Source organism: Ambystoma mexicanum, chromosome 2p, assembly GCF_040938575.1.
Source record: "Ambystoma mexicanum isolate Mex_15411 chromosome 2p, UKY_AmexF1_1, whole genome shotgun sequence".
Lineage (NCBI taxonomy): Eukaryota > Metazoa > Chordata > Amphibia > Caudata > Ambystomatidae > Ambystoma > Ambystoma mexicanum.
In genome coordinates this window covers 965,674,671-965,732,813 of record NC_090923.1, presented here as the reverse complement: position 1 = coordinate 965,732,813, position 58,143 = coordinate 965,674,671, and the positions used below count along the sequence as shown (strand labels likewise).

The 58,143-nt window shown below is 46.1% G+C and overlaps 1 long non-coding RNA gene across 1 annotated transcript; it reads right to left on the bottom strand.

Moving 5' to 3' along the window:
• Positions 1 to 15,087: 15,087 nt before the first annotated feature.
• Positions 15,088 to 47,519, bottom strand: LOC138566969 (uncharacterized). The gene is made up of 2 exons (XR_011302073.1): positions 39,591 to 47,519; positions 15,088 to 16,289 (listed from the first exon to the last, which is right to left on the bottom strand). It is a non-coding gene; the product is annotated as an uncharacterized lncRNA (long non-coding RNA).
• Positions 47,520 to 58,143: the final 10,624 nt, after the last annotated feature.

Below are 58,143 nucleotides of genomic sequence, written 5' to 3'. Positions count from 1 at the left end.
GAAGCTGTACATTCATTCTGAGTTTGTGTAATGTACATACTCTACATGTCCGTGTACATTTGATTTGTATAGAAGCAGTATATTTATTCTGAGTGTTCAAAATGTATTTACTCTACATATCTAGGTACATTTTGAATAGAAACTGTACATTCATTCTGAGGTGGTATAATATACAGAATCTACATTCCCTGTGCATTCTTAGGAGCACAGGCCATACAAATTTGTCTCCTAAGAGCTTGTCAGAAGAGCTTGTATCGTAAGGGTGTGTGTCAAAGGAAAGAGTGTTGTAGGAGTATATGGTAAGAGGGCATCTTGTAGGAGTGCATGTTGTAAGAGTGTGTGTTGTAGGAGCCCCTGTCATAGGGGTGTATGTTGTAACAGTGTTTTTTGTAAGACCACATGTCGTAATAGTGTATGTCGTAGGGGAGCGTGGTAAGAAGGTGTGACGTAGGAGTACATGTTATACTGTGTCATGGGAGTATGTCTCGTACGAGCGTGTGTTGTAAGAGTGTGTGTCATAAGTGCGCATGTCATAAGTGCATGTGTCATTGGAGCATGTCTTCCAAGAGTGTGTGTCGCAGGAGTATGTGTCATAGGAGCACATGTCATAGGAGTGCCTGTCCATGTACATTGATTCTGAGCATGTGAAATGTACATATTCAACATGTCTGTGTACATTTTGTATAGAAGCTGTATATTCATTCTGAGCTTGTGTAATGTACAAACTCTAAATGTAAATGCACATTTTGCATAGAAGCTGTACATTAATTCTGAGCTTACGTAATATACATACTCCACGTGTACATATACATTTTGAGTAGAAGCAGTTTATTCATTCTGAATTTGCGTAATCTACATTCTTTACATGTCAGTGTATACTTTGGATTAAATGTGTACAGTCATTCTGAGTGTGTGTAATTTACATACTATACATGTGTGTATACATTTTGTATAGAAGCTGTACATTCATTCTGAGGGTATGTAGGGTACTTAATCTACATTCCCTGAACATTCTTAGGAGAATCGGTCATAAGGGCTTGTGTCCAAAAAACTTGCCGTAAGAGCTTGTGTTGCAAAGTTGTGTGTCGAAGAAGTGAGTGTCGTAGGCATGTGTGGTAAGAAGGTATCGTGTAGGAGCACATGCCGTAGGAGCATGTGTCACAGGAGCACTTGTTGTAGGAGCATGTGTCGTGAGAGCTTGTGTCATTAGAGTACTTGTCATAGGATTTTGTCTTGTAACTGTGTGTTGTATGACCACGTGTCATAGGATCGTGTGTGGTGGGTGTGTGTGGTAAGAGGGTGTGTCATAGGAGCACATGCTATCAATGCATGTATCATAGGAGTATCTCTCGTAAGAGCACTTGTCATAGGTGCATGTGTCGTAGAGTCTGTGCCATAGGAGAACCTGTTGTAGGAGCTTATGTTGTAGCTATGCATGTTATAGGTGCATGTGCCATAGGAGCATGTCTTTGTAAGAGCATGTGTCATGGGAGCATGTTTTCGTAGGAGCGCATGTCGGTGTTCATTCTGTATAGAAACAATATATTAATTCTGAGTGTGTGAAATGTAAGTATTATACATGTTTGTGTACATTTGTATAGAATGTGTACATTTACTCTGAGCTTGGGTAATGTACATACTCTACTTCATAGTGTACATTTTGTACAGTAGTAGTACATTCATTCTGAGCATGCGTAATGCATACACTCTACATGGCTAAGTACATTATAGAAAGAATTTGTACATTCATTCTGAGCATGTGTAAAGTACATACTCTACATGTCCCTGTACATTTTGTATAGAAGCTGCACATTCATTCTGAGGGTGCATAATGTACATACTCTACATTCTGTGTACATTCTTAGGAGCATGGGTCGTAGAAGCTTGTGTCCTGGGAGCTTACACCAAGACCCATTTTGAGATGGATTACCTGCATCATTTTATTTCTAATAAAAATAAAAACTAGGGCCTTTACATTCTTGACAGATGGCAATTCTTCATATTGGAATTAATACATAGAGGACATTTAAATTGCCAAGCATTTCAAGAAAGGTGAGGCATAGGACAGTGAGAGTGCTAGAGCAAAGGGAAGTCAAGGGTGTGTACTAGCGGCCAAAAGGTATGGGGGTGCAAGGCTGTGCAGGGATTTGTAAACCAATAGAAAGAACTTAAATAGGGTCTGTGTTTCACAGAAAGCTAAACAGCATGAAAACATTGTTTGACGGTGTGGGAGTTGCATGGTAGATTGTAGAGGGTACATGTGGCAAAGATGAGACATTTTCCAAGTAGGGAGAAGTAGGGAGAAGAGGGGGGCGGACTAGAAGGAAGTGGGCACCGTAGTCAATGCGACTGATAATAAAGTTACAATAAGGTTTTAGCAGAGGATTGGATGAGGAGGGGGCATATTTTCCTAATATTCAGTGGCGGAAACCCAACTGCAGTTGAGGTAGAAGTGATAAAGTATAAAAGGTTAAAGTTCCTATCAAAATGAACCCATAGGTTGCATGCCTGGGGTAAAGAGGAGAGTAAGTCAGGTGGGAATGAGATAGGTGATGGGAGGAGAGATCGTGCCCCGGAGGCAGGTATGAAGATAGATAACTTCAGAGTTCAGAAGGAGACAATGAAGCGCCATCCAGTGACAGATTGAATATAGGCTGTCGGATATGCTGGCCCATAGTTCTGGATTCAATGTATGGATGGAGAAGAAGATTCTAAAGGTGGCAGCAGAATCCGAAGTAGGAGATAAGTCATCCAAGGAGGCTGTGTATAGGGTGAATAAAAGGAGACCAAGGACGGCTCCTTGAGGCATGAGAGATTTCATAGTGGTAATAGATAAAGAAGGATATATGAGAGAGATATAATGCAAACCACTCAAGAGCGGTTCCACAGATGCCAAGGCTGTTGAGGGTCAGCATGGGATAGGAATGCTAGACTGTGTTGAAGGCAGCTGAAATATCAAGAAGGAGAAGCACAAAGGATTGTTTACAGAGAAGGGCAGAGGTAAGATAGTTAGGGACATGGTTAAGGGACATTTTAGTGGAATGACGACTATGAAAAACCCAGTTGGAATCAAGGTAAGAACCTACTGAAGACAAGTCACTCAATGATTCAGTGAGTAGTGTGCGAGGAGCAATACAGTGGGCTGGATTGTTGTTGGGGGAGAAGAAAGAGAGAGAGAGCGAAAGAGAGAGAGAGAGAGAGAGAGGTTAAGTAGAGTGGAGAAATGGGAGAAGGTAACCAGTTCCAGTTGCTTAAATCTGCAGAGCAAATAGGTCAACAGGGGCAGAGGAGGGGTTGGTGGCCTTAAGCATGAAAGACAGTTTCTAAGGAGATGTAAGGGGTCAGGAGTCTGGATTAGAGGTGGTGGGGAAAGAGAGGGGCAGAAGTTGGAGAAGGGAGGGATGGAGGGTCGTGGATAGTGGTGGAGCATCAGTACAAACTTTGTAAAATGGAGGGGGCCATAGGAGGAGCAAAGGAAAGTATGGAGGACCTGACATTTGGGAAGGTCCGGGGGCACGAAGTCGGTTTTAAATAAATATTTGGTGATAAGAGAGGTTAGGGGGGTACGTGATAAACTGACTGCAATGCTGTAGTGGATAATGGAATGGTCAGCAGGGGAAGGGTAAATAGTGAAATTGAAAGTGAAGAGAGTGAGGAGAGAAAGACCAGATCAAGAGAATTTCCTTTGGAGTGAGTATGTAATGTGAAGGGTCAGAAATGTGAGTTGGAAAACTTTGTGAAGATTTTTCATAAGATTCCATTTTATTAACTTTTTTATTAACTTAAATGGATTTGATTAACGCCTCACTATCACTACTCCAAAAAGGATTTTCCTGACTATCAAAGTAACTCAAGGAAACACTCTAACAAAAGGATTCTGTCCCTTACACTTGTACATACAACAACTCAATAAGGTAATATATGGCAATTCAATAAACACAAAATGAACAGGTCTGTTCAAAACCTGGTAACTTTTTCTCCTTGTAACCCAGGGTGAATTCCCCTTTCCCAGATTCAACAGGATTTTTACTCCACACTTCAAAATTGGTATTTTCCCATCTTGTAACAAAGTTCAAATAATAAAGTTCCTCGTGTTTCAGGAGAGTCTCTTCTTGGATGTGAATCAACAGTTCAAAATATTCAACCAGTCTTTGGGCATCATCACGGGGCACTTAATGGTCTGTTTTACCTCCAGAGGTGAAAATCGCATTTAGCGCCCTGTTTTTGGTGAAATTACTGCCGGCTGTATTAGTACGCAGTATTTGTGCCGAAAATGCCCCATTGGGTCCAATGGACCCAATGGAGATTTACTCTTAATGCCCAACCCGTGATCCGGCGCTATTAGCGAAGGACTGGTTGGCACTAACGCAATTACAGTTTGTCAGTATTCCAGCCAGGATACTGCCCCCAACTCATGATGAGGCCCTTTATCTCTCCCATGGTGTTAGAGAGTTCAACATAACGTCTTTCAAATAATAAATGGTTTTCAAATAAAAAGTATTTTTCCACAGTTCATCTGTATCAAAAAAGAAATTATTTATCAGGAAGACCACAACAATTCACATCCTCTTTTAGTTGTTCAGCCATTTCTTCTTCAACCACAGTATAGTACTTCAAATACTTCCTCTCACCTGCCAGATTTATTATTACAAAGTCCCTGCCCTGGTGTACTCAGCTGCCAGGACTAGTGAAAACATTTACTACTACTATAAGTATGTCTGCGATGTAGTTTACGTCAACCAAAGTCTTTTAACTTTCATAGTGAAGTATGGTTGGGATAGAGTATCTGTGATCTGCCTCGTGAAAATTAGGGAATAGCTATTCATTTTTAAGAACCAAATATTCAAGAAAGACTTTAAGTGGTTTATCCAAAGAAAATTAGAAAAATAGTTTCTTTATTGATGTCATGACGCGATGGTCAGCCGACATGTGTTTCAACCCTTGGGTCGTCCTCAAGGCCATATATTCGCAGTATGATAAATGGTCGACCAAGTTCATTTCTATGCATCGCAATGCAGGAAGTATGTTTCAGAATGCCCTTCTTGTTTTTAAGGGCTGTCTCGTTAAGATGAGTTCAATGTAATCTTGTTGCCTGATGGCTGTATCTTGGTAAGTAATTGATCATGGTATATGTGTAGACATTATTTGTTCAGCTCGATTTAAGTATTCTGCATTTTCATGGTCCTTGACCCATTGTCAGCAAGAATTCCCGGTTCTGATGCTACTGGCATTCCGTGGTTTACGTCAACCAAAGTCTTTTAACTTCCCACAACATTAGTTTTAATCACTTTTCTTGGCAAACAGAAACCACATTGTTGCTGTTTATTCCACAATTGTGATTGTCACATGCAATGCAGGTCATGTTTCTCTCTTCCTGAATACTTCTGATAAGCAAGGTAGCTCTCCGACCACTTTTGTTTCTCCACTTTTCTTTTAACCAACTGCTGATAATGGCTTTTATTCCAACTAGCTCTTCTTTGACTTGGACAATGCTTGTATAGGTCATTTACAACATTTGTTTCTCTCTTATTTTGAAAATATGACTCATAAACAACTTGATTCTAAGTTGACCTCTTTTGGCATTGGCAATGGTGGTTCTTATACGCTTGACTCAATATTGCCCTCCTTTGTGTCTGAGAAAGTCTATAACTGTGGCCTGTATTATAATACCCTTCTTGCCCAGAGTTTTTATTCTGCCACTTTAGCTTCTTGGTATCAGTTTGGTATTCAAAAGCATTGTTACACTGCCACTTTAAGTTCTTTATATCAGTTTGGTATTCTAAAGATGTGTTACACTGCCACATTAAGTTCTTTATATCAGTTTAATATTCAAAACCATTAGATTGAGCAAGCGGCTAATCACGGAACGTTCCGGGGTCACATACTGATCGTGAACTCACCGGTTGTTGCACATGTTTCTGCTCGCTCTGCCTCTTCCAGGTCCTCCGCCTTCTCTGCTGCACGCCGCCGGGAAGCCTGCTTCCTTCCACTTTACCTTGGGGAATATTTTAATAAACAACTCCCCAATGTGCAACCTCTGCATCGACGTTCTTCAAGGGGAGCGTTTTTACCTGCAATGCTTCCCGCTGCACAGCCTCTGCAGACAAGGTCATGGAAGGGAGAGACACTCTCCGAACCAGCCTTCAATCTGCTAATCACGGCATCTCCGGTGTCTCTCAGTTACCTTCCCTTTCTACAGCAATGTGGAGGTACAGCATTCACTCACCTCCCACTACTGCACCTTCTCTATGGCCTGTACCTGATGGGGCCTTTTATACCTCTCAGTCTCGCTCAGGTGTAGTTCATTAGTTTAATTGGACTGCCACTTGCAATCTTGAGTCTCTGCATCCCTCTTCTTCGTACCAGTACTTTGAGCATTGTTCAAATCCCCTTCTCTGTTTTGACTGTGATTTCCAAATATATTATTCTCATTTGTATCCTTAATTATATCTTCTACAAGAGTGTTATAAGGATTTAATGAGTAGTTCTGATTCACAACAGATTTAAAGTTTTCAGATTCTAAGATGTTAATGTTGAGGGATTTGTTTTTACCATTCCCCTGTGTATTAAAGGGACCTTCACCATCATGTCTGTGATTGTATTATTGGAGGAGTTCTTATTTCCAATAAATGATAGACAGGATTCATCACAGTAGGTTGTGAAGGGAAAAGAGGGAGTAATCATAAAGGAGGGAGTTGAGTTCAAGAAATGTTTGAGGGGTTATAGTCACACATGAGTGTGAGGGGTGAATCCAGGGGAAGGGATGAGGTGTAGGTCAGGGGGAAAGGAGCAAAGTGTACTTAGGGGTCAGTGAATAGGGAGAATGATGATTGGGATGGGTGGGAGGTTTGAATGGCTTGGAATTCAAAGGAGAATGATAGAAAGTCAGAAGGGGGGGATGAGGGGTGTACCTTGGTGATTAATAGGCCAACACCACCACCTATTTTGAAAGGGTGGGAGGAATGAGAGATGGCAGAGGAATTGATTAGGAGGGCGGCAGGGCAGCTGAGTCAAGGGGGTGTTCCAGGTTTCAGTGATGCACATCACTGCCAGTGCGAGCAGTTAGGATTGAGGTGGTCAGTGATGAAGGAAGCTGTGTTACAGATGGATTAGCTGTTCTGGAGTTCCAATGCAAGGGTAGTGGGAGATGGTAATGACATGTAATTTCATATATAACCATGTCCGCCATGCTTAAAGCGGCATATGAGTCATAGGCCCCGCCTTGATGTTAATGCAAACAGCAATGCAAATGCTTTCATATTCAGTAAACATGAGCCACGAACATTCATTTAGAACTATTGAAGTACTATACATTTGAGCGCTTCTTTCAGTAGTCTGGGCCAAGCTCCAGTGACCTTAAGCCTGATACATTACAGTCCTTTTGTATGAACAAAGCCATTCATTGATCTCTAGGCTTTTGTTTGGGGAAAAAGCCAATGTTCCAATAAGTGGAAAACAAGCGATAACAATGCAAAAGAAATACACCACTGCAGAAGAACTGCAGAACTCTGTCCTTGCTGTAGTCTACACAGGATAGATGCTGTCCACTCATACTTTTGTATGCAAAGTTTTTTACTGCTGGATGATGAGCTTGTCCTTGCTATAGCTTACACAAGCTCAATGTTGCTCACTGATACTTTATTTAGCCAGTTTATTAGTGCTGGATGACAATGCCATCCTTGCTGTAGTTTGCATAAGATCACTGTTGTTCGCTGATATTACTGCTATGGAGCCGGCCTCTCCCCCTATCCCTCCAAGCAGACAACTTTGGCAGTTGTAGGCATGGAACAGTGAGTGCCCGGAAACTATAAATAAGACAGACATGAAGCCCCGCACACAGCTGTTCGGGGATGGAGCTAGACAAGGGGGCAGAAGACGAAGGGCTGGAAAGAGAGGACAGAGGCTTTACAGAAGGGAGTGCCAACTCCCTCTTTTTCCTTTTACTGGATTTTAAAGACACTAAGCTCAATTTTATGGCTGTATTTATGCATTTTGATGAGTCAACAAGAACCCTACTCATTGATTTTTTAGCATAACTCTGATTTTGAGTGGGCTCCATGGGGAATAACCTTGCTTTTCTTCCCCAAGACAAGTCAGCTCATCACCTAAGAGCAGGTCCAATTCTTGATGGGCTACATTCTGGAACCATATACCCCAATGGGCAATTTAATTCTTTTTGAAGCATTTTGTACTGTTTGTCATGCTTTTCCGATGGTGCTCTGATAAGGTGGTTTGTCATATGTGTGCCCCTTTTTTGGCATGTATTCTGGATTATGTAGACTGATTCAGACATCCAACCATATCCACCTCTCATCTCTCTACCTTCTACAGTTAGTGAGTCTGAGATGACTTTTACCCTTCATTAATATCACATTGAGGGTGGTACTGAGGGATTTGGGTAGGTGCTTCTATGAGGTTGCATAGCATCATTTTGAAGATTGCATAGCATCATTTGTGAGGTTACCTAGCATGACCTGATGAGATAGGTTGTTGGTTATTAAGGTGACTATGATTTCTTGGAGAAGGTTGATCAGTCTTAGGGCCTCATCACGAGTTTGGCGGTAACCCTTAAATCCGGCGGTCACGCTATTACCGCCGGATTTAAGGGTCCGCCAAATCAGGTCTTCAGCGGATTTCTCCCCAGCTCTGAGCTGGGGGGAAATCCGCTGAAAATTTGTGCTATTACCGCCGGCGGGAAATCCGCCGGTGGTAAGAGCGCGAAAATTCCCCATTGAGCCCAATGGGGAATGGGGCATTCCCAAATGAGCTCAGTGGAGAATGGGGAATTCCATTCCCTGCCAAACCCGTGATCCGGCGCTGATAGCGCCGGGGGGTTTGGCGGTAAGGCTAATAGCGCCGGTGGTAATGCCACCGGCGTTACCGCCCAACTCGTGATGAGGCCCTTAGTCTTGATTTGATGTAGAGGCATTTTTAGTGTGTTGTGCATATTGACAATAATATTATCAATGTTTCTGTATGACATATTTCTCATAATTAAAATATTAATTTTGTATATCAGAGAGAGTGCACAACACATGAATTGAGTGTTCATTTCTGAGTGTTATCAGACATTTGACCATAAATATTACATGTGTGACATCTATCTGAACTACTGTGTATTAATGTGTGCATGTCTTTTAATACACACCAAGGGTTACTGGATGGTGTCTGCAGTGGACTAGCAATAGGAATATAATGTAAAATTGCTAAACCTCTCCTGTGTTGGCAATTGAGAGCAATCTCTTACTGCAGGGGTTGTTGACTGCTCTCTTTACTGTTGAAGAAAGACAGGTACATGCTTTTCCCTACCCCCAACAATAGCCCCTGCTGCGGGTGAGGGGGTCTTGGGCACTCCCCTGGGGGTAGAGGGAGAGCTCTGGAGGTAGGGGTGATCAAACCATGTCATTTGGAAGGAAGAGGGTTTAACAGACTTATGGAGAGGAAAACTGTGGCCAAGGCGCAAGGCTTGTGGGTGGAACTGAAACGATAGCCTACTGCACCCAGAGGAGCATATTTTGTCAGTACCCAAGGCAAAGAACCCGAACTGTTGGAGCCAATTCATTACAAGTTCAAGGCATAACTTGTATCAAAATTGTTTGGGGAAATGTGAAGAAAAAACATTCTGTATATTTAACTACTTACTGCAGTGTTGTTGTTGTTTGGAATCTTCTGCTCCTTAACTATGTCTTTAACAGTAAAGCCTGACCTTGGATTATGAAAGGTTCACAACTTTTACTGTTGCCTGGTTACATTTCTGATTGGCACATTTCTCTGCCGAGATGTGGTACAAGTTTGGGCATAGTGCATGGAGGCCTTTGCTACCTTGTACTTGCCTGGCTGAAATAGTATTTTGTCCTACCATCTGACTCTCGACAACCTGAAGGTAGCTCTCCACGAGACAGACATCATTTTGAGACGACAAACATACATGTAGGACTGGCTGTCATTAACGTACTGGTGCAGAGAGATGTGCATGTCAGAAACCAGGTCTGCTAGCGTCTCCGCGTAAAGACTGAATAAGATTGGTAAAAGGAACAACCCCAGGGAAACAGCAAAGGGCTTCAGAAGTGGATTGGATAGGAGCCCTTCCATGCTGAGCAACCCTTCACGATTGGCCAGGAAGGAAGAAAAACAGTAATTTACCTGCCAACAAGTACCCATTTAATGAAGAGGCATATCAAGGAGAATCATGTGGTCAATCGTGTCAAAAGCCATTGAGCGATCAAGCAGAACCAACAAAAAGCTTCATATTCCACAGTATTTTGGTCAAGTCAATAGCAGTGACAGAGGCTAGATTTTCCCAACCAGTGGTACGTTTTGCTGATGCTATGAATAGGGATGATGGGAGAGATAGGTTAGTAATCCTAATAACAACAATCATGTTGGGAATGTAGTTATTGACACTTTTAGATGACCAATGTCATGGCTCTTAAAGAGTTAACTCTTCAGTCTGCAGTGAGTGGGTCATTCCTGAAAGTGGACTCTGCTCTAATCCTTCTTTTTCAAAGAACTGAAGTGTGCAGCTGGCTGAAATAGGTGGCAGGTTGGTGAGCCGAGGGAGGCGATCTGGAAAGGCCAGTTTGGTAGATTTGCGCTGTCCTTGCCCATTTGTATCTTGAAGAACACAGATGTGCCCAAACAGCATCCCGATCAATCCTCGGAGTGTGGTCCTAGATGTGTAAGGCCTAAGGAAGCTTAACATATAGCTGTCTTACAGAAAGGTGGTATCTGCCCAACAGAATAATGTTGATACAAGATACAGAGGGCAAATATAACAGGAATGATTATGAGTTAAATGAAGGAACTTGCACTCATTGAAGGTAGTCCATGTTGTGTTTGCTGTGTGTCATGAGAAGGTAGGACCAACAAAACAGTTACATACAAATCAAATAAAGTATGTTGGCTTTTATTCAGGGTTACACATAGGAAAGGTTTGGTAGGGAAAGGAGTGCACAAGAAACAGAGAATTGCCTTCTTGGAAGGGCTGACGTACTGCAACAAAAAGGGGTCTTGATAAACAATGGATGGCCTATCTGGTGATACTCAACAAACTGGTTTCGTCATTTTATCCAGTATTTTAGGGGTGGTTTTCCGCTTCGTGTATAATTCTCACCCTAGGATTGAGCTGGGACCCCTGCCTTGGTTTTCCCAAAGTAAATAACAGTTGTAATTAGCCTTGGTCCAACATACTCAAAGTTTCAAGGTATTTTAAATGCCAAAGCAAACTTCTATACTTGCCATTGCAGATGATCCAAAAGATGAGCCATCATTAGCGGCTTTGTACCCGGGGCACACACTTATAATGCAGCAAGCAGATTACATATATTGCCCCAGAGGTCTCCTTGCACTCTTACCAGGAAAAGACTTGCAGCAATCCTCCTCTGGCTCCAGGAGGTCCCCAGGGTAGGATCCTCTGCCTTGTTTATCTGGGTCCTTTTCAGGATGCAGTAAATAGTGCCCCAGAGTTAAGTGTCACCCTCCAGAGCTTGAGGTTCTTCTCAGGTTCTAAAGGTTGCAACCCATTCCTGCAGGCCTCATTCTTTTGCAGTCACCATCAGGATGTGGACCAGAGACCCCAGCAAGCTACTTTCTTGCTCGGAATATTCAGTATTCTTTCACTTGTGCCAGCTTCTGGGTCTAGCCCTCCAGCAGGTCTCTTGCTCTATTCTTTCCTTCTGGTCTTAGCCCTCTAACAGTGTAACCTATTAGGCTTGGCCCCTCCTATTTCTCAACCCTCTCACAGTGGGTCCCATTTGGCTTGGCCACCTCAAGCTCTCTAGCGCTGCTTCTCTTGTTCCTCTCGCTGCTAGCCTTCGCACAGTTTAGAGCCGGGGTCTCCAACCTTTATGTTTCCAAGAGGTACTTGTAGTTGAGGGCCAATTATTTGCTCTTTATACAGAAAACGAAAACATATGCATTCACCATTATATTAAGAACTTCAAAAATGTTGTATAGTTTTTTTGGGATTGCACAAGCAGAAACATTCTGAGAAGGACTTTGATGTGTTGTCATGGTTTAAAAACAAAGTCATCCATCATAGAACATGTTCTGGTTTGCCAAAAAATAAAATCCACTGCCAATTTAGCTCATGCTCAATGTATGCAAATTGGAACACTATAGCATGCTCATATGCTGTTTCACAGAATTAAGTCATGGAAATGTAAGCCACCCTTAAAGGTTTATGTAAAAATAATATGGAAGATTGAAATAATTGGCATGTTGGAAGCCATGGGATCAGTTTATTGCTTTAAAAAGTTCAGTGCATGTGAAAAAAGGTAGACATAACAGTGGTATTATAACACCCTGTTTTATAGCGATGGCTTGAAATGTCCACAAATCATATAACTACCCAAAAAGACAAGGGCCTCATTACACGGTAGGCGGTAACCATGGTGCTATTAGCACCATGGTTGCCGCCGGTATTTTACTGTATCCGCCTTGGTGGATGGCGGAATTACCGCCCTACTCCAAGGTGAGCGGGGGCAGTAATTCCCCATTCACCAAGGCACTTCCCCATTCTCATTTTTGCCCCCATAGGGCTCAATGGGAATGGGGAAGGCGCTAATTACGGTACCGCAAATTGCGGTACCGTAATTAGCACCAAGGTCCCTTTGCGGCACCCTACTTTAAAGGCTGGTAAAACAAGCTGTTAAGGTCGGGTCCCGCAAAGGGACCTCGTAGTAAGGCGGTAAGGGTTTACCGGTACCGGTGCCCTTACCGGTACCGGTAAACCCTTACCACCTAACGTGTAATGAGGCCCAATATATGAACTGTTATTTTAACATGTTATAGAGTATCGCTGTAGTGAGGGGCTTTTGGTTCATAATTGACAGTTACCTGGTAACTCGCTACTCCCCGGGCCCAGGTAGACTATTGCACTCAGCGGACCAGGCCCTTGTCTCCTGCCCCACATTCAAATACACAAGGGGGGTGGTCAGATCCTTTCCAATTTGCGCCACCCAGCTGTGGAACGCCCTCCCAGGGAACCTAAGACAGGAAATGACCCTTTTTCGCTTCAGGAAAATGTTGAAAACAACTTTTTAAATAATTCCCATATCTTATCTGCTTCTCTTGTTGTCTTGTTTTTCACCTGCCACCTTTAGCCGTTGTCTTGTGTTGGTGTGTGCCCCGATGAAGAAGACCTTTTCCGATAGAAAAACAGAAAACAGACAGGAGCACTGCCTCTTCCTGCAGGAATCATGATTTTTGGGGCATGGCCAATGGGTCATGACTGGTTTTTACTTACGGCTGTAGTAGACATATTGGGGGCACCAGCATCACAAACATGATAAGAAATGACAACGATGATATATTATGACCGGGTATCAGCAAAATATGGTTTACAGTGGCACATTTTCTTTGCAAAGGCATCATGAAAGCTTGGTGACCAGGCATCTATTGAGGTTTTCCATGTTACCTTGCAGAATTCCTTATCAAAATATATATCTACAAATCACTGGCCACGTTTCTCACCTAATTACTTCATTGATACTCAGAAACCAAGCCCCAAATCATATTCTTTGAGTGCATATTTATCTGTATGAACCAGCAGAATCAAGGAGCCTTGCAACATACAAATAGATTACGGTTTGCAGTTTTGTTTTTCCCATTCTGAATGAAAGCCTACAATTACTAGCATGCCAAGTAATGCCGTCAGCATGTTGGATGCAGTAGCCCGGGGGTAGGAGTACCTGGAAAACATTAATTTATTAACAATTTTTCTAAAGCGCGAACAAGGCCTAAGCAGCTGAGCGCTGTAAATCATACATATATAATAAAACCACATACAATGTAAACAATAATGAATACAAGAAATACATTAAAAAGGCCTGAGCAGGACACATATAAAAACAGAATAAAATAGATCAAAAGACTGCATTCCAGAGTACTTACGAACCGGTAACAACTTCAAGTGACCAACAGTAGCACCAGAGAAAGATCTTTTCACGTGTAAACATGTCAACACTGATGAACCCCCAATCAAAGAGATTGAAGGATGCAAAATCCTCAGGATCCACCTGAAATCTTAAATTTTTCAGTCAGACAAGGTGGGGTTTATGCACAATACACAACCATTTAAAAATAGTTATTTCAGCAAGAGGCAGCGAATGAACTGCCATACAAACATAATATACTGAGACCTATACAGCTATGGTGTTTGCATATACATGTTTTTGCCTTAAGAGTTGTTTTCCCTATTTATAGGAGGTTGCACAGACAATATATGGCATTGATCCCCTTTATCGTATTGAAATTCTTACAGATGGATTGTCTCCATGGGCTTTTGAGACCCAGACTCACTACCATGGTTCTCTCAGCATATTGACATACAGAGCATGTTCCACATGGTGTGTGCCCACTAAGTGGTGGTAGATTGAATGCAAGTCTTATACTCTGTGAAGGGGGGGTCCATCTTGTTTGGTAATATCACTTCTTACCAATCTGACTCAGATGGAGGTACTTTTCTTATATGCAAAGACACGATTTAGTAGCGTGCTCCTGCCAATATTTATAATGTGCCAACAATGTTTAATAATGCTCTTGATATGCCAGGATTTTGTAGAAAAAGTACTCACAAATACCAAATCATCTATCTCCTTTATCCCACCTCTTGTCTTCCTATCTCTGCCTCTGCCATTACCTGGGCATTATCTTCGATACCTCCCTCTTGCCACTTCCCATGCTTCTATCTCAAAGATCTGTCATTTTCAGCTTTTTAATATTTGCAAGGCCTGCCATTTTCTTTCTTTTGAGGCTATCAAGCTCCTCATTTCTTCTTTAGTATTCCCTCGACTTTTCTGTCGCTCTAGTCTTCTCCTTGGTCTTCCTGCATCCCACCTAGCTAGCTTTCCTTTGAGGCTCATATTCTATTCAACTTCCTTTGCAATGTCTTTAAACCTCTGCATGGTCTTGCTCCTCCCTATCGTTCCTCTATTATCCTTTTTATACTGTCACAATGCACACAATAATGGAGGAGAGAAATCGACACTCTCCCCCGAACCACAGAAGCCGAATGAATTCGATCCTCCCACCGTGGTTGGCACAGGTGCCTGATGCTATACACAGGACACCACATGGCAGCCAATGGGGGGAAGGGGAGTTAGGGAGAGGTTGTGGATAGGATAGGGGGAAGTTAGGAACACCGGATAGAGGATTATACTGGATAAGAGAACTCCTAAATTGGATAAGGAAAGGGGAAGACCAATACTCTCAAACCTGCTTCCTGACCTACTCCAAATCACCTAAACACACCTTAATACGTGTGAACATATAGCAAGCAAGGATGAACACAAACAATGGAATTACATTCCATATATGAAACACATGACACATGGCCCGTTGGGCAAGCTAAAGCAACATATAACACACATAGCAGTGGTATCCATGCACAAACAGGGCAAACTATGGTAACCTTCTACACCACCAGTTCATACTGAATGTCCTATAGCATTTATCATCAGTGTACTGCTGAGTTACTGCACTCAAAGTTTGTAGCCATAAATCATTACTCGTTTGATGACACAAAGCAGCTGGGCGTAGAAATCAACTGCCGTGTGCCCTTTAACATAAGCGGTTTCAGTTTACAAAAGTCTTGACCAGAATTAACTTTTAAATACACTTGCTTTCACCCCGCATTGAGCCCAGTACTTATCTGAGCTCCGAGCAGCCCCACGGGACCGCTCGGAGTCTGAAGAGAATGCCGTGATATCTTCCAGCCTGCCCGCCCACTTCGTCCTCGCTTCAGCGTCCTCACGGGCAATAATTAGAGATCATTCTGTGAAGTCGTTCCACGTCCCGTTCCAGCCGCACCCATAGAAAGAATAAGCCACACCTGCGTGCGCGTGCGTTGCTGCCTTATGCTGCCTTATGCTGCCTTATGCTGCCTTATGCTGCCCTTAATCCCTTGCAGCTGGCAACGCGTGCATATAGAACTACAGCCCCTCCCACAAAATGCTGGGAAGTGTAGTTCTTAGCCGTATAGGCTTAATAAGCAAATTTTGTCACTCCCCTGCGGGTCCAGCCCTTATTCCTGACATTACCTCCTCTCCCAGGCCTCTTCCCAGGACCAGGTTTTGCCGGATGTTTCAAATGAAATAATTTCACTAACCTGGGGGCATGCACTGCCTCTGCTGGTTCCCATGAACAGTCTTCTGGTCCAAAACCTACCCACTGAATCAAGTACCATATGTGTCGATTCTTCCTTTTGACATCCAAAATACTTTTCACCTTATATTCCTCTTGTCCATCTTATATAATAGGCGGAGGCCGTTTGGTCTTCATCCCAGGAGCTGAAATTTTAAGTAAAGATACATGAAATACCGGATGTACAGGGACCGTTTTAGGCAAACGCAATTTCATAGCGGTATCTGATACACACTTACATATTTCATAAGGACCAATAAACCGAGGCATGAATTTACGTGATCCCACTAAGGATACATTTCTTGTTGATAACCAAACCTGATCCCCCACATGATACTGAGGACTTTCTTGCCGGTGTTCATCCGCCTGTTTCTTATATGCTTCTTTGGCTCTCTCCAAATTCGTGCATGCTCTCTGTCTGACCTTAAGAAGCAACTGTTTACGCTCTTGTAACATTGGCATATTTTCCATATCCGGTAGTTGTTCAGGCATCATGTTTTGTTCATGCCCATACAAACATTCATTGGGTGCCATTCCCAACGAACTGTGAAAGGTGTTATTATATGTATATCTGCCAGCCACAGTGCCTGCACCCACGAGTCTCTCCCATCTCCCAGATAACCTCTCAGGTATTGTTCCAAAGTCTGGTTCAATTTTTCTGTATGTCCATCAGTTTGAGGGTGATAACCAGTAGACACAGCACAGTTGATTCCCAACATCTGACAGAAAGCACGCCAAAACCTGGATGTAAACTGCAAACCGCTATCTGAAACAATGCTCTTTGGCAAGCCATGCAATCTGACCACATGTTGTAAAAATAACTCTGCCAATTTGCCTGCCCCCGGAATTCCAACACATGGAATAAAATGAGCTTGTTTGGACAGAAAATCCACCACCACCCAAATGGTATCAAACTGATTATCAGGTGGTAAGTCAGTAATAAAATCCATTGACAGATGAGTCCATGCTCTTTCAGGGGTGGGCAATGGTTGTAAGAACCCTCTCTTTTTCACATGCTCGGCCTTGTTACGCGCACAATTTTCACATTGTAACAAGTACTTTTCCACATCCTGTCTCATTGTGGGCCACCAGAAATATTTCTCTAACATGATTTGCATTTTCCTCTGACCTGCATGTCCTGCTAAAGGAGAATTATGGCACCAATACAACACCTTTTCCTGTAATTCCTTGGTGGGTAAGTACAAATGCCTCTGATGGTAAGGCAACCCCTCCCGCACCGTTCATCTTGAATCACTATCCTTCCACTTTAGCATTTGACTCGGAGGCAGAACCTTCTTTATTTGGTCAGTTAATTGCTTAGTAACTGCACCAATGACCTTTTCTGGGGCAATAATTGTTTTTACTTCCCCTACTACATTGTCTGTATTTTGTTGTCGGGATAAAGCATCTGCCTTTCCATTTTTACTTCCTGGCCTGAATGTAACCCCAAAATCAAATTCATTAAAATACTGGGACCATCTCAGCTGTCTCTGACTCAAGGTTTGGGCAGTCTTGAAATATTGCAAGTTTTTGTGATCCGTTACTACCACCACCTGATGCCTTGCCCCTAGTAAATAATGTCTCCATTCCAGAAAGGCTGACCGAATGGCCAACAATTCTTTGTCAGTAATGGAATAGTTTTGCTCACAACCTGTCAACTTCCTTGAGAAAAATGCCACTGGATGCCATACTCCATCTTCATCTTTTTGTGACAGTATGCCTCCTATAGCCACATTGCTAGCATCCCTCTCCACCTGAAAAGCCTTCTCAGTGTTTGGGTGTCTTAACACTGGTGCTATAGTAAAGGCTCTTTTAAGTTCTTTAAAAGCTCTTTAAAAGCTTTTTCTGCCTCAGGACTCCAAAAAATCTTGCTGCCTTCCTAAGTAATTGTGTGATGGGAGATACTATTTTGGAGAAATCATTAATGAAACACCAGTAAAAATTGGCGAACCCTTGGAAGGATTGGATATCTTTAATGCACTGGGGAGACGGCCAATCAGTCACAGCCTGCACTTTCTTGGGATCCATAACCACTGCAGCTGGAGTCAGGATAAACCCAAGAAATTCCACCTGCTTTACATGGAACGCACATTTCTCCAATACAGTTGGTATTCTTACAGACGTTCCAATACTGCCCTTACATGTATTACATGTTGTTCTGGAGAATCTGAACAAATCAAAATGTCGTCAATGTAGACGATAACAAAAATGTCAATGAAATCTCACAATACGTCTTGCATGAAGAACTGAAAGGCCGCCGGAGCGTTACATAGACCAAATGGCATTACAAGGTATTCAAACAACCCAAACTTAGTCCTGAAGGCCATCTTCCACTCATCCCCCTCTTTCACTCTTATCAAGTGGTAGGCCCCTCTCAAATCAAACTTAGTATAAATCTGTGCAGACCGCACTTGATCCAACAAGACCGAAATCAAAGCTAAAGGAAACCTATTCTTAACAGTGACCCTATTTAGTGCACGATAATAGATGCATGTTCGTAACGTGCCCTCCTCCTTGGGAACAAAAAATAGGGGGGAAGAAACTGGGGAAGTTGAGTGCCTGATAAACCCTTTAGCCAACATCTCGTCAAGATATTCCTTTAGATGTTTATTTTCAGTTTCAGTGAGAGTATATATACAACTGCAAGGCAACTTGGCCCCCTCCTCTAATTTGATAACACAATCATAAGGTTGATGCGGGGGTAGTTGTTCAGCTCCTCGTTTGTCAAATACCTTTGCAAATTCCATATACTGGGCAGGGATCCCTGTTTCCACCACTCCTATCACTGGGGCACTTAGCCTCCTTTCAACCAACAAAGCTGCCGGTCCCAATTCTGATAGCATGTGCTCCTGACACCTCCGTTCCTCAAACCACAATGTTTGCTTCTCCTAATCAATTTTTGGATTATGTCTTCTCAACCGGGGCATCCCCAAAATCACACTGAGGTGCTGCTATCAGATCAAATGTAATCTCCTCTCGATAACCTGAGGAACATACCATTTCCAGTTTCTCTGTTTGCTTCCAAATTGGTCCTGATACCAACGGGGAACCATCCAATGACTGCACTCCTTCCACCCTCTCCTTATACCGTACTGGTAATCCCAACTGTTCTGCCAAAGTAATGTCTACAAAATTCCCAGTAGCCCCTGAATCAACCATTGCCCACACCTCTTTCCTAGACAAAGCAAAACACAATGTTACTAATATATACAAATGAGAGGTTTTACTTCCAACCGTATTTGCTACCCATCTGGTGAACCTCACTTCACTCGGGCCAGACACCTGTGTTCCCCCTAAGGCCGGCCCATCTCTTTTCCTGTTTCATTTTTGCTCTTGTCCCCACCCACCCCTCTCTGAGGAGTATTAGGGCAGGTGCGGATAAAATGACCTGCCTGTCCACAATACAAGCACAAATTGTTACTTTTACGCTGCTCCTTTTCTGCTGCTGATAGAGGCCCTCTGATGTTACCAATCTGCATGGGTTCCACCTCACTCAACATTCCTCCTCTACTTCTATCTAGTCTCACAAACGGGGCAGCCTCCGGTCTTTTCCTATCACCTTTTCTCTCGTTCATTCTGTGATCTAATCTCAATGCTAAATCTATCACAGCTGTGCAAGTCCTAGGTTGTGGCTCCACTTGAGCAATGGCATCCTTGAGTTCTTCTTTTAATCCTTGATAAAATAATACTGTTTGTTTAGCCTCTGGCCATTCTGTTTCAATCACCAATCTATTAAATTGGGTCACATACGTTACCAGATCTTTAGTGCCCTGTTTCAACCCTAACAATTTCTTATCTTGTGCCAAAGACACCTCCCGCCGGTCAAACAACCTCCCTAATTCTGCCAAAAACAACAACCCATCCCAATTATAGAGCAAAATGTCATCCTTTTGAACCAGGGGCCTTGCCCAAGCCGCCGCATCCCCCGTCAAGTATGATATTACAAATGGCGTTCTGGCCTGAATGGTTTCAAACGCTGTGGGTTTACACAGAAAATGCAATCTACATTGCGTGAGAAACATCATATACTTCCGAGGGTCACCCGCAAACCGTTTGGGTGCTGCTTGCGGTACACTACTAGGAGGTTGAACAATAACTGTAGCATTTTGACTTGTAGATGGTTCTCTAACCGTAGACCCGCTAGCCCCCTCCAAGGGGGTTCACTGAGCCACCAAACCCTGTACTTGTGCCTTTAAATTATCAGACTCTTGACGTGCATGCGCTAATTTTAACTGAATATCTTGAAGAGCCTTTAGCACATCGGCCAAAGGCGGAGGAGTCGGTTCCGTTTGGCTTGGGCGGTTGTAAGTATCCTAATATGAGGGTGGCTTATTATGTCACAATGTACACAATAATGGAGGAGAGAAATCAACACTCTCCCCCGAACCACAGAAGCCGAATTAATTCGACCCTCCCACTGTGGTTGGCACAGGTGCCTGATACTATACACAGGACACCACGTGGCAGCCAATGGGGGGAAGAGGAGTTAGGGAGACGTTGTGCATAGGATAGGGGGAAGTTAAGAACACCGGATAGAGGATTAGGGAACTCCTAAATTGGATAGGGAAAGGGGACCTCCCTATCTAGTACCTTATTCATAAGAGACCAATACTCTCAAACCTGCTTCCTGACCTACTCCAAATCACCTAAACACGCCTTAATACGTGTGAACATCTAGCAAAATGAACATATAGCAAGCAAGGATGAACACAAACAATGAATTACATTCCATATATGAAACACATGACACATGGCCCGTTGGGCAAGCTAAAGCAACACATAACACATATAGTAGTGGTATCCATGCTCAAACAGGGCAAACTATGGTAACCTTTTACACCACCAGTTCATACTGAATGTCCTATAGCATTTATCATCAGTGTACTGCTGAGTTACTGCACTCAACGTTGGGGAGAACAAATTGAAAGATATTACCCTTATTTGCCCAGATAGAGACATAATTTACCCTGCATTGCCATAAAATTACCAGGCACTCATGCCAGAAATAAGGGAGACCAGGAACATCCCATCCGTCCCCTCTTACTACTTAGTGATGAAGGGGAGCCTGAGAGAAGGACAGCGATCCTGCTCACCGCTCACCCCCTTCCCTGCTCAGCTCCCCTTGAAAGGCAGAACAGGAGGTAAGCTGGGCAGGGGGGCATGGACCTATCCCCTTTCACCAAGGTGGGGCAAGCAGATAACTTGATCCGCCCGTGGCAACTGGCTTTTCAAAGGGGCCAGCTTGTTGGGAGCTCCCTTGTTTTTCCTAGAGGCTCATGGCTAAGTTAAAGTAGTGGCTCTAGTCAAGTGAAGGTGTTGAAAATCCTGAAATGACACCAGACAATAATCTGTGACCCTGGCTAAATCTCTTTACTTTCTAGACACTACAATTTCATTATCTGCACAAATGACAAACAATTTAAAATGGGCTGAATGCCGTATTTATGTACGTTAACTATAAATACACAAAGGAAAATGAATAGAAGAAGAACTAAACAATGTTGGAACCTGGCCTGTTTCGTGTAGTCCACATGGAAGTATGTTTGTTGTATGAAGATAGACCACATTCAGAATGGTATATTCCTGTAAAATGCACTGGTGCAACTCGAACCGAAGAAGAAGTTATTCATATGTTCAGAAGTGCTGCACTGGCCCTTACGACTCGTGTTGAGTTTTTTAGAGAGATTCTGACTGGACCTATGGCATGGCCAATAGGACTGGGGCACCTTGAGACACTTGTAAGTTATGCAGGTGTGATTGTCTCCGCCCCATATCCGCTGGCCTTCTCCAGCCACCAGCCAGTAGAGAGGCACTGCTATCTCAGGAGGCTAGTACATGTCGACTTCTCGGCCAGAGCAGGGGCCTAGTGAATACCTTGATGGCTGGACTCTCAGGTGGCCTGGACTTGAATTCTCACGCACCCGACCATATTGTGTAATCCTGTACGAATCCTTTTACTGCTGTTCTGTCCTGCATTGAGTTTTCTTAATTGCCTACTAAGATTGGATCATTGTGAGAATTCGGGCATTGCAAAAGAAATAATTTACACTTAGTAGGGCCATGGCTGCCTCGTGTTAGAACCAGACCGGTATCATGCGCATCACGCGCTCCATTGTGGTGTAAATGCTCTACATGAAGCACTTTTTTTCATTTTGATTCATCAAAATGTAAGGATCCTGGTTTGGCATGCTGGCACTATATAAAACATGTTAAATATCTGCATACAATCTAGTCCCACTTGATCCCAATGTTTGATCCTGAGAAAAGAGATTTGATTTGAGGTATTTGTAATGTGCGACTGAACAGACTGAACCCATCTAGATGCAGAGTGTTATTAACGGAGGAAAACCGGAACTTTAAACATGGTCGTGTCCGCCCCCCTCAATACTACCAACCTGATTCATTGGCAAAGATATCTTTTAAGGGCTTTATGTACCTGCTACACTGATTCGGAGTTCCCAGGGAAGATTATTCCACAGCCTGGGGCCATACTGTGACCCTTCTCTCTCCTCTGGAGACATCCTGAGATGGTGGTCTCACCAGATGCAGTTTGTCCCCAGATCGCGGGTCCAGGTTGGGTTGATATCTAAACACTTTTTCCACTAAGTATGATGCTGCCTGATTATGTAGACATTTATAAATCAGACACAAGATCTTGACGTTGAGTCTCTCGCCCACTGCCAGCCAAAGAATGGAACGGCTTAGTGCTAAAATTGGGGAGAATTTACCAACTCCAAAAATCTGTCTGACCACAGCATTTTGTGCCTTCTGCAACCAGGTCAGATGTTTTTTTGCGGAATGGCTGCAAATGTTCCTGTTTGTGTCCCTATGCTATTCACCAAACTGTGGAGCTCTTGGATAGGAGCTAATTAGCAGCGATGTTTTGTTCATAGTGAAATATCCAGTCTGATGAGGCTGGGTCACAGCTTCATAGAACTTGTTGGTGTAACTTTGATGAAGAGAGACATTTTAGTCAAACATCAAATACATGTTTTTAACAAAGAGGGCAATGGCTACAGGACCATACAGATGTGTGCTCGAGTGTCGGACCATGCAGCTGTGTGGTCTCGTGCTCATTTTGTTAAAAGTGCTAATTGCATGCATGGAAACGGCAGTGTTAGCACTTACATAGTGTTCGGTCTCCGACGTGTAATTTTCGACTTTTGTAAAACGAGCGCCTTTTTTGCTACTTGTTTTAAACCAAATGTAAACGCCCGTTGAAAATTACACTTTGCAGATTGCATTCACAATGGAATCAGCCTGCTTCTGCATGTGTGGGTGAATTTCATAGAAAACTATAGCCTTAACGCCAGCATGAAACGAGCCTTGGCAACAGTTTGGGCTTTTGAGTAGGGATGGAAAAGGCACAGCCATAGTAGTATTAACTGGCCATTGATGGGAGGTGCAAAATGGAGCGAGTACCTGGGCATCTAATAGCAGAGCCTGGCAAATGCCTAATACTTACACACAAGCAAAAACTGTTGGCTTTGTCAATCCTCGTTTTTAGCGTGAAGGACACGCTCAGTACTTATAAATCGAGTGGCTGAAGGCAGACCTGGTAAGACTTTTCTTTTTGCACCAGTAGCAAGTTTACAACTCTAATTAAGTCATTAATTATCTAAAGACTGCTTTAAAAAGACTGGCAGGCACTTGATTGCAAAGTTTGATGTTAAGGCTTGAATAAAGCAAGCTCCCATGATGAGATGTTTTGGGCGGGGAGGGGAAATGGCCTTTAGGGATTAGCATGGCCATGGGCAGTCAATGTGTAGGCACATAACCAAACAACACCTACATGCTGTGTGCCCCTCCTCATATGCCATTCTTGTGGGATCCGGTCATTTTTTGAATGCATTTTTTAAAATGCAATTATCTCGAAAACATTTGTCACATTTTTTTTCCTCGAATGTATTATATTTTTATTTAATACTTTTTGGGGGGGTTTTGTAAGTAAAAAAAAAAGTGTTAAATAAAGAAAACAAGGGTTTGGGGGGAACCCCCGCATTAAAAAATAAATAAACATTCGAAAAAAAAATTAGACAAAATGTTTTCGAGATAATGGCATTCGAAAGAATGTCATTCAAAAACATCACTATAAACCCATTCCTGCCTATCTGTATTCTAATGCACTTGTTTTGGTTTATCGAGCGGCAGTTGAGAGCCCAAGCTAAAAACACGCTGGTTTCAAAACAATGTGCAAATTAAAGATCCTTCTGGTCACTGCACGTCCTTGTTTGGCCCTGATGCTGCAGCCTGTAATAATAAGGATTTGATTGATATGATATGATGTGATAGGTTATTTATAACACGCTTAATACCCAGAGGTTTCTACGCGACCCGGGGATCGAACCTGTGTTGCTCCGTGTTATCTTGCTAGGTTATGTGTGATGAGGTTGGCAATGTCTGTGGCAGGGAGTGCTGGAGAATGTGCATTATGAAGCTGGATGTTCTGTGATCATTATCATGGCGATGCACACGCTGTGATAAGTTGAATTGGAATTAGGTTGCGTTGGTTTGAGGAGGTCCCTTCTCTGGGCTTACATGACCATGTTTTGGTGGGGATTGCAAAAGGTATGTGTGGTGTAATGTACATTATGGAGATCTAACCTGGTGTCCGAGGAGCAGGGGTACTGGCCCTGTATCGGTTAACGCCAGAATAGAACAAAACAGGAATGGCCGCAGAAGACACCTTGACTTTGCCCATCCTTAACAGAGGACGTCCAGCAAGGAGGATGTCTTGGAGGAGTGCAGATAAGGGGAGGCAGAGATGTGTCATGTAAATGTGGAGGAAGAATGCACAGCGGAAGGGTTATTTCCACTTCATGCCCTTGCACTGCCTTTAAATGGAAGGAACAATGGAGCGGTAGAGCCAGGCAACAATCACTTTATGCCTTGATTTCCCCCTCTAGTCTACACCAATCAGCATCCAGTGTTGGACAGGCTGTGTAACAAGGAAATCTAAGAGTTCTCCATTTCCATTCACCTTTGTAAAATTGTGTACAGTCAATACATTGGGTGGGGGTTCATCACTGGTTTACCGGTAACCCACATGTACTACCCGCGGGCTACCGGAAAACCCACCTTACCGTTACCGGCACCCGATATTCCAGTGTTACCGCAATATTACGGATGCCAGCAATGGCGGTAAGTTCCCACTCCATAGAGCCCCATAGGACTACATGGAATGGGTTTGCTGCAATCACCGGCACCGGTAGTATTGGTGCCAATGATTGGGGAAATTCTTTGCCGGTAGGGGCCTGAACCATGGTAGGTCAGGCCTGCTACTAGCTCTCTGCCCCTACCGGCAAACTTGGAGTGTACCGGTCTGGTAATCAGCATTTTCCCCAGCATTTTTACCGGACCGACACACTCGTAATGTGGTCCCTGGACAGCAAACTGAGACACCAATACAAGAGCATAGCATACAATAACAGCAAAGATGCCACTGGAAGCTGAAATGAAGACCAACACACACAGGACCTCATTTTTAAGAGGGCCAGAACCGCGTGCACATCCTTGCAGGCAGCTCCCACCTGCCACCTACGTGCATGGTGGGAAAACATGTCAAGTGCTAAAAACTGGCAGATTCAACCGGAATTGAATGCATTTCCGCCAGCATGAAAATGAGATGCTGCCAGAAATGCATTTGGATTCATAGGATGGAGCAGATGTTTGTGGAGATTTTTAAAGTAAATGAAAATGATTATGTGTGTAAAATGTAATGTAGGCATAAAAGATTCACGCATGATTTTTACCAGTGCATTTTACGAACCGCCTCATTGAAAATGAAGCCCACAGTCTTGAAACTACTCGCCTGTCTGTCCCAATCTGCATGCTATTCAAACATTTATGTATCGTTTCGTGTAAACCCTACATGCATTGAAGAACCTTTCTTCTGAGTTGATGAATAGGCCGAACCCCCTTGTTCAGTTGAGTGAATCTCCTTTAAAATACATTTCATCTCACTAAAGAGTAACTCTATCCAGGCTAGTTTTAAACTCACACAGATCAACATTGATAATAGTGTATACCACACTGCAAATCACAGCATTCTTTTACTTCCCTGCTTTAAATTCTGAAGTTTGTTTCCAGGCCTTTGAAAACACCCCCCCAAAACGGGCTTCATTTAAAAACACTTATAAGAGGTCAATCTGATGAAGCAGAAAAATTGGCTGTAAAATAGTTACATCAAAGATGCTGCTACTTTTTCCACTTTTTCAGATGTTCACAAATTTAGCAGCCGGTGTTGGAGAGTGGCGTTGGAAAGTGGAGAGTTCACGTGTTTTTACACCTGGCAAAAGCAGGATTCCATAGGAATACATTATAGAATACTTTTGAAATCATTAACTGCAGGAGGTATTTCCACTTTATTTCCATGTGTCACATTTAGGAAGAATTGTGAAGATTAGCCATGCGTCACTTTTACATAGAATTGTGAAGATGAGGGCTGCGTCACTTTTACATAGAATTGTGAAGATTAGCCATGCTTCACATCTAGATACAATTATGAAGATTAGCCATGTGTCACATTTAGGAAGAATTGCGAAGATTAGCCATGCGTCTCATTTAGGTAGAATTGTGAAGATTAGCCATGCATTACATTTAGTTAGAATTGTGAAGATTAGCTATGCATCACATTTAGATAGATTTGCGAAGAAGAGCCATGCAGCATAGCTAGATAGAATTGTGAAGATTAGCCATTCGTCATGTCTAGATAGAATTGTGAAGATTAGCCATGCATCACATTTAGGAAGAATTGTGAAGATTAGCCATGCGTCGCATTTAGGAAGAATTGTGAAGATTAGCCATGTGTCACATTTAGGTACAATTGTGAAGATTAGCCATCCGTCACATTTAGGAAGAATTGTGAAGATTAGCCATGCTTCACATCTGGATAGAATTATGAAGATTAGCCATGCGTCGCATTTAGGAAGAATTGTGAAGATTAGCCAAGGTGGTCTTTGATCAAGGCATGCTACCCTGATCTGCCTGGGAATTGATGCCATGAACTCCTTCAACCGGGGCGCAGTATCAACTATGCTTGGGTACGACTTGCTCTTTTTCCTCTTGCAGATATGCACTACGCTCTCCAATCAGATGAGCTCCCTAGCACTCTTAGCTTTTGGAAGGGACAATAATACAATATAATTCAGCAATTCAAACCATAAACCACGACAGGAATACCCATCCACCCGCTATAAACAATTACATGGGACACAGAAAATTGGTCCACTGGCACTTATTAGCCATGCATGACATTTCGATAGAATTGTGAAGATTAGCCAAGGTGGTCTCTGATCAAGGCATGCTACCCTGGGAATTGATGCCATGAACTCCTTCACCCGGGGTGCACTAGCAAGTATTATTGGGTTGAACTTGCTCTTTTTACTCTTGCAGATATGCACTACGCTCTCCAATCAGATGAGCTCCCTAGCACTCTTAGCTTTTGGAAGGGACAATAATACAATATAATTCAGTAATTCAAACCATAAACCACGACAGGAATACCCATCCACCCGCTATAAACAATTACATGGGACACAGAAAATTGGTCCACTGGCACTTATTAGCCATGCATGACATTTCGATAGAATTGTGAAGATTAGCCAAGGTGGTCTCTGATCAAGGCATGCTACCCTGGGAATTGATGCCATGAACTCCTTCACCCAGGGTGCACTATCAAGTATTATTGGGTTGATCTTGCTCTTTTTACTCTTGCAGATATGCACTACGCTCTCCAATCAGATGAGCTCCCTAGCACTCCTAGCTCTCGGAAGGGACAATGATACACTATAATTCAGCAATTCAACCCATAAACTACGACAGGAATAACCATCCACCTGCTATAAACAATGACCTGAGACACGGAAAATGGGCCCATTGGCACCTATAAACAAACCGCAGCAATGGACTTATTCTATTCCACCTCAAGGGAATACAGCCTGAATCAGGTGAGGAATCTGGCAAGGCAAGCTCCTGCAAGTGACACTGAGGTGCTGCCGCCTGTCATCAATACTCTCAAAGCACACAAGATCAAGAACACTCTAACCCCTGCTGCATATAACACTGCCAGTTCAGACACACCACTTAAATCAAAGCCTGATCTGTTGCTTGACCTTCGGGCTCACCTAGTGCCGGTCTTCATACCTAGCATGTACTCATATGTCCGATAGAACTGAAGCCAGTAAATGCACACTGAGATCCTATAAGCAATCTACAGACCCAACAAGACACAGGGATGACCATAGCGGCTGTTGCTGGTCCCTGTGTCCACTGATCACCAGTCATTGAATCTAGCTAGGACTCGTAGGTCTGATAGAACAGAACTCGATTTAACTGTACAATGAGAAGGTATCTTCCAATAAACAACGCAGACTCAACGAGACACTGGGACAACCATAGACCTGCAATTTTCATAACCCAATAAAAATTAGGAATAGGGCAACTCAACACTGATGACACTGCCAAGCAGTGAAAGATACACTCAGTCCCGGTAATCAGAACAAACTCTGCGGTAGACTGAGAATCTCTCCCGGGGAACCAATGCTCCAAACCTCTAGAATAGATACGGTCAGCTCAGAGGCACTGGAAGGTAATCTGAAATAGGCTTCTCCCACCAATCCGCACAGACACTCACATATACCGATATGCTCACTCTCTCCTCTACACCAACAAACAATAGAATGCAGCTATACCCCTCGATTCATTTCGGCCTAGCTGCACACACATACCTACACACCTCCACGAACACCTCAATAGTCTTTAGAACCCGGCTAAACCCCACGAAGAAAATGGGCCTTGCTGCACACGTAATCTCATACACAAGCTCCACCACTGCCAGAATGCAACTTCGAGGTCAACGGCCTTGCTGCACACATTCTACTGACCTCATACAGCCACTGCACCACACCTAGCATTAGAAGGAAGCTACACACCAGGTAACCGCACTGACTGCACACATACTGAGTGCACACAAGCACTATTTACTACCCTACTCTCTCCACTGACCTGGACTACGGTGCCTGAGTGCGTTCAACCCATAGGGCTTTGAGATCATACCAATAGTATATAAGGCACTATACAAATGCACAATAATATAACACAGCACAGTGGAAAAGAACGTTTTAAAGGCTATTTTGCTGCTTTTGCAGCTTTGTGTACCACAACATGTTAGAAATAATTCAATAAAATGGAGAGGGCATTTTTCATGAAGGGCAACATTACACTTCCCCCTTCTCACAATTCACACTGAAAGGTGGAATGGAATGACTCACATTGCGGTTTAAGTTCCCAAAAGCAGGCCAGTTCCTCTTATGGGACTGCTTTTAGTCTCTCTCTCTTTTGTGTTTATGGGCAGCTTTCCAAAGCGGAACTATCAAATCACAATGGAGGCAGGCTTGGGTTCCAAACACCTGGCATGCCTTCTAATTAGCTGTGTACTGAACACACTGTCCTAAATGCATTTGAATGCACTGTTGGGCACAGTTGGCATCATTTTGAATCAATATAAATGTAGTGTGAAAAACGTAATTCTTTTAAGATATTCGGGTTTGCCCAAAAATACAACCAGACAGGGTTAGAAGGCTGTATGCCTCTGTAATGAACGGGCAAACATAACCTTAATCTTTCACTGGGTTCTGAGTGCCTTTCAAAAGCCAGTCTTGCCCCCCGAAACGGAGGTGCACCCCAAATGTAAGGAAGAACTTGTTAAGTGACAACGCTTTTTACGATATGTGATCGTGGATGGTTGGCTCAGTTCTGGGCTATTCAATGACTTTCCAAACACAGCATTGGGTGGAGAATTTAATGTAGACGTAGTTTAATCAATCGATCTTCAATTGAGCTTCCAGTTATTCGTATTTCGGTAGAGGGTAGATTTGTGTTGAAACAGGTGCTGCTGAATATTTCGGCCCAGGTGTGGCTGCCTTGAATGACCTGGCATGTGAAGCTTGGGATGTTATTTACGGCAAAATCGAGGTTTTTAACGTTCTGATTGATTAGGATAACATTGTTCCTTTGATTATGGTTGGTATTGCAGTTTGTAAAAGTCTGCAACATTGGGCTTATTTCCCAAGTTCCCGTAGTGAAAAAAGTAGTTTAAAAGACAGGTGCATATTTGCTACACCACGTTTGCGCTCCGAGGCATTCCAGTTGTTTTTGGAAGCAGAGTGATGGCACGCAACAGGATTTTTGGAACAGAAACTGGTTTGTCACTGCCATACATCCCTTCTCCCCGTTCAAGACTTATTCGGTTTTACTCATGCAGAATATTTAGAATCCGCCTTCTTTATGCACCTGCTCAGCAGGAGGATTCCCTAGGAATCCATTGTAAATGCTGTTTGCTGTGCGTAAATGGCAGGCAACATTTACACTTTTTACAAAACGTAGTGCTAAAATATGCATAAAAGAGATCTTGAGTGTTTTATTACACTTTTTTGCAGGAAAGTGCCAACGTAGCTGGTTCCCTGCATGCAATTTGCACTTTTGCTTAAAATGACCACCTCAGTGTTTAACAAACACAATGCACCTAATTCTTTTATCTGTGCTAATTGCATGGAGGAGACCACACCCATGTGCACTTTTGCGCACATAGTCCTCTCTGTGCAATTTTCACTGCATGATGAAGTGAAAAGAATTGCTGGAAATATTCATAGAGAAAACAAGTGTTCATGCCTCCTTCCATGCGCATGTTTTGCGGGCAGAGGCATTTATATGGATTTCTAGGGCACCTGACAATTGTCATAGGAATCCCAATGTCTTCCGCCAGCATGAAATTCAGCTGCTGGAGGAAAGTTATTTGGACTCACAAGGCCCAGTGGATGAGGATGGCAGATTCCTAAATTATAATCCATACCCCCAATCCCGTACACAAAGCATTGCAAATGAGGAGGCCTGTGAAATGTATGTGCTAATGTTCTACACCTGCATTTTACGAATTGCCTTATTGGGAATGATTGCACAGGCATTGGCTTGGTGCAGCAGTGTGCCTTGCCATTTTGCCAGGGGTAAATGCAAGCGTTGACACAATCAGAAGGCTGATTTTAGTGTGACTTGTAGACTATCACAAAGCCAAGTAGGATGAACACGAGGCCAACACCAAAAGTTATGCTTAACCATAGGATTATTAGGACCATGCACAGGTCTGGGCCAAATGAAGAACATGCAACAGAACTTCAGAAATACAAGGATGACTTCTCCCTGTTCAACAGTTAAAGTATTTTTAGAGGGGGAAGCTCAATCTGGGTCCCTTCTCGAAGTGAATAATTAATTCACAGTCACTCACAGTTCTGCAGTTTTAAAGCATCCCGGAACGTCCTTGGTTTTTCATTTGTTTGCCTGCTTCTTGTTCTTTATCTGGTGACTTTGATCTCATAGCTGCCAAGTTTCCCAGTTCCATGCGGAATATTTGAATCAGTCTTGTTTTTTTTCCTCACACTGCATGCTGGGAGTTGTAGGCCCGTCCTTACAATGGGGAAAAACTAAACTACAAGTTCAAGCATGCTATTGGAAGCAAAAACCAGGACTGGCTCGAGGTGTCATGCAAAGAACTGGGAAATTTGGCAGGGAGAGCCGGGTGGCCCTTGCGCCCACGTCGGCTACTGGGTGCCCATGACCGTGGAAGGGGATTGCAGCAGATGGGGGCACCCGGGGCTCTGGCCTCGAGGCATTAGAGCTTAGTCCTTGGTAGAAGTCTGGGGTTCCTCTGAGGCGCCCCAGGGTAGGGGTAGCACCCCCAGCCAACCGTGGTACATTAGAGCTCTTCTCTTGGAGGAAGGCCGGAACCACCACCATGGTTGGGTGGGTGGTGAGCAATCGGGCTCAGTTCTTGTGAGGTGCAGACCCAGAACGCCCCAGCCGGCCTTGGGGAGCCTTGGCCAGGACTCGGGACTCGCCCTGACTGCCTTCCCATATTCAGATAACATCTCAAAACAGAGCATCCTGCCCTCCCTCTTCGTCAGTTAATCCCGATTCCAGGAGTTCATATGTATGTAAAACAATGCGCCTTGTCCTCACCACAAAGATGTACTCACAACATTGCCATCTTAAAAAGAACAATGCATGTTATTAAATGATACTTCACACGAACGTACATTTAAATCTTACTACTCAACATTCCTATTCATAAAACACATATAACAAATCTCAAACAATTGGCATCCACAGCGGCACTGCCCACACAAGTTCAAACTTACCAGAAAGTGGATCAAGTGCTTCAGGGGGATTTGTATTAATTTAAGAACCAACACATTTGAAAATCTTCAATCTGATATTATTGTTCAGTTTTTTTTTGTAGGTGGAGACCCTGCCACAAGGGGCCACTTCTCATCAAAGTAAAGGTTCTATTTGGGAGATAAGTACCAGGATAGTAAGCTTTAAATTCCGTTACACTGTAGGTTATGTGCACCCAAACATACGGTGCTGTTTAAAAGAAAAAAATATTTAGGATATTAGAAGTGTAAATGAAAGACACTATATCAAGGCAATACTGTTGTGGTATTTTGATGTAGCACACATCCTCTGGTTTAATTAGGCTAGTTTGCAATTAGGCAGAGCTGGTTAGAGCTAGCTGTGGCCAATCGGCCTGATCTGTGCTGTTTTTATTAGCTTGGCCAGTCTTGATAGCTTTTGTAATGGCACTTGCATGCAGTTGCTTTTTTCACGACGGATACGGTTTAATTTGTTTTAGATTGAATTTGAACTGCTCAATTTGTGTTTTGCGTTCCGGACGCATGTAGGTCTTAATTCATTTTTGTTCTTAACTACATTGCCCAGGAGGCTTTGCTGCTCAGGTACTCGACTTATCTGGCCAACGGCGCGTCAGCGCCGGCGCGTCTGCTGGACAGAGCTGGTTAGTGCTGTTTTGTGTCTGGGACGTGCTGGGTGCCCTTTTTTCCTCCAGTTAACCTAGTAAGTACTGGGCTGTGGGGGTTTACAAATTGCTTTGGTAAGAACTGTAAGCTTTGCATCTTTTAGTGCTGCAGTTATCTTTCGGTTATGGTGAGGGTGCTTATGTGGTCCTACATTTGGTCTGCTTGGTCTGTTCGTGTTTTTGCACAGTTTGAGTTTACCACCCCACCCCTCTCCCCCCCCCCCCCGAGCCACTACATGTGGGCTGACACTATGTTGGCCCATCATTACTGGAGGGGTCACATACACGCTCCGCTAAAATACTTGCTCAGTATCTCGTAATGGATTTTGGTAATGCTCCCAAAAGTCATAATAAGCTCCATAATAGTCCTAATAAGTTAACTAATATCATCGACTGGCATCAGGCCGGGGTTCTTACAATGATTTTAATCTGTTACAGTAACAGGGTCCTCCTGTCATTTCTAATGATCTGTCTCTGTCTACTTTTACTCCTGATGGTGTTATTCCACCTGCCACCAACCTGCCTGTGCCTATTATATCTACCTTGGCTTCAGCTAGTATAATGGCAAACACTGTTATGTCAGAAGACGTGTCTACAATTTGTTCCTCAGTCTTATCTACTACAGACATCTGGTATACTTCACTAGAAGTTAACAATGTTTGTACCTTAACTGATGGCACCAAGGCCACTATGCAGCATTCTGGTACAATGAATGGTCCCACTCCCGCCTTTCAGACTGAATCTCTTATTAACGTTCCTCTTATAACAGAAGGAACTGATGCTGATTTTAAGAACTCTTTAAAAACAGCTTTGCTAAATACATGGTTGCTGGTCCAGCATTCGGTGAAATTAGCAGACTACATAGTAGAAGCCAATCTGGACTTGTTAGCCTTAATGAGACCTGGCGTTATGCCTCAGCTACAGATGCTGCCCTACTTGCCACTCCCTCTGGTTATAATATACTTAGAGCTGATTACTCCCATTCTAGAGTGGCTGGTGTTGCCCTCATTTTCAGGGACTATCCTAAAATGCATTCCTCAAATTCCATAACCATCGACAAATGTTACTTGTCAAGCTCAATGTTGACCATAACACGTCTATCATTATACGTATTCTTAATAGGTCTCCCAATTTAACTCAGGACATTGAAGAACAGCTTCTGGAATGTCTTAATGATAACATGAAGCCTACCTCATACTTTCTGCAATTGGGAGACTTCCGTCGCTGGGCTTACAATGATGCCAATTTACAAGCTGTTTAATTGTCGAATGCTCTTGAAGCCCTTTGTTTCCATCCCCATTCTAAGTTCGCTGTACATAAAGATGAAACATATTTGATTGGGTGCTCTCTCATAATCTTGACATCCCTCATGTTCTACCGATCCCTGTCTGTGGTTTGATCACTTGTTAACCTCTTTTCAGTTACTGCTTCTCAGGCACCTTTACAGGTTGACTCCAATCCGAGAACTTTGAAAAAGTGCCCTAAACCATTGGTTCTTCCAGGACTTTCTGAACACCATAATATTTTGAATTCTAACGATCACGTGGAACAATTTCAACAAGTGTTACATGGCGCAATTGAATCTCTTGCCCTTTTGGAGTTAAAAGCTATTAAAACTGAGACCAATAGGAATGCCTGGTTTAATGATGACATCATTAAACTTAGGCAAGTGAAAAGAAAGTGTGAAAGAGCTTGGTGGAAAAATATTTGCCCTGAGTCGATGACTATAGGAAGCCTGCAAATGAATGTAAGCATGCTATTCATTCAGCTAAGCAGGTGGATTTTAACGTGAGAATTTCCAGAGCTAAATCCATTTCGAAATACATTTTTGTAAATTTCAGGGAACTCGAAGAATCAACAAGTAGCAAGATCAATATTGTCATTGACAATGGTTGGTGTCAAGACATACAAAATGAATTCATGAATAAAATCTCTACACATCAACAGGCTATTCCGGCACGGAAACCGCTGCTCGACGACTCAGTGTCCCTAACGTCTGTTACTGCTTTAGAGCCTCTTCTGTCTATAGATCAACCAAGGTTTTCTTTTCATTAGGTCTCCGAAGATGATGTCTTTACTATAATTAACAATATGAAACCTACTGCATGCCTGAGGGATGTATGTCCTGCACATATCCTGAAGAATTGCTTAAACATCCTCCTTCCTTTGATTACACAGATCGTGAATGCCTCTTTTTTGGATTTTAGTGTTCCATTTGGCCTTAAGGAAGCCTGTAGCACCCCCCTCCTCGAGAAATATAATCTTGACCCTGCAGTTGCTAGCAATAAATGGGTAATAACAAACTTACCTTTTTTAAATGAAGATTCTGTATAGAATCGCCTATGTGCAACTACAGGAGTTCATCCACTTGGGGGTCCGTCAGTCAGACTTCTGGACTAACCATGGAACAGAATCTGCATTACTCAATCAGAAATCCAATAGGGCTACATGATTGATAAGGGCCATACTGCCTTGCTGATGTTGTTAAAACCTATCAGCAGCTTTAGACCTAGTCGACCACTCATTGTTAGTGAGGAGAAGGGTTGTGGTTGCCAGATGCTCGAGAAGTGAAGCAAGGTGGATCGTGGATCAAGTCCTTTTTGAGGCCTCGGTCATCAAACTTAATTGGGTTGTTCATCTGGGATCATGTTTATTTCCAACCCTTTTCAATGTATACACCAGACCCCTTTTTGATCTTCTGGATAATGCTAGCATCACCTATACAAATCACACCAATGATACGCAAATTCTATTGGAGTTGTCGGGTGACTATCACCATGGCTCATAGGCGATTAATCAGATCTACTCCTTGGTGCAATCCTGGATGGCGGTTAACTCATGGACATTAAACAACAATAAGACTGAGCTTCTTTTTGTTGGGTCTGGACACAGGTTAAGGAATGTGGACTCTTGCTACAAAAAATTTGATTGCAGGTTGCTCCCCATGTAAAAACCCTGGGAGTCTATTTTGACTCTGGGTGTGTTTCACCAAACATGTTGATCAGCTGCGCTCATCTTGCACCTACAACAATAGCTTGTTGAGACACATTCGTCCTTACCTAACTCTGGAGAACAGAGCCCTCGTATGCAGCAGCTTCAATAATTCCTGGCTAGACTACTGTAATAGTCTTTTGACTGGTAGCTGTAGGGCTAACTTGAACAAATTGCAGGTCATCCAGAATGGAGTCGTTCAGCAGACACATACATTTTACATCGTTACAATGGCTTCCTGTTAAGCACAGGATTATTGTGAACACTGAGTATATGCACTCTCAACCCAACCCCGGGACCCGCAGGTACACGACCCTCCCACCTTGATTGACAGGAGATGCCTACTTTGAATACACAGGCCATCTCCAGGCTACCAATGGGGGGAAGAGGGTTAGGAAGAGGTTGTGGATAGGTATGGGGAATTAGGGTAACCGGAAAGAGGGTAAGGAGCATGACAATGGATGGGTAGAAGGTAGCACAGGATAATACACAGATACACACTGGTCTTTTGATACTTTTGGAACTTCTTGCCACTGGCTGCAACACACCCAAAGTGTCTCTCCTGGACCTGAATATCCCACATGTAATCACAATTCAATTAACATACTCCTGTCCACATATCCTCACTTCAAATAACTTTTGCCTTCAAACATATCCCAAGCTCCCTGCTCCAACCCACATGAAGTTGTCGCACCCTAACATGGATTTTACACCTGGCATAGACTTCTGCACGCACTCTACCATCTCAGTTCATCAAATGCACAGTGTTCATTTGTCCACATTACAATTGTGCACTTCTGGCGTGCTTATTCATCGACAATTGTGTATTCCTGCACTACTATTCATTTTCCATGCAGCTTGTGTGCAAGCGTTCTCTGCAAAGGAAATAACAGAATGCAACTATAATCTGTAAACTCAAGATGTTTGACAATGATCCCATGTATGCCCAAAGTACCACACAAAACATTGTGTAAGTGTTGGCAATAAAAGGCCATGGTGTTTATTGCGCATTTAGCATAAAAATCACCATCATCATAATCATCCATTCTATGTCGAGACAGAAGGCGAGCATTATGCTTTTCTTTCTTTATTACTGCATAATCAGCATCTTCAAATTCAAACATTTAACATATCTTCAAACAGATCAAACATTTTTGTTCATATTCCTTTCCTTGGAACTAAAAGGGTTGTTAGTTTATGCCCCTTTAAAATGTTTCTACCAGGACTACCAAACACCATGAGTCTCTGTGTTCCTGTAGTCTGCCTCAGTGTCCAATCAGGCTCCGCTTCCTACTATATGTAGTCCTCTAATGTACCAATCCTCCTCTTTCCGTGGAGTTGCCTGTGTTCCTACCTGGCTCCAAGAGTCTTACGTATGTTGGATGGAGAGGTGTTTTGCCATTACTATACCCACTGGCTGTTCTGACAGCCAGTGTCCTGTCCCTCTCCCTTCCTGTCCTCCTGGGTCTGCTGGTTACTGGCCCCTGCTTCCCAGCTGTGGGGTGCCCCCTCCGCAGCGCTGGCTATAATAGTTGTCCCACAATTCGAAATTAAATAGTTCACAAGTGCAGGCAGAGCACTTAACTGAAGCCCCTGAACCCACAAACGAGTTCAGGGGCACTGATGACTCCGCCCGATAGACTGAGACCCACAGCTACACTGCCTCTGCTAGCCTTGTGCCAGTCACTGCGTTCCCCTCCTGCTGGGGAAATCACTGCCGTGATGCGAGGACGGCTAGATTAATTGCTGTTGCTCCAATTCACTGCAGCAGGCTCAGGCTCTCTGTCTGTCAGTAGTCTCACGGAATGCTGAGTCGTGTTATGTCTGTAACGCATGTGCGCATGCACGAGCCTCGTTATGGCCGCGCATGCGCGTAAAGAATAAAGACGGTCCGTGGGGCAGATGCCGCCGGGACCCTGGAACGATCAGACGTGCGTGTGCGAGTCTTATTGTGTGCATATGCTTTGATACTAGTACAGGGCGGCCCGAGGCATGGGAAGCCCCATCACAAGTCGGCACTCAGTTAGTCAAATCCTTGTGGCGGCGGCATGGCGTGCTTCAGGTGCTAATCACAAGCACTGTCTGAAGCACGCTGCCCGCTACTAAGAGCCTGCTGCATGCTACCTCTACCCCCAGGATCTCTGAGAAATGTGGTTCTGCGCCAGACTTTCCCAGCTCCCATGAACTCTGGTGCAGACTACTCTGACCCGTCCACCATAATTCCTGACAGTCATGCAAGGTTCTAACATTCGCACTGCTCCACATTATCTACTGACTGCTTGCAAATCAAGCCGCGCACAAGAACCTTGCGCTCTAATGACAGCACTTTGCTGTGTCAGCCCCGTTTTAAATTAGTGAAATATGGTGGTATCAGCTTTGACTATTGGGCACCAAGTGCGTGGAATGACCCTCCATCATCACTTCGGGACATCACTTTCCCATCCCGTTCCGTTTTAAAAGGAATGTGAAGACATACCTCTTTAGTAAAGGACTCAAGTAGATTTTCTTATTGTCTCTGAATTTATCTTTGTCTTTTTTGCCATAAGTGTTGTCTCTTACTTGTTTTCATCTGGGCCCTCTGAGGCCTCTGGCGTGGGGCGCCTTTTACAAGCATTGAAATAAATAAATACATAAATAAATAAATAATTTCCAACAGAATTTTTACGGCTAGCTTTGGCAAGAATTGCATACGTAGGAGGAAACATGAAATGGTTTACTTCATCGGGGTGGGCATAGTATTAAACAGGACGGGCTTTTGGAAATCAAACATTGAGGTTAGTAGCCGCTTAGGAATATTAAACACTACTTGATAAATAGGTATTGTATGCTGAGTAGTCATAAGATTGTCTAGATATTTTCAGACACGATACACTTTGACAATGAAAGCAACTGATGTGCAAGAATAATTATCATTCCCCATCGGGGAACTTAATACTAACATTAGTGGAATTCAAGGAGTTTACCGGTAGTCCTTTGGTAGTTTACCGGTATTACATATGCCTCGCTTTACCATGCATTTGTGAAATTGACCTAGTCCCTCCTTGTCTTTTACACTGAGTGAAATTTCTTTTTTGAGTCGACAGGGGAAGCCGTGAGAAGAATACAACCCATAGCTGAAGAAGTACCGGGTCCTGATGAAGTCCATTCAGCACAGTTGAGGAGGATGCAGGGGATGGGCGGATCTCTTTGTTATTGGCGGAAACACGATGTGTTTACATTATTTCTTTAAAACAAATATATTATGTCTTTGTTATATTTCTTAGCCAGTGGGAAGAACCTTTACAACAACCTACATTGAACCGTTTAGGTTGTAGTTCTGAGTGAGTGTTAAGTGGTGTAAGAAGTAGTGTTCATTCAATGAACCTATAATTTGATGAGTAGTGGCCCCTTATGGCAGAGTCTGCTCCGACAGACAAACTGGATAATAATATCAGATTGGCGATTTTCACATTTGTTGATTTGCACAGGAATACTAACCCTCTTGAAGCACTGTATGCACTTTTGCGTACTTTGCACTTGTGTGGGCAGTGCAGCTGTGTATCACAAATCAGAGGAAACACAAGTAAATGGAATGGTTCTGTGTACTCACCCAGAAGGACCCTCTGGGACACTACGACAAGGATACGTCTATAGTAGCAGAATCCGTTCCGACACCCTTTTTCCTCACCAAGAGGTAGACCTTCCTTATGTAAATCACATGAAAGGGCGAGGATGATTAAACGGCAGACAAGGACACCAGGCTGAAACAAGGAAGGGTGATAATCAGGAGCGTGTTTCACTAGCAAAACAAACCATGAGCAATGAGCAGAATGTACGACAGGTCACTAACCTGATCAAAGGCACCCGCACTCCTTGGAGAGGAATCGAGGAAGGTGCTATTGGAACCCTAACTAAATCTAAATACAAGTAGAGTAAGAATGGTTCTTACTGTTGCTTTGGTGAAATAAAAGGTTTAGAAGAGGTGTGTGATCCGATGAGGGAATGCTGGTGAAGGAGGTAAGGACAAACGAGGGAAGGAAGGTTATTATAGGTAGCTAACCAGGGCGGCACGAGGGTTGCGCTAGTGTCGGTTTGCAGCACTTGAACTACGCAGTGTCCACAGTCTAGTGCCGAGGATCCCAGGAGGAGTTCCAGTGGATATCAGTTAAGGGAAAACAGAAAGAGGGGATTGGGGGGAGCGGGAGGGAGGGTAGCCAGATAGGAGTTAGACCAGAACACAGACTGATGACAAGCTCAGTCCGCGGTCGTCACACAGCAGGCAGCGTGAAATGGTAATATCAGGAACTTGGAGAATGGTCAGGACAGGCCCAGGTCGTCACAGAGCGGGCAGCATAAAGGGACAAAATCAGGTAGCAGAAGCGGGGTCAAGACAGGCTGAGGGCGTAACAAGGCGGGCAGCGTAGTGCAGAATCAGAAAGCAGTAGAATCGTCAATGGACAGGCCGGGGTCACAACTGCGAAGGAATACCAAACGTGAAGCATAGAACCAAAATCAACGTCCAATGGGGCAGAAAGGTAGTCGACTACAGGAAAGCCAAACAAGGAAGTTTTTCAGCAGGCTTCAATCACGCGAATAAGATCAGAAGCGGCGTATCTGTAGCTATTTCCGATTTTATGCTGTTTTTGACAACTGTGCATGGATATGATCTGTGAGCCAGGTGGTCAGTTGATAGTAACAGAGAGCGTGAAGGCAGATGTGCAGCGGGTGTCATAACCCGTGCATCCGTCCATTTTGGACCCATTACATAGCAATAACACATTCTTCTTTACCCCCCCCAGAAATGTGTAGAATGAGTCTTGCTTTGTCTTTTGGCATAAAAGGCCGCAGATTTATTTTCCACAATAACATAAAACCACACTGTACACATTAGTGGAAATAACTCAGAAGATGCAGCGACTGCTCCGTGTCCAATGACCTGCTTCCCCCTTTCTTTCCCAAAGTCCATTATAGGCCCAACTCTCCCAACCCTTTGCGCCTGAGCTTCACCTGCCCATGCAGGTATTCTTGGGCGGGGAGAGTGCCGTTTCCTTGGGGGAAGCTGAGCCCTTGTTGTTCCCCCCAGACGCCCCTGCCGTTCAGGCTCCCAAGGGGCGCTGGTCCGAGAAGGGCGAAGACCCTTCCGGCTTTCTCCTGGCTCCTCCGGAGTCTGTCTCTTGTGTTTGGTTGCCCAAACACCGCCACACCGCCTGTCGTCCTGCGACGTCGACGATCAGGCCTCCTTGCTTGTCCTGTTTGTGGGGTGGGTGGGTGGGAAAACGAAGTCCTCTGCTGGTAGGTGGGCGTCCCAATGCCAAGGCTAGATACTGCCTGCAGTGGGACGCCCGCTTGTTATAAAGGAGGGTAGCCCCTCCCCCGCCATTGTTGCCCTTCGCGGGCTTTTCCTTCGATTTGCCGCGCTGTTTCCTTTCGCGGGCTTTCGTCTTGCCGCACTTCCTGCGGGCACCTCCCCCTCATCCCGGGGGAGGGGGAGGATAGGAGGAGGACACCGCCCGGGTTATCGGGGTGCCTCCTCCATTTTGGGATTTCGTCGTCGACACTGTCATAACCCGTGCATCCGTCCATTTTGGACCCATTACATAGCAATAACACATTCTTCTTTACCCCCCCCAGAAATGTGTAGAATGAGTCTTGCTTTGTCTTTTGGCATAAAAGGCCGCAGATTTATTTTCCACAATAACATAAAACCACACTGTACACATTAGTGGAAATAACTCAGAAGATGCAGCGACTGCTCCGTGTCCAATGACCTGCTTCCCCCTTTCTTTCCCAAAGTCCATTATAGGCCCAACTCTCCCAACCCTTTGCGCCTGAGCTTCACCTGCCCATGCAGGTATTCTTGGGCGGGGAGAGTGCCGTTTCCTTGGGGGAAGCTGAGCCCTTGTTGTTCCCCCCAGACGCCCCTGCCGTTCAGGCTCCCAAGGGGCGCTGGTCCGAGAAGGGCGAAGACCCTTCCGGCTTTCTCCTGGCTCCTCCGGAGTCTGTCTCTTGTGTTTGGTTGCCCAAACACCGCCACGCCGCGGGTGGGCTTCCGCCCACCGTGGCTCCCCCTTGCAGCCTTCCTCCTTTTCTAGGGTTTTCGCACAAAGGATCCCGTAACCTAGCTCCAACCCCATTGATGACAATTGTACCCTGGTGACAAATGTACCCCCTCCTTCTGAAAACCCGGGTACTTTAACTTAATCAAGCCGGGCCTGATCCGGCCACCGCCCCTGCAGAATTTGCCATTGACCATTCTGGCCTCGGGCTTATCTCCGACCCAATGATTCCCGTTTCACCCACTCGACTGGCCCATTGCTGTAGGGAAACCATCATCCCCTGCCCCAGAGCCCCCCTTCCCAGGCTTCTCCGGTCGTTACCTCCCCCGTGTATGCCCCATCTGTCCGGCTTTGCCATTTCCTTAGCCATCTGCACCCCTGCCCCTGCAGTTGTGCCCCTTGGATCCCTGGCACCCCGTGCCCTTCAAGTCTGCCCTGGGCATCACTTCCATTCTGCCCTGGGCATCACCTCAGACCATGCGCTCCCTCAGTCACCCAACTGTGCAGGTATCTCCTGCAAAGAGCACCCTGTTTCCTCTGTCCCCTTTCCATCCCGCTCCGCCTTACCCAGGGCGGGCCTGTTCCGGGACACCCCTGCCTGCCCTGCAGGAGTTACTTGTTTCCCCTTACTCCTTTGCACCAAGTCCGTAGTAGGCCCAACTCTCCCCATCTTTTGTGCTTGAGCCCCCCTGCCCTTGCAGGTGTCCGTAGGCGGGGAGAGCGCCGTTTCATTTTTGGGCGAAGCTGGTCCCTTGTTGCTACCCCCAGCTGCCCCTGCCGTTAGGCTCCCCAGAGGCGCCGGTCAGCGGCGTGCAAAAGACCGTTCCCCTCCTGATCCGCCTTAACCTCCGCCTTACCCAGGGCGGGCCCGCTCCGGGACACCCCTGCCTGCCCTTGCAGGAGTTACTTGTTTCCCTTTACTCTTTTGCACCAAGTCCTTGGTAGGCCCAACTCTCCCACTCTTTTGTGCTTGAGCCTACCCTGCCCTTGCAGGTGTCCGTAGGCGGGGAGAGCGCCGTTTCATTGTTGGGCGAAGCTGGTCCCCTGTTGTTCCCACCAGCCGCCCCTGCCGTTAGGCTCCCCAGAGGTGCTGGCACGAGAAGTGCCATACGAGTTAGAATGCCCCTTTCCAGCGTCCTAAACACTATGAGACCTTGACCTGTTAATTACCGAGGGTGCCAACTCGCATTGTTTGTTGATGAGCACCCCCACCTTAATTATTAGGACGTGACCTGGCCGCAAATTGAACAGCTGTGTACCCCACTGGGCCCCTCCAGCCAAGCTCACCCTTTCCAGGCCCCAGCAGTCCCGGTTTACCCCAGATTGTGGGTACCCAAACCGACCCCAGAACCTTCACCCCCCGAGGTATTGGTTTACCCTCGATACGTGTTGTATGCCACCACCCTGACACCCAGGGGTGTCCTAAAGAGTTACCCCGCCTACCAGACGCCTCTTGGGTTATGTGGCCCCGTCCGAGCGAGAGGGAGGGAAGTTCGTGCTAGCTCAGCCCACCAGTCTCCCTTTGACCTGCCCCAGTTAAAGCGAGCTTCACCTGCCCATGCAATAAAATTGCCAGCCTCCGACCGGAGTTGCTTCTAGCAACAGCGGCACTTCAGCCCACCTGTGCCATTCGTAGTAGCTGCCCTGCACAGAGCACCAACTCTGATCCCTATGGAACGCTCAGCCTCGGCAGCCCCTGGCCCCCTTGAAATCATTGACCCTTTAATGAGCAATTCCACTGGAAAGCGCTGTGGTTACATCTGACGCCATCTAGTAATCTCTCCGCCGGTGGACTAAGCAAAGTGACCAGTGGCTGCCGCGTTCTGCCTTTCTCATAGCCACACACAATCAGTTCGCTGCTGGCGGGATGTCCCGCCGGCCCAACTAAACGTGGCCCTAACACCCCTTGAACCTGGCTGTACACATGAATTAAACCTTTACGGGCGCCTGCCAAAACCCTGCACTGCTCCCCCGTACCCTATGACGGTAGTTCCCCCAACTTGTGGGACCCCCATGTTGCTGGCATCCTCCGCCCCTTACCGGCACTCTCCCTGTCACGCCGTACCAGAATACTTCTCCACCTGGTAAGGCGTCCCTCTGTGGAATAAATTATCGCCTGTTACCGCGTAGGTGCTTGAGTTACCCCCACGCCCCCGCGGTTTGAGGCCTACCACGCTGCTAACCTTCTTTAACCCATAGTCACCATCCCGCGGTTCCATGTCCGACCCGGACTCAAGGAGTCGGGAACCTGCTCCACGTTACATTACAATCTGCCGCTTGTTGAACGATCCATGCCCTTTCCTGCCCATTCCAAAACCTATGTTACCACCAGCCAAGTAGTTGCTTGATCGGCGAATCGCCTGAGGCCACCCCTTATTCCTTGTCACTCCTGTCGTATAGCCTGCCCGCTGTGACCCAGTAGTGATACCTCACATTATCGCCGTGTAAGGAGGATTCCTAGATGGATTCCTAGATGCACAATCTGCCTCCTCCTAGCGTAAACCAACTCCCCTTTCTTAGCCTTGAGCCCCTTTCCTTCGCATTCCAACCAGAAGGACGGCTAGACATTCGCTACCGTGGGCACCTTATAATGGCGCCGACAGCAGGTCTGGAACGCGGCCGCGAGCTATGCTAATGTCCGCGCTGCTGTGCTGTCCATACTTTAGCCTTTCTCTGCATGCAGACTGCTACCGTTGACTGGCGACTCGGAACCGGGCAAACTTCTATAATGCTGTTGACGCGTTGTTTATCTAGTGCTTTTAATCCGACGCTCTATACCGCCCCCATCTTCACTTACTATCAACCCAACCGCTATTGGTAATTGTCAACTGTCCTTGGAAGGGTGGGGGCTGAGTAAGCCCTATTGGGCTTTGAACCTGTGACTTGTATCTCATACCCCAAGTCATACCAGCTTTCCCTTCGGCCTGGCTGCCTAGCCTACCGCGACCTATTACAAACCTCCCGTCGCCTCCAACCCCAACAATGGTGAACCCGAGCTGAGCTGACTGCACCTCAAAACCGGATCCCCGGAGCCCCCGACTGCTTGTTTTAGCCCCAGATGTCGTAATGTCACCCTTAGCCCGCAACCGCCGGCGCAACTCAAGAGTCCTAACCTGAGCTGTGCTACTCGCCTTTCCTTAGTTCGCCGCACCATACGCCAGTGGTACGGAATTGCAGCCCCCTTGGCTAACCCCCCATCTCAACCAACCCTTCATTGCCATGGCCTCTCAGGCATGGTTGCCCGCCATTGCATGTAATGATGAACCCCTCGTCGCATTTAAACCGATACCGAGTGGCCACATACTAAGCCACTTTACCACTTCTGACCCTATTTCCAATACCTTCCCCATGAACTCCCGAAACTCACCGGAGTAATGTGCGACCGCGCAACTAATTCACCCACACCCTGTGAAGACCATTCCGTGAAATGGCCTGTTCGCCTCACCTTAGCAAAACACGTCGTTTCACTCTCTATGCAGCCTCGGTTTCTACAGGTGCCGCTCCATTCCCTCTACCCATGTTGAGGTCCTAGGCACCTCCACACCCACCGACCCACAAGGCGTATTCCTGCGCACGTGTGACTGCCCCGACCTGGCACCAGGCTAGGGAAAAACGCTTATTTCCCCCAGGATACGAACTACTATCCTTCACTAATACCGGTTTTATCATCTCCCAGGAAGTGCGCGCAATTTTTTAACTGCGAACAACATGATCACACCCACCCTTACGTAAAGAACGTTTACTCCAAAGCACGTGCCTAATCAAACCTCTCATCATTTGATTCTGCTACCCTGTTCACAGCGTCTGCCCTCACCTACAAGTCCCTTTAGCAAAGAATCCCCCTAGTGCCCCCTGAACCGGATATACGCACACCCATTTCCGATCACCAAGACACAACCACTCCATGTGCTCATAATAAGAGCCGATATACACCGCAACCTTGAAAGGCCACGACGGCCGACCCAGAAACGGTGCAAAATTGAGAAGCCCCTGTACTCCCTTACCCTCATGCACATAATTCGGTACTTAAATCGTGCTGTTAACGCTCCGGTATCTAAAAAATCTATCTTTTTAAATGCCCCGGAGGTTCCAGACCTGGGATTAGGACTCAGGTCCCCAGCAATCCACGACAATGCCCTTAGCGGTTGAGCCACCAGTGGCTGTGCTGTGCGAGCGCTGTTTATTATTACCCCTTTATGAAGTGCTCCTTTATCAAACAGGGCGCCCGCGGGATTCGAACCTGCGTTAGCAGGATCTGCCCGGATGTCAAGCGAGCGCTCTCCTCGCTGCGCCACTTGACCGGCTGGCTGTAAAATACACCTTGCCAGAGGTATTTCCTTGAGAAGGCTCATGTACACAGAGGTATCCTTCGCGGCGGTTGACTATTTACTAATAATTGTGCATTTCTATCACCTACAAACCCTGAGCGCTATTATCACACGATGTGTGGTGCTCATTTATCGAGCTCGAAAGGGTATAAGGCCCTCCTGGGATTCGACCTGCATCGGCAGGCTCTGCACAGATGTCAACCCAAGCGCCCGACTCGCGGTGCTAACTGACCAGACGAAGAAATCCATGTCAAAACTATTTTGTATTTTAAACCGTTCACACAGCCCGGGGGGATCGAGGTGCTGTTCAAGAATTGGTTTTGTATTGTTGTCTTAGTTGCATATTTATAACGTGTTTAAATACGCCGAGGTTTCTAAGGGCCGACCCCTGAATCGAACTTGTGTTGCTTCATGAAGTCTTGCTTCCAACGAGAGCACAAGTTGCCACTGAGCTATCCCCCACCGCATACTATTTCCTACTAGGCTCCCGCCTTCTAATGCCTCTGCCGCGAGGCCGCCCACACCAGCATTGACCTCTCCGCTGCGCAGCAGCCCGAGAGTGTACCAAACCCCCAGGCGAGGTCGCATAGGGAGGGTGGGTGTAACCCAGGACCAACTGGGCTCGCCCCATTAAGGAACCATTCCTGTTCCCAGCCCCTCCCCTGCACGTACCTTCGCTTGTGTGCGACGCTCCTATTCCACCGTAGCCCTGCTCCTTCCTCACTGGAACCCCTTCACCGAAACCGTCTTCCACTGGAAACCCCGAACGAACTCGAACGGCATCCTTCTCCTACGAGCGAAAACGAAGTCCTCTGCTGGAAACGAAGTCCTCTGCTGGAAACGAAGTCCTCTGCTGGTAGGTGGGCGTCCCAATGCCAAGGCTAGATACTGCCTGCAGTGGGACGCCCGCTTGTTATAAAGGAGGGTAGCCCCTCCCCCGCCATTGTTGCCCTTCGCGGGCTTTTCCTTCGATTTGCCGCGCTGTTTCCTTTCGCGGGCTTTCGTCTTGCCGCACTTCCTGCGGGCACCTCCCCCTCATCCCGGGGGAGGGGGAGGATAGGAGGAGGACACCGCCCGGGTTATCGGGGTGCCTCCTCCATTTTGGGATTTCGTCGTCGACACTGTCATGACTGTGCGGACGTCAATTGTTTGAGATTCGTTATATGTGTTTAATAGGTAGGAGTGATGGATAATAATATTTAAACAATTGTTCGTGTGAAGTATCATTTAATAAAATGTATAGTTCTTTTTATGATGGAATACAACTTTGCGGTGAGGCAAAGTGCATTGTTTTACATGCCTGTGAACTCCTGAAATAGGATTAACTAAAGAAGTGGGAGGGGTAGCCTACTCTGTTTTGAGATTTTATTTGAATGTTTTTGCCCATACACGAGCAGGCCTCCCCAAAAACAAAATATATGGGAAGACCCTTGGTGCAATTGCCTTCCCATATGCCTGGGTGTCCAGCTGCGGTGCTTTGTGGTACTCTTATTCTGCTTTGGAGGTTTGGGGCCAGTTGGTTAAAGCCCTGTGCTCTGGGATGCCAACCCCTGTGGGCCCGCACTGCCCTACAGAGCCCTAGTAGCTCTCGCCTGGGACTCCTGCCAGACCCCATGTCCCACCTGGGCCTCAGCTGACCACCTCACTCTGCGCGGAAGCCTGTTGGGTACAGCCTGCACTGGGGCACACTGTCCATCCCAGGGGTTGGCATTCTGCCTTCCTGGGGCACCGGTCCAGGTGCAGAGGAGTCATCTGCTGCCTGCGCCACACAGCCGCCACCCAGGATGATACTTCCCATCATTTATTAGGCTCCCACAAAGTGGGGCTTATTGAGACTGGTGGGAGACAATTGTAGGAGTCAGCCTGGCCAGCCACGACTTAGGCCATCTGGTTCAACCGCCTCAGCCAGATGGCCAGAGGGGTCCAGCCGAAGGACCAGATTGCCTGGGCCGCCATGCCCAATCATATGCCCAGGAGGCCAAAAGGTTGTGTCTGCCTTAAGGCCACCATCCAGGGTCCGGGCCTTGAGCCACCAGGTCGGTTCCCTGGTGGTAGGGCTTAAGCCACCATCTGCAACCAAGTCCCACTCTCTCTTCCCTGTCTCCCACAGGCTGGGTCCTGCCACTCTGCCGGGACCTCTGTTGGGCAGGGGGATGTTTCACCCACATGCAAGGCAGGTGCTCAGGGGAGGGGGCAGCACCCCTGGCCATCCTGCTGCACTGGCTGGGATGCATTAGAGCTTTTCCCCCCAGGGAGGGATGGGGACCCCAATGCGGTGCCACAGGACCATCACTGGGCAGGGGGGCAGTCGACTGATATTCGAGGCAGGCACCCAGGCACCCAAGCGAGGGTGCAGCACCGCTGCCATCCTGGAGCTCTGGCTGAGGCGTATTAGAGCTTTTCCCTCCAGGCAGAGAAGGGGTGGAGTGGTGCTCCAGGACTGCCACTTGGCAGGGGGACAGAAGGACAGCCCACATGTGAGACAGGCACCCATGGGAGGGGGAAGCAACCCTGTGTCCACTGTTGGGAACGGAAATGGTCAAACTGCCTGCGAGGCAGGTGTCTCAGGAAGGGGGCCACAACCCTGGCTCTACTGGAGCTCTGGCCAGGGTGTGTTCGAGCTTTTCCCTCCAGGGATGGACATGGACCCCGCCGGGGCATCCCCGGTCCAGCGCTGGCCAGGGGGACCAGTCCACCCACATGTGAGGCAGGTGCCCAAGGGCAAGGCCAGCACCCTCGGCTTCTCTGGAGCACTGGCCGGGGACTGTTTCTGCTTTTGCCTCCAGGGCGGGATGGGAACCCCACCAAGACACCCAGGGTCCACTGCTGGGCAGGGGGACTGGTCGACCCACATAAGAGGAAAACACCCCTGGTCGTCCTGGAGCTTCGGCCGTGGTGCATTTGTGCTTTTCCCTCCAGGGAGGGACAATGACCCTGCCAGGGCACCCGGGGATCGCCGCTGGGTAGGTGTATTTGTTATTTTTATTTATTTGCTTATACTGTGCTGGTAGCCCGCAGGCATCAGGGTGCCGACATCAAGGCAAATACAGGTACTTACTGTATAACAAGACATAAACATGAAACATAAAACGGGAACTGTCAGGAAAACGCTGTTCTAACTCTTTATCTGGAATGTGGACTCTGATCTTAATTGTAATGATAGGTTGTTCCATTTGTTTGCAGCCTTTATATGGAAGGCTTTGCCCAGTCCATTTGTTCGCTTATGAGGTGCAACTGTGACAAAGCCCTGTGCTTCTGATCTCGGGGCTCGGCCTGGAACATAACGCCTGATCTTTTCTTTAAGGTAAACTGGCGCTTTCCCATGTATACACCTGTGCACCAGGGTCAGAGCCTTGAACAGGATTCTGTCTTCAACAGATAGCTAGTGCAGGTCTCTTCTGTCTTCACTAATATGTTCCTTAGTTTTTTTTATGATTCTCACTATGTTGTTTTGATTCATTTGACATTTTACTACGCACCATGTGTTCGGCCCTAGTAGTAGAGCATTACCATAATCCAACCGGGACAATACGGTAGCTCTAGCAATGGATGCACCATTTTTCTCACTCAGGTAAGGTTCAATTGCTCTGAGGAGCCGTAGGTAATATGAGCAGTGCTTACTCATATGCATGACCTGAGCCTCGGTGCTCATAGAGGCTTCCATGTACATCCCCAATGTTTTAACTTTACCTTCTACTTTTATAGGGGAGTAATTAATGTAGAAAGGCTCCTACTGATGGTTTAACTTGGCCCGAGCTTGGTTAGATCCAAAAGCCATCAGCTCTGTTTTCTTGCCACTTAAGCACATCCAATTGTTCTCCATCCAGATTTCAATTGTCTTATATAGTGCTTTAACTTTGGCACTGTCCTGAGTGTAGTTACCACTAAGCTCTACCACCATCTGGGTATCGTCTGCATAGTTGGTGAAATGTGCACCGATTTTATTTAATACTACACAAGGGAACCTGATGTAAAGGTTGAAGAGGAGCAGTGATAAACTAGAACCTTGAGGACCCCACAGTATATGGGAGTTTCATGGGAGAATGTATCCCCCTAATGGACCTTAGACTTCCTGTCCGAGAGAAAAGATGTTAACCAGCCAATTGCTTCCTTGGAACAATTTGCCCTCTTCTCTAGTGCCTGTTTGAGCTGTTCATGATCTAAGAGATCATACGCCATGCTTAGATCCAAAAGTATGAAAAGCCCTGTATTCCCTTTGTCCATTATGCTCAGCAAATGCGTCTGTAAGTCGAGCATTGCTGTTTCCATGCTGTGAGCAGGACGATAAAACCTGACTGCTGGTTATGCAAGATCTCATTTGCTTCAACATATGCCTGCAGTTGTGTCGTGGCGGTCTTATCCAACACCTTAAGAATAAAATTACAATTCGTAATGGGTCTCAAGTTTCCCAGGTCCCTTTGATCTAGCTCTGGTTTCTTCACCAAACTTGTGATAGTTACAGTTTTGATGTTTGTTGGGACTACTCCATCACGGAAGGAGGAATTGACAATTTTTGTAAGTAATGGGGCAAAGATATTAATATTCTCCAGAATGAGTTTAGGAGGGAGGACATTTTCAGTGCAAGACATCAGTTTCATTCAGCACAGCGTTTTAATCATATCCTCTGTTGTGATTTTAAGAAATTTGAAGGTTCCCTGTTGATTACGCGACTTTCTCTCAATAGACAGGTCAGCCTGAACTAATGATGATTTTTGTGCTTCTTTAATCAAATCCCTGGTTGTTTTGATTTTTTCTGTGAAGGCTGTTTGAACTTTATCACAGTCTTCCTGGGCTGGTGTGAAAATGGGAACGTGTGCTTTTGGCTTTTCTATAGATTTGAGGATTTCATACAATTTACTCATGGAATTTTCGGCTGACCTAATTTGTTTGTTAAAGTAATTGTTTGTTTGCCTCACAAACACCTTTTGTGTAGATTTTCTCAATTTTTGTCCAACTTTCCTTGTTTGTCTGAGATGGATTCTTCTGCCATCTGCCTTCTCTCTTCCTTTTCTCCCTTTTAAGCTTGATAAATGTGGAGTTAAACCATTTCTGGTGTTTTTTATTTGGTCTTACCAGCTTAGTTTTTAGTGGTGCTTTCTGATCCACCAGTTCTTTAGCGTGGCATAGATAATTAGAGATTAGTTCATCACAAGAGTCTTCCTCTTTGGAGTCACTCAGAACTTTTCCTAGACACTTGTCTAAATGTACTGCCTCTATTTGCTTGTAATTCCTGTTACCTGGATGGCCCACCTATGTACCAGCCAGGTGCCCAAGGGAGGGGGCAGCACACCGGCTGTCCAGCTCTGGCTGGGCCATGTTACAGCTTTTCCTTCCAGGGAAGGATGGGGAATGCTGCTGGGGCACATTGGGGCCGCCACTGGGCATGGCTGCGGGTCGACTCACTTGTGAGGTAGGTGCCCAAGGGAATAGGCAGCACTTTGGCTGTACTGGAGTTCTGTCTGGGGTGCATTAGTGCTTTTCCTACCAGGGAGGGATACAGAACCTGTTGGGGCACCCTGAGCCCAGGGAGACGGTAGACCCATGTGCAAGGCAGGTGCCCAAGGAAGGGGGCAGGAACCCCAGGTCATCCTGGAGCTCTAGCTGGGGTGCATTAGAGCTTTTCCCTCCAGTAAGGGATTGAGATCCTACTGGGCAGGGGGACAGTTGACCCCCATGGGAGGGGGCAGCATCCCCAACCATCCTGAAGCTATGGGCGGGGTGCGTTACAGATTTTCCCTCCAGGGACGGAAGGGGACTCTGCCGGGTCACCCCGGGTCCAGCGTTGAGCAGGGGACTGGTCGAACCATGTGCGAGACAGGCCCCCTGGTCATCTTGGAGCTCTGGCCAGGACACGCTTGTGCTTTTCCCTCCAGGGAGGGACCTTGACTCTGCCAGGGCCCACTGGGACCACCACTGGGCAAGTGGATAGTTGACTCACATCCGAGGCAAGTGCCCAATGGAGTGAGCAGCACCCTTGGCCGTCCCAGAGATCTGGCTGGGTCACGTTACAGCTTTTCCCTCCAGGGAGGGAAGGGGGGTGGTCGACTCACTTGCAAGGGAGGCACCCAAGGGAAGAGGGAGCACCTCAACTGTCCTGGAGGTCTGGCTGTGATGTGTTAGAGCTTTTCCCTCCATGGAAGGATGGGATACCCTTTTGGGTTCCCTGGGATGGCCACTGGACAGTGAGACAGTAGAACCGCTTGCAAGGAAGGCACCCAAGGATTGGGCAGTACCCCAGGCCACCCTGGAGCTCTGGCTGGGGTGCATTAGAGCTTTCCCTCCAGGGAGGGACCGGGACACTTCTGGGACACCCTGGAACTGCCAGTGGGCAGGGGACAGTTTACCCCATGTGCAACAAGTTCTCAAGGTTGGTGGCAGCATCCCTGGCCATCCTGGAGCTCTGGCCGGGGAGTGATAGAGCTTTTCCCTCCAGTGAGAGAAAGAGACCCTGCCGGGGCATGCTGGGACCTCCTATGGGCAGGGCGATACATGACTGCCAAGTTTTCCCAGTTCCATGCGGAATCTTTGAGCCTGTCCTGTTTTCTTTTCGCCCTCCATGCTGGGACGTGTAGGCCCACCCTAGCAATGGGAAAAGGGAAACTACAAGTTCCAACTTGCAATTGGAAGCAAAAACCAGAAATGGCTCAAGGTGCCACACATGGAACTGGGAAACTTGACAGTGAGGTCATCGTCTCCTTCTTGTTCTTCATTTTGAAGGCCCCTTTTCTTGGGTACCCACGGCACTATGAGGATCCACATGCTAGGCCTGCATAGGGATGGAATCCGGGCTGAATAGTGTTGTGCATAGTCACAGAGGTTTCATGGGGTGCCTGGTACCATGAATCTATCTGTGGGCTTCCCTTCAGCTTCATTGCCACCTTACTGTCTCAGGTTATCAGCTTGCTTTCAAAATACCCTGTTAACCGCTTTCTCCTTGACTGGTTGCAGTGGTCTTTTGACTGAAGGGCATTCTCTTGCATCTCCTGTCCTCACTTGTCCTTCCTGTTTATCATTGGGGACCTTCTCACTGTTGCTGTCATGGCTCAAAGCTTCCAGGCGCAGGAGTGGTATGAACCAACCACACCCGCTGTGGTATTGGCACCTACAAGTCTAGGCTTACACAGACCTCTGCAACTCCAGCAGGGAAAGAGGGTTAGGGAAATGTTGATTGGATGAGTACGGGTGTTGAGGGTAACCCGATAGAGTATTGGGGAAAGAATAATGGATGGGTGTAGGGGATTATAGGAAAAAACAAAGCATTATAACATCCTTCATACGTATACCCATTCACCCACATGCATACAATATCTGCTTTTCTAGACAGCCATAAAACTCTGGATAAACCTGATAGACACTTAGCTCTGGGGTGGGTGCTGGCCTCCTGCCTGCGCACTCCAGGTCTGCTATCAGGAGCAGTTCAAATGCTGCAAAGAGAGCTTAAATTAGAGGATGCACTTTGTTGCATGTGGTTCACATGTGCTTATGCAAGATTCACTGCCTTGAATGAGCGTTCATGCAACGTGGATTGCCTAAGCCTTTATGCATGCAGGCTTTGGTAAACATGCAGCTTTTTACAAGGGTGCCGCACGTGGCTCTAAATATATGTGTTTATCTTCCTAGCTGCATGTGGCCTTAAAACATGCATATTGGTCTTCTTGGATGCACGTTGCTTTCGGTATGCGGTTTGTTTACAAGCTGCATGTGGCTTCAGTATGCGGTTGTAAGCTGCACGCGGCTTTCGGTATGCTGGTTGTTTATAAGCCGCACGTGGCTATGGGCATGCGACCATGCAGGAAGGTTGCCCATGGTCTTTGGATGCCTCTTCTGTGCATGCAGTGCAGTATCCTAATGACTGTGCCAAGAGTATTGCCGGTGCATTTCATGCAGTGAGACTCAAACAATGGTTGAGCGCAAGACTTAGCTTTTCCTGGCGCAGGGGGACTTCTGAGCTTGGGCAATGCCCCCTGTGCGTATTCCCCTGCGATCCTTCTCCCCCTCTAGAGTCAGCGTTACTTATCTTAGTTGAGCGAGGGGCCAGAATGGAGATTCCTTGGGGCGTGGCCCCTCGCAGTGATCCTCCTGGCTGGAGCTCCTCCGAATGCGACCGCTCACGTTGAAGTTCAGAGCACAAGCCCCATGCTCGGATCTTCGTGCAAGCGCCCAAGCGTGCCACTCCCAACGTGGCTTTCAGAAAGTAGTTCCCGGCCCCAGGGCTGCTGGTTAATGTAGTTTGAAGAGCCTTTTTCCTGCAATGAGGGCAAAGAAGCCTTTTGTAGGATTTGAACTTTTTCCTTTGTCTTTTCTTTATGTCACTTTTTCGTTTAGGACCCTTCCAGTTTGCCCTTTCACTTAAACCACACACATTCTTGCTGCAAACTCTGACAGTTGCTCCACATGATCATGCCTCAACCCTTTGCAGTGAATACTCCACTGCCATCTTTATTTCTGTCTTCAAATTCCCTTCTGATGCTTCTCCTGATTTTTTCTTCCAGCCCTCTCTCATTCACTAGTATTTCCTCCAACCCTCTCCTGATGTCCTTTTCCAAACCTCTCCTCCTCCATAACATCTTCTCCAACTCCCTCCTGATGTCTTCTTACATTCTCCTCCTTCTCTTCTGGAAATACTACACGTTACCAACATAACCAAACATTAGGGCTCATTCTGACCATGCCGGTATCCTGGCGGTAGAACTACCAGGATGCCGGTGGATAAATAGCAGAGGATGTGCACTATTTGATATGATATATGGCATTTGTAACGCGCCTATACACAAGTGTTTCAAGGCGCGACGAGGCAGGGAGGGGGGAACAAGGGGAAGACAGACAACGATCCTAATAGGCTAGGTGTCATTCAGACCGTGCAAGTGCAGGGGTAGGGGGAAGGGAAAAGTGCAAGGGGAAGGGGAGGGGGGAAGTGCAGTACAAGTAAGTAGAATAAAGTAAATAAATAGGGCCAGCTGGTGGCAAGTGCAAGGTAAGTGCAGACAAGTGCTGGGAAAGGGGACGCTGTAGGGATACAGAGACAGTCCCTCAGTGCAGGGGTTGCCAGGGAGACAGTGTAAGAGGAGAGTGACTGGGCCCAGGACCGAGGTCGGTGAGAGTGGCCCAGTTGCAGATTCGGTGCAGATTCAGTCGAGAATTTAGCAGGGGAGAGAGAAAGCAGAAGCAAAGAGGAATGTTTTGAGGTGCTTCCGGAACCGGTGATGGTTTTCCTCAAGTTTCAGGGAGGCAGGAAGGCTGTTCCAGAGGGAGGCCCCTGCCACGGTGAGAGATCTACCCCCAGCTCGTTGCTTCGAGAAGCGGCTGACCCTGAGGGGTCACTTTACCCTTTGTCCTAGTAAATATTTGGAATTCTCCACTATTTAGCCTTTTCCCAGCCACAGCAAATAATAGAAAGTAAGCACTATGTAGCCTTCATCCTGGAAATAGTGAAGACTTGGTCCTATTTAGGCTTCGTCCTGGTAAATTGTAACAAAGCTGCTCTATTTGCCAGGACAGTCGGTACTGCCGTCTTCATCCAAAGATACTCTTATGGCTGCTTCCAGGCATACTGGAAAGTGGCAGAGAATGCACACTGTTTACCCTTTATCCTGGTAAATGGTAGAAATTCTGCACTATACCCTTCCTCCTCGTAAAGTGTACCAACGCAGCACTATTTACCAGGACAGTGGTTACGACCTACTTCCACTCAAGGACACTCTCATGGCTTCTTCCAGGGTGTCCTGGTAGATAGTAGAGAATGTGCACTATGCACTCCTTATCACTGTGAATACTAGAACTCCGTACTATTTACCCTACGTCCTTGTGAACAGGCGCCCACTGTCCTTTCGAATAGACCTGTACCCCTCTGCAATTGACACATGGAAGAGTATTGGAATGCAGCCTTCCTGTTCGCATGGGCACAGCAATAGGCTGCTGGAGTTATGAGTCTTGCCTAATTTAAAGTAGTTTGTTGTAATATGCTTATGTTTTACTGCCATCTGGTGGATTGTTTTTACTAAGTTCTTTCTCAGAGTGGGGGTGGGTGTGCATGCCTGTGTTCGGTGGGCGGCACGCTGGTTGCATCATATACAAAAGCCTGGCTACAGTGACACATCTTAACTTCTGATTTAATGGGAGGAAGCACTAAGGGCATGACTGTAGGAGTGCGTGCCCATGCTTTATTGTGGTGGGAGGTTCGTGTTTAACAAGGGCATGCTTTATTGTGGTGGGAGGTTAGTGTTTGACAAGGGCATGCCTGTAGCAGCGCGTGCCCATGCTTTATTGTGGTGGGAGGTTAGTGTTTAACAAGGGCATGCCTGTAGGAGCGCGTGCCCATGCTTTATTGTGGTGGGAGGTTAGTGTTTGACAAGGGCATGCCTGTAGGAGCGTGTGCCCATGCTTTATTGTGGTGGGAGGTTAGTGTTTGACAAGGGCATGCCTGTAGGAGCGTGTGCCCATGCTTTATTGTGGTGGGAGGTTAGTGTTTAACAAGGGCATGCCTGTAGGAGTGCGTGCCCATGCTTTATTGTGGTGGGAGGTTAGTGTTTGACAACGGCATGCCTGTAGGAGCGCGTGCCCATGCTTTATTGTGGTGGGAGGTTAGTGTTTAACATGCATGTAGGAGCGTGTGCCCATGCTGTATTGTGGTGGGAGGTTAGTGTTTAACAAGGGCATGTCTGTAGGAGCGTGTGCCCATGCTGTATTGTGGTGGGAGGTTAGTGTTTAACAAGGGCATGCCTGTAGGAGCGTGTGCCCATGCTTTATTGTGGTGGGAACTTAGTGTTTAACATGCCTGTAGGAGCGTGTGCCCATGCTGTATTGTGGTGGGAGGTTAGTGTTTAACAAGGGCATGCCTGTAGGAGCGTGTGCCCATGCTTTATTGTGGTGGGAGGTTAGTGCATTTATCGGAGGGCAGATCGAATTTTTGGCGAAATTTCCAAAACCATTATTGCGGAAGACAGAGCGAGGGAATGGGGGTTCTGCACTGAGAATATGTGGTTGGAATAGCAGCCAGCAATGCTACGGCATGACACTGCCAAATCTCTCAAATCTCTTTTTCCCAACTTCTCCACCATACCACCCAGCGAAAAGTTCCCTAACAATATTTGCTCCCATCAGCAGCTTGTAATAAGTAAGTCAGGTGGCTGTCTATGCCAACCCACCCACGCGGGTTCATAACATGGGCAGTCGGGTACTGCTCGCTCCCCCACCTGTCAACACACATAATATCCCGGTGTAGCCCCCCACCCACCTCGGGTAAATAACTGAGGCCAGACAGTTTTCCTCATTTGTGGCCTAATAAGGCCACAGTTTATTTATAAAGTTTTCACATTATCATATTATTACAATCCCAGACGATTGGCAGCACCTTTCTGTTTGCACCTTCCTGGGCACCCCCCTTTTCACCTTTTTCTGTTCCTTCATTTATTTCCAGTCAGTTCTCTTTTACTTGCCCATTCCTTTCTAGCATACTTGGGCCACTACTCCGCGAACCTCCCGGAGCCTTGGTCTGCGCAACACACATTGGCCGGCGCCGCTGATGGGCTGCAGGAAGTGCCGTCATGATTTTCTTTTCCACCAGCCCAAGCTGGAAGCTGATGATCACAGGGCTTGCCCCTCCTCTTTATACCGTGCGCCCCCCCGCTTTGCTAGGCTACCGGGGAGAAGGTTAGATTAGACACTGCTCGATCGCCTGGGATACCGCCTGCGACAAAAAACACATTCATTAGCCAACCTGAAAGAAAATTGCATGTTAGGGTGGGTTGGGTGGGACAACGCAGATTCTGCTGCAGGGGGA